This window comes from Nicotiana tabacum, chromosome 18 (genome assembly GCF_000715075.1).
Source record: "Nicotiana tabacum cultivar K326 chromosome 18, ASM71507v2, whole genome shotgun sequence".
Classification (NCBI taxonomy): domain Eukaryota; kingdom Viridiplantae; phylum Streptophyta; class Magnoliopsida; order Solanales; family Solanaceae; genus Nicotiana; species Nicotiana tabacum.
Genome location: NC_134097.1, coordinates 140,033,882 through 140,094,829, shown reverse-complemented (window position 1 = coordinate 140,094,829; position 60,948 = coordinate 140,033,882). Strand labels below are relative to the sequence as shown.

The 60,948-nt window shown below is 41.1% G+C and overlaps 1 pseudogene; it reads right to left on the bottom strand.

The window, feature by feature from the left end:
* Positions 1-634: 634 nt before the first annotated feature.
* LOC107789832 (AUGMIN subunit 8-like) lies at positions 635-34,353 on the bottom strand (annotated as a pseudogene).
* Positions 34,354-60,948: the final 26,595 nt, after the last annotated feature.

The following is a 60,948-nucleotide window of genomic DNA, read 5'->3' as shown; positions in this document are numbered from 1 at the left end:
TATTTTGAGGGGTGTACAAGAGAATCATGACAGATAATATGAGACGGAGGGAGTAAAGTCTCTTAATGGTGTAAATAATAAACATTTACTAAAAGCAAGGGTATCAATGAACTTAAAGTCCAATAAATGGCAAATTTGAGCAATTCCGAATAATACAAGGACAAATTTGAATGCTTTTCCAAAAAATTTAAAGCAAAATATGCATAGAGCTGTCAATGGTTCAATAAATGAACAGAACTAGACTCAAATAATATTATGTCAAAGTGAGTCATCTTCTTTAGCAATGGTCACTTGCTCTCTATTTATGATTTCCAATCCCAATCTTAAGTGATCAATAGAAAAAATGATTGTCAAATTTGTTTGTATGTAAATGAATAAATAGAAAACTTTGAGTTTAAGGAAAACTTTAAGAACGTGAGATGATTTTTGGTAAGTTTGCTTCTTTTCTATAACTAATTTTGAATCTTGTTCTTCCTTTGCATTTATTTTTTTGTTGATGATACAAAAAGTTACATTAGGATAGGGACGACAGCTTTTTGCAAGATATGTGGAGAAAGAAATAAGAAAAAAGAATGGAATAATTCAAGATTTCCCATGATAAATTAGAATGAAAAAAAAAACTATTACTATACACAATAGCTAAGGCTGGAGATGTGGCATATTATTCATTTGACGAGGAAGAGTTGGTTAGAATTGCATTTGAGAAGCATTTGGTAAAAGCTATCTAATTCCCAAGTATCAGCTGCTCATCACTTCTCCAAGCTTGTTTCAATTGTATAAGATGAGACCTAATGCTATATTCTTCTACCTGCATTATTGTCAAGTAATCGCACTAGATAATCAAGTTCATCGGACATGGAACATCAAAATGTACACGCTATTCCGTCCATCGTGTAATGTATTTGGAACAGAGATGGAAAATGAATTAGCGCAGGCTTAGAATGAAGATGACAAACACTCCTTACATGAACTATATGTACTATCAAATACTTAGATAACCTTGGCGTAACCGGTAAAGTTGTTGTCATGTGACCAGGAGGTCACGGGTTCAAATCGTGGAAACAACCTCTTGCAGAAATCCAATAGACCCTTGTAGTCTGGCTCTTCCCTGGACCCTGCGCATAGCGGGAACTTAGTGCACGTGGCTGCCCTAAGCACTGAGCTAACCTCCTAAGATGTTTAAGCTAGACATGGTGGGACTTTACTTTTTGAGTTTCTCTAATAGATACTGCACATTTTGTTGGTTACTAGAACCATGAATTTTCATTGTTGGGTAAAAACTAATGCTGATCAATGCAGATCCATAATGACCATAAGTTGTCATCTTAACATGCAAGGAATGAAGAATGAATCTGAACTAAAGTAAAAAGCAATCTCAGTCAAAATGACAGAAGAAGAAGAAGATCACTATATGGATATGGGAGATGATAAAAGTGATAGAGAAGACTAAGGAGTAGTTGAGGAGATTCTGTAATAACTTTATGGGGCCACAAATTTTCAGCCTCACCTGCATAGCTGCTGTCGAGGCCAACAAGGCTTCACATTCGTCCAGCATGGCTCGCTCTTGAGCTGCCACATCAGCAAGTTCAGAAACCAGGCAGTTCATCCCTTCCACCTGCAAAAGTGCGGAGTGCAAAAATTAGGAAAACAAAAGGAAAAAAAAAGTACAGTGCAGACATAATTATGAAGTTCTAAGCAATCAAGATACCAAGTTGAGCCTATAGATTGTTTGACATTCTCCTTTTAGTACTTCAATTGAGGCTATCTTACACAAGAAATAAAATCTACTACTTTTTAGGTGGATTTTGGCAATTAAGAGTTTCTAACTGTCAGTAAAGGCCAAAGGCAATCTAGAAGCCTAAGCGAAAGAATTTTAAGCCTAATTCTAGAGCATTGTAGTGTTCATCTATAGTTTACTTTTCCATCTGCAACATATTTTGAATAGCAAGAAAGTTAAAAAGAAAAAAATAGCGAGAGAATCTTAAAATTTTTCCGAGATGCATATCATTCATTCTGTCAAATCAATATTATTTTCAAAAATCGACGCTCAGTATAACGCTAACAGAAAATGTGCAAAGAGAATCTCTACATTTGTCAAACAATCAAAGTTGCAACTTCTGCTGATCAACAAACTAAAATGATTCTAGCAGAACGTAGCTACCGGCTCTGTTACAGAAAACTATGTGCTAATGACTTTTCTATCTCTCTAATATCAGCTCTCTCACTTCCCTCATCTCAAACAACAATTGAGGATTGTACAAAGCCTGATAGTAAAAGACAACACCATTTGGTCCCATTTGCTATTGCATTTTATGTTACTTAAACACTAGAGAAACGGAAAGTAAATTAATGGTAAGAAAGAACAAGAAAAAATACAACTTAAAATAATGTAAGAAGTTACCCTAGGCAATATAAAACGTACGCATGGAGGATCCCATTGCCTGCATTACATCAACAGCTGAGCAAACAGCTTCCTTAACACTTTCAATATCACCCTGTAAAAAGCCAACTCGAATAAGACTCTATGTCTTAGGAATCATTGATCTCAGAACACTAAGTGTCAAGTTGCATACCTTTGGTCGTCCAATTATTGGAAGACGGAGAGTGCATGCCTGTAGATATTGTATAGCATGGGATACTGAACTGGTATGATCCCTTTCGATTGAAGCCCACTCATCGAGGTAGGTGAGCTGAAGCAATCATTTCCAGAAAAAAATCAGTTTAAACAATAACGCCACATCCAAATAGAAATCATATTGTCTACTGAACAAATGAATGTGAGTTTTAACATCAGTTATGCTACAAAAACCTCATACTCCCCTCTCCTTCAACCCCCCTCCTTAAAAGAAAAAATGATATAGTTACATACCATTCTTCTGAACCCTCATTTTCAAACTATATCCAGATACAGAGAAGTCAAATCAGCATAAGGAAAGGAACTACGAAGAAATCTGGAAACCTGACTACAGACTTTCTGTGTAAGAAAAAATCAAGCTCAAAATTCTAGGTTTAAAAGCTTTCACTACTATGAACAGAAGATATCTAAATTCACATATTCACATCAAACCTCAAGCATTTTATGGGTGTCAGATTCCAGATAACAGGATAGTACCTAAAAATGGTGCATTCTTCTCGCTAACAAGTGAATGCGTCCTACTCATACCTAATAGTTCAATTATGACAAGAAACTCATCAGAAAAAGGGGACTACATTCATATAATGTTCAATGATTTGAACTAAGCCAGAGGAAAATTCATGGAATTCCACATGAAATTCCTGCTTTCCATCGCTACAAACTTCAACCACAAGCCAATGATTGCCTATATCAGACGAGAAAAGACAAAAGATATGGTCTAAACTCAAATCTTCATTTTGAACTGGATCATCCTATAATAAGAAAGTTCTAGAAATTTACAATCCACAGATTTTTCTGGAAAACACTAAAAACATAAAGATTAAAACATCAGGGATGATATTCGAATCATATGTTATAAAGATACATTACCTTTTCATTTAAGACTGCAAAAGGCTTCAACTTCAGCTTCAGCTGTTGGAGTGCAGGTCTCTTTTTAGTAACAAAAGCCCATAAATCCGACGTATTCCTCCAGACATTGTACAATGTTTTCTGCACAGGCGGAAATTAAAACTGTCAGTTAAATCATCAAAAAAGCAACCAAGTCGCTTATATGATGGGGAAATATCAGAAAGCTCCCAGAGAACATCAAGCCACAAAGATATCAGTCCATGATTCCAACCCCACAAGACATAATTAAATAATAAATTAGAAAGTAAGTAGCCAATATTAGTAAGATAAATGAATGTCAGTTTTTCTATATTATTATAAAAAAGGGTTTTAATCTGCTGCTTGTGATAAAAAATTCATTAATTAAAATCTTTCCCCTTCTGTATTACAATTCCAAAGAATGTCCATACCGCAGTCGTTTTTAATAGATTTTCCTGTCATGCAGTACTTCTCAGGAACCAAATGAACATTTTCATGCATAAGATCACCATTAACCAATTTAGAAGAAGAGAACTCCGGGAGGTACATGGAATTTTTTTGAATGATTATAAGGTAACTAAAGAAATAAGTCTAAAGGCACAATGAAGCTTTGCAAGGGAAATAACCAAACCTCTGCTTGAAGTTTTTGCGCGTGCAATGCTGCATCTTGTTGGAAATAAACCCCCTAAAAAATAATATTCACGGTAATAAAAGCGGAATAATAATGTATCACTGAGATACGGTAATTAACAAGAATAAAAGAGTAACAATGACACCAAGATTTTTACGTGGAAAACCCTTCTGAATAAGGGAAAAACCACGGAGCAACTGATATCACTATAGTAAGGAATTTACTCTTTGTAGGCCCGAGTAAAATACTACAAAGACCACTACAATACTCAAAAGAAATAACCCTCTTTTGATATTTCACCTCACTACAATATTGTTCACACTCTCTATTTTCTTCACAGACTATTTTCTCATACCTCACTCTTTCTTTCTAGCTCTCAGATATATTTTCCTCTGAGATTGTGATCAAAGAATGAGAGCCGAAGCTCTCATTTTATAGGCAAAATATGCCTACCAACCTTGACCTTTCAACTTCTGCAGCCTGTCATTTTTGACAGAAAAATGAGAAACGTGGGCTGCCTGCTTCTGCCAACTTTGAAAATGAAGAAGAAAGGAAGAAAACAACTTCCTTAAAATGTGGGCTGGACCCCACAGATCTCCCCCTCCAGTCCCATTCACCTGAAGGGGATAACACCACAGTTTCTAGTTTGAGTGTATGTGGACAAGTTCTTTGCATAGCTCAAACTTGTCTCTTGGTACCACTTTGGTCAGCATATCCGCAGGATTTTCGCTTGTGTGAATATTTTTGACCTGTAAAGATTCGTTCGCCACCTGCTCACGAATCCAATGATATCTCACATCTATGTGTTTGGTCCTTGCATGGTACATAGAGTTCTTGCTAAGGTCTATTGCACTTTGACTGTCACAATAGACGACATACTCCTTCTGATGCAATCCAAGCTCTTGAAGGAACCGTTTGAGCCATATCATCTCCTTGCCAGTTTCTGTAGCGGCAATGTACTCTGCTTCAGTTGTTGAAAGTGCAACACACTTCTGCAACTTAGACTGCCATGATATAACTCCCCCTGAAAATGTAAACAAATATTCAGTAGTGGATTTTCTGTTGTCAATGTCACCTGCCATATCAGCATCTGTATAGCCTTTCAAGATTGGATCAGATCCTCCAAAGCACAAACAATCTCCCGTGGTACCTCTCAGGTACCTGAGTATCCACTTGACTACTTCCCAATGTTCCTTTCCAGGATTTTCAAGAAACCTGCTGACAACACCAACTGCATGAGCAATATCAGGTCTAGTGCATACCATTGCATACATTAAGCTTCCGACTGCTGAAGAATAAGGAACTTTAGCCATGTTCCCTTTCTCATCCACTGTTGTAGGACACATCTTCTTACTCAACTTTAGATGACCAGCAAGAGGTGTGCTGACTGGCTTAGCATTCTTCATGTTGAATCGTTCTAGTACACGTTCAATGTACTTCTCCTGAGATAGCCACAACTTTCTACTTGTTCTCTCTCGAACTATCTTCATCCCTAGAATTTGTTGTGTTGGGCCCAAGTCCTTCATATCAAATGACTTGGACAGATCTCCCTTCAACTTTGCTATCAACCCCTTGTCTTTTCCTACAATTAACATGTCATCCACATACAACAACAATATAATAAAGTTATTCTCAGAAAATCTTTTGAAGTATACACATGGATCAGAATAGGTCTTTAGGTATGTTTGACTTTTCATGAATGAGTCAAACTTCATGTACCACTACCTTGGTGTCTACTTCAATCCATAAAGACTCTTATTCAATTTGCACACCATGTGTTTCTTTCCAGCTACTTCAAATCCTTCTGGTTGCTCCATATAAATCTCATCTTCCAAATCTCCATGAAGAAATGCAATTTTCACATCCAACTGCTCCACTTCAAGATCTAGGCTAGCTGCTAAGCTCAAAATTGTTCGAATAGAAGTCATTTTGACAACAGGTGAGAAAATTTCGTCAAAATCAATACCTTTCTTTTGTTCGAAGCCTTTAACCACCAATCGAGCTTTGTATCTGACCAGCTTGCCATTTCCATCTTTCTTGAGTTTAAAGACCCATTTGCATTTGAGTGGTCTTTTACCCTTTGGAAGTTCAACCAGCTTGTATGTGCCATTTTTCTGTAGAGATTCCATCTCTTCTTGCATAACTTTCATCCGCTGGTTCTTTTCTGGATGGGACAGCACCTCCTTAAGACTTTCTGGCTCCCCCTCATCACTGATGAGGACATACTCTGTGGAAGGGTACCTGCATGACTCTACCCTTTGCCTCTCTGATCTCCTCATAGGTTGAGGTTGTTCTTCTCCCTGAGTAGGGTGCTCCACTTCCTCGACACCTTCATCAAGTTGCTCCCCCTGCTCAATAACCTCACCAGGTTGCTCCCCCTGCTCGGCAACCTCGTCGGTCGTACTTTTTGCACTTGTGGGATTGTTAGAAGTAGAAGGAATAGTAACAAAGTTAGGAATTATACCATTCTTCGCCTTTTCTGACATATCAGTTGCAGTTCCAACTTCACTTTCTCGAAAGACTACATCTCTGCTTCTGATGACCTTCTTCTTTACAGGATCCCACAGTCTGTACCCGAACTCTTCATCTCCATATCCGATAAATATGCAGGGAACAGATTTATCATCCAGCTTTGTTCTCTGCTTTTTTGGTACATGTGCAAAAGCTCTGCAACCGACACCTTCAGATGCGAGTAGGACACCTCCTTGTTGGTCCAAACTCTCTTTGGGATTTCAAACGCCAACGGAACTGATGGACTCCTATTGATCAGGTAACAGGCTGTCTGAACTGCTTCACCCCAGAATGACTTAGGCAGTTTAGCCATTCTGAGCATGCTTCTCACCTTCTCCACAATGGTGCGGTTCATCCTCTCGGCTACGCCATTGTGCTGTGGGGTTCCAGGAACTGTCTTTTCATGTTTGATCCCATGACTTGAACAATACTCTTCAAATTCCCTTGAAGTATACTCACCTCCATTATCACTTCGGAGATGCTTTAGCTTTCGACCCGTCTCCCTTTCTACTAGAGCATGAAACTTCTGGAAAACTTGAAACACCTGATCTTTGGTTTTCAAAATATAAACCCATAATTTTCGTGAAGCATCATCAATAAAAGTAACAAAATATTTGTTACCGCCCATTGATTCAATTTCCATTGGGCCGCAAACATCAGAATATACTAAATCAAGTATATTCAATTTTCTTTCAGACGATGTCTAAAATGAGACTCTATACTGCTTACCAAATAAACAGTAGTCACAAGGTTTTACCGTTGTACCTTTGGCATAAGAAATGAGTGATTTCTTGGCAAGAATCTGCAATCCCTTTTCGCTCATATGACCCATTCTTTTGTGCCACAAATCTGCAGAAATCTCATCTTGTGCCGCGTTCAATTCACCTTGGCATATTTCTGCATTTGTCCTGTACAACGTGCCGCGAGCAACTCCCTTTGCAATCACCAATGATCCCTTAGTGAGTCTCCACTTTTGATTTGCAAAATAACTCTCGTATCCATCACGGTCTAAAGCAATTCTCGAGATCAAGTTCATCCGCAAATCAGGTACATGCCGCACATCCTTTAGAACCAATGTGCATCCGACATTTGTCTTGATACAAATGTCACCAATCCCCACAATCTTTGAGTAACTTGTGTTACCCATTCTCACTATGCCTAAAGCACCTTCTACATATCTGCAAAAAAGATCTCTTACCGGTGTGGCATGGTAAGATGTCGTTGTGTCAACCACCCATTCCGACTCTGGACCTGACAGGTGCATGCATTCCTCTTCCTCATTTATAAAGAGGACAACATTATCATTATTTTGCACCATAGCGGCTGTGTTGTCGTCATTCTTCTGGCCACTGGTTTCACCTTTTCCCTTCCTTGGATTTGGGCAATCTCTTTTGAAGTGACCTGGTTGATCACAGTTGTAACAATTTCTGGCTCTTGATTTGGATCGGTTCTTTGACTTCCCATGAGCTCCGGATCTACCATAGTTGTTCGAATTCCTTTGATAACTCCTGCCTCTACCTTTTGTGATAAGAGCCTGTCCTTGATTTTCAGGCTTCTTTCTCATCTTTTCATTGAGTAGAAGAGCCGATGTGACATCTTTCAACTCAATAGTAGTCTTACCGTGCAAGATGGTTGTTGCCAAATTATCGTACGAAGATGGCAACAAGTTCAATAGCAAGATGGCTTTATCTTCTTCCTCGATTTTCACTCCGAGGTTGGCAAGCTGTGTGATTAGTCCGTTAAACACATTTAAATGTGACAAAAAATTCGTACCTTTACTTATGTGTAGGGCGTATAACTGCTTTTTCAGGTACAATTTATTTGTCAGCATTTTGGACATGTATAGGCTTTCCAACCTTGTCCAAATTCCACGTGCAGTGTCTTCATCAATGATGTTATTTACCACATCATCTGATAAGTGCAACCTGATTGCACTAGCAGCTCTTTCATCCAAGTCAGCCCAATCCTCAGCTTTCATGGTATCAGGCTTTTTGGAATCAACATCTAGAACCTTGTGTAATCCTTGTTGGATGAGCGGATCTCTCATCCTTCTTTGCCATGTTGAGAAACCGTTATCTCTGTTGAATTTTGCTACCTCGTACTTGTAAGCACGTGATTTTTGCTTCACGGACAGTCACTCCAAAAGAAAAATAGTGACAAAGGACCTCGCTGTACAATTTTCAATTTTCCGTAACGTGTGCTGCTAGTCATGTGTGGTTCTGTCCATTTTTGCTATTTTTTTACATTATTAAACAAAATACAAAATGCGTATGTCATGGTAATTAGACCATAATTCGTTCAGTAAAAGAAAATTCACAAAAAATATTCTAGGGTGCGATTTAACCTATTTAAATATTTTGATAATTATGTTAGGTGTTAAATTAATGTTTGTTTGAACTTCATTTTTATTTTTAGTTTTAAAAAATTAGAAAAAAAAAAGAAAAAGAAAAAAAAAGAGAAGTAAAGAATGAAGAAAACGGTTTGGGCCAAGAAAATAAACCAAAAATAGGCCCAAACCAATTCGATCTGACCCAGTCCAAACCAGGCCTCAGGCAAACCCCCCAAACGACGCCGTATAAAGGCGTTTGATCTGAGCCGTCCGTCCAGGCCGATCTAACGGCTCAGGACCTCTTCAGCAACCCATTTTCAAACCCGACCCAATAACCGGTCTGACCTAACCCCTCACTTAAACCAAACGACCCCGTTTAACTACCAAACGACCCCGTCTCATTTCTCACCATCAGATCCAAGCCGTTGAGATCATCTGATCTAACGGCTCAGATCCAATCCCATACTCCGTATATAAGCTTTCCCTCACACCCCACGCCCCCTATCCGAACCCCACACCCCCCCCTTCATCGTCCCCAAGCTCAAACCTGAAACCCCAAACCCTAGCAAGCCGCCCTAGCTTCCCTTTCACCAGAACCCGGCGGCACGAACGCCGGTGACCACCTCCTGAACACCCTAAGTCCCCCGCACTCTCCTGAACATGGATCTGCTACCCATTTGCCTCGAATTACTTTCCTTCGTCTCGAATCTTCATTTGAAGATTTGAGTCGAACCCGGACCTATGCCAAATTACCCCATCTTCATACCAGACACTCCCCTGACCCTCCTCGTGACCAAACCAAGCTTGGTTTGGTCCGAATCTACCCACAACTCCTAAAAAACCAGATCTGAAAATCCGGACCTTAGAACACATGCACCTGGGGAATCCGGCCAGTCTTAACAGGGGTTTGAGGTCTAATAGACCTTAGTCAAGGTGTTCTCATGTGAGAACACCCTGATTAAAGTTTGTTCGGCCTCAAGAGTTCGAAGTTGAGTCAGATTTGGGTCGTTTTGATTTCAAACTTTTTCGGTAAGTTTTCTTTTCTCTTTGTTTAGTTCTAATTAAGTTGTCAGCATGCTTCGTTGTGTTTGTTTGTTATTTTGTTATTTTTCATTCGGATTTCTTCCATCTCTGTCAAAGGCCTCTTATTTGGTCAATTGTTTTCTGTTTGTGTTCTGAATGTACCCCATGATAAACGTGATCGTCAATTAGATTAGTCGTCAAATGAGTTAATTCATATAGGCCCCCAGTAATTGAACAAAAGTTGTCTGATGCCCTTTAGGTCCCTGAATGTATTGTTTATATGAGCGACTGATTATTACCTGTTATAATTAGTGTAGTCGACCTGATAAATGTCGTCGATTAATTTCCTACGACTGAATGTGCAAATATTCTAATATGTACAACCTCACTTGACTGAATGGACCTGTATTGTGATTTGAGTGTTGGACATTATTTATGAGTGCTAGTTTGTAACTACATTGTAAAAAAACAATTAAAAGAATCAGGCTAGGGCAATTCTGAAATTGAACTTTCAGAAGTTCAAAATGCCCTGATACTGCAATGGGCAGGGCAGTAATAATCAAGGGCCAACAAGGGTATTCTGGGGTTTGAAAAGGACAGAAAAGATTAGTTTAAATGAACTGACAAATAGGGTACTAATTTGGGATTAAACTAATGCCAATGGGGAACAAGACATAAGAGCATGGGAGTTTAAAATGAATAATAAAATGAGCCCATAACTCTTGATTAAACAAAACCAGGCGTGGGGAACAAAGGGCTGGCATCAAAAGATGCTTAAGGATGGGTTTAATAGGTATGGGCAGACTGCAAGTTGCAGGATCCAGGCAGCTTGACTGCACTGGGTTATTAGCTTATAAATAAGCTGTTTCAGAACATAAAAAGGGGCTGGAATTTTTAGTCTTGGGGCTGGAATTTTTAGTCTTGAGGCTGGAACTTTTAGTTTGAAGAGAGTTCTACTGAGTTTAAAGAAAACTGAAAAAACATAAGGTAGTTTCCAAAAACATTGTAACCAAACACTATCTGAAAGTTGTATAAGAATTCATATTGGTCAAGCTGCCTTGGCCAAGTTCTGTTGTTTGCATTGACTGAGCTGTTTGTGGTTGTTGGACTGTTGGTGTTGCTGCATTGAATACCCTGTTACTGCTGTTGTTTCATCACTCTTTCCTGGGATTGCTCATTTGGTACTCGACTATCTGCTGGTTCTTCTTGTTCTGGGAAATATTGCTGGTTGTCTGTGGGCTGTGGAAAACACTTGGATTTTTTATTTGTTGCTGTGTATCTGCTGTTGCTGTGTTTGCTACATACTGCCCAGCTGACCATTCCTTTCTTCTTTTCGTTCTCTATACCAGGTACACACCTAATACATTGTCAGATGTAATTGGAAATTTGAGCAAGAATACAAATGAAAAGATCTGAAGGATGTGTTTTTTTATACATAGTTTGTTACCTTAAATATCATGTAATGTAGAAAAAATGCTATTCTCGTTTGGATGTTGGAAGTAGCTTGCACGCCTAGTAGATATCAATGCATGGTAATTGAATATCAGTTCGTATATGTATGCTGTTTAGATAAAAGTATTCTCAATGAATTAGATTGCATCTCAGATTTAGTTTACTTTGCAGTATATGCTGTAATGTATGTCAAGCATGAAAACTGTACATCATGGGTTAAGTTCTTCCTTTTCTGGTTAATAGTCTCATATAATTAGTAAACCACCTGTTAAGACAAAGAACACAAAACTTGCAATATCAACCTCATGAAGGTCGAGTTCAGGTCTAAATAGGCCAAGCAGGCCTGCTTCGAGCAAGCAGTGGCCCAGGTTTGGCCCATCATGCATGGGCTGGATTTGGGCCCAGGATTATTTAATCGGCTGACTGTGCACGCAGCCTCGTTCCTGATTCTTAAGCATTTTCGAATGTTGTTATAGATAACTGGCAAGTACGTAATTAATTAGGACTATCTATTTTTTATTAATAGAGACAAACACGACAAGAAACATAGTTGCTATAGGATATCCTTTTAAAATAAAGCCGAGATGAGCCTCGACAAACGAAAACGCACAAGATGCGGGGCCCTCGTTAAAATGTATATTATCGAAGCATTTAGTTTCCAGGACGGGTCACTTAGAAAATCTCACAACCCTCCTAAAATAACAATATGTTAGACTCTTTAGGACGCGCCTTAATAAATCTTACCTTCCTAAACTCGGGTGCACATTTATGTGACCCAAATCCAATTCTCAACGGAGTCGAAATGCGTTTCTAATCACGGGTACATTGATTGTGACGTGGTTCGAGATGCGTGTCCATGACGTTGCAAATTCATTTTAAAAAATAAGAATGAGATGAGCCTCGCCAAATAAAATACAAATTGCGGGGCCCTCAGTAAATATTTGTTTTAAAAAATATTTGGACTTCGGGATGGACCGCTTAGTAAAATTTCACGGTCTTACCCAAAATAAATACGCTAGTCACTTTAGGCGCGCCCTTAATAATTTAATTTCCTTAAACTCGGGTGCACATTGATGTGACCCAAATCCAAATCTCAATGGAGTCAAAGTGTGTCGACGACCACGGGTACATTGATTGTAACGCGGTTTGAGATACATTTTCACAACGTTGCAATTCTTGATAAAACAGTAAATGATAAAAGCGGTTAAAAATTAAATTTTGCACATAAGTTCACGCTTGTATAAAATCAGATAATCAAGCCGAATATAACAGTTGAGCGACCGTGCTAGAACCGCGGAACTCGGGAATGCCTAACACCTTCTCCCGGGTTAACAGAATTCCTTATCCGAATTTCTGGTACGCAGACTGTAATATAGAGTCATTATTTTCCTCGATTCGGGAATTAAAATTGGTGACTTGGGACACCCTAAATCTCCCAAGTGGCGACTCTGAAATAAATAAATAAATCCCGTTTCGATTGTCCTTTAATTGGAAAAACTCCCTTCGCCCCCTCGGGTGCGGAAAAAGGAGGTGTGACAGCTCTGGCGACTCTGCTGGGGACATGTAACCCAGAACCACTGGTTCAGGGTTCAAGAATTCGAGCTTAAAATAATTGTTATAGTTGGCTTTATTTATTATCTGATTTTTACATGATATATGCCTAATGTGCTAAATGATGCTTTTACCGCTTTAATATTATCTGAATTGTGTATATACAACTGCTACGAAACCCTTCTTCTTTCTGAGTCTTCTGAACTTATGGTGTACACGTGCGCGTGACCCACCTTTCTGTTAGAAGTCATACCAAATAAGACGAAGTTGGGACAAGTAACTAGGCCGGGCAGACTTTCGTGCTCCCGGTACGTTGCCCCCATTTCGGCTCAAGATGTCCACTTGGGTAAGCCAGGGCTAGAACAATCAACCTCAGGTTTTACACTTAGAATAACTCAGCCATGTACCGGATCCCTAGTAGGAACATTTATTTGCATCACGTGCATTTGACTTAGGGGACTTAACACAGGGGTTGGGTCTGTCTAGGGCAGGTGAACCCAAAATAAAAAGACCATCCTGATGCATCCTACTTGCTCTATGTGCATTCGTTTGCCTCGAACATGCTTGCTAACCGGCTTAAATAAAATCATGGTAAGAGCTGAGGAATAAAATGGGTTTTTCATAAATAAAAAAATAAAATAAAAATAAAAATAAAATAAAAAATAGAATATATATATATATAATAAAAAATAAAATATAGTTTTCAAATCTTGAAATAAAGGTATTTAATCTTGATAATAGTTTGAAAATTCCCAAAAATAGTTTTAAATCTTGAAATAGTTTTGACTGAAAATGATTGGAGTATGTTTTCAAAATGAGTCTTGACTTTGTTAAATTAAAATTTCAGATACAAAATGAGCACCACACAAAACCCTTACTCCGCAAATACAGAAGAGTTTCTATTCCAGCTTCAAATGTGGTGGTGTGAATTAGGCGAAGATGGTCAAAAGTGGGTCATCAAGCATTTGGGAAATCTCCCGGACATTATGAAAGTTAAACCCCGTGAGGATCTGATTGCGGCATTAGTGACTTTTTGGGACCCTGTTCACAATGTCTTTCGTTTCTCTGACTTCGAGCTCACTCCTACATTAGAGGAGGTAGCTGGATATGTTGGTTTTGACGGAAGTTTAAGGAATCAAAGCTTGATATTCACGAAGGCTCCCTCGGTACATCGATTCTTCGGTCTTCTGAACATCAGCAGTCAAATCAGGAAAAGCAATGTCGTCAACGGATGTTGTTCTTTCAACTTTTTGTATTCAAGGTTCGGAAAGTCAGATGGGTTCGAAATTCATGAGAAAGGCCTTACTAACAAACAAGACAAAGACGCATGGCAGATTCACCGTCGTTTCGCCTTCATGGTGGCTTTTCTAGGAATCATGGTCTTCCCGAACAAAGAACGAACAATTGATATTCGCACCGCAAAAGTTGTGCAAATCCTCACCTCCAAGGAAAACCACACCCTTGTCCTCATCATTCTCTCAGACATTTATCGGGCCTTGACTTTATGTAAAGCAGGAGCGAAAGTCTTCGAAGGATGCAAAATTTTGTTGCAAATGTGGCTGATTGAACATCTCCAACAACAGCCCAAGATCATACAGTATGGGCCAAGCAACGATAATTACATCAAGGGTTAAGAGGAAAGAGTGAAAAATTATCAGGATCCAGAAGGGATAGAAGCATGGGTATCTCGGCTAAGGGCTCTAACGGCAAATCAAATTGAATGGACTTTGGGATGGCTACCGATGAGGGAAGTGATACATATGTCAAACTCAAATAGTTATCTTCTACTATTGGGATTGAGAAGCATCCAGCCATACGCGCCATTGAGAGTCCTAAGACAACTAGGAAGATATCAAGTAGTTCCTGATGATGAAGATTTGAGTACGCAAGAAATCGAATTACACCCAGAGGCCACTATTCCTGAGGCGTTACTTCAGCAGATGTGGAATGGATGTCGATACTTAAAAAGCGATACTCAAGTCCCAGACACTACAAAGGGTGAGATAAATCATGGATATGAAAGGTGGTTCGAGAAACGGTCTCGCGTGGATGATGTACCAGAACCTGAGCTGAGAAGGCCAACTAAAAGACCCCATATTCAAAACTTTAATGATAAAATCCAAGAGCGGTTGATCTGGGGAGAAAAAGAGAAGGGGTACAAAGCAACTATCCATGCCCTAAAGGAAAATCTAAGGAACCTCAGTCTGGAAAAAGATTTGCAAGCACAAGAAGCTGAAGGCGAGAAGAAGAGTCTAGCCTGTGAGAATGAAAGTCTTCATGCTCGATTTCTGAAAATGAAAAAGGCTTCTGAAACGCCAATGAGGAATTGGAAGGATCAAAAAACCATCGCCAAGCTTTTTGAAAGAATGCAAGATTATGATTCCATTCTTGCTGCAAAAGAAAGGGCGTTGAGCAAAGCAAAAGAAAGGATCCAACAATTAAACGAAGAAGCCAGATCTGATAAGGAACGCCAAGATAGGCAATCCGAGAAAGACAGGGCACAATTCAAGAAGGAAAAAGACCATTGGATACGATCAGAAGACCAACTTCGTGCACAACTAGAAGAGGCAAGAAGATACAGAGAGCGTCAACAAGCAGACACTGATAGAGAAAGAGCGCAGATGAGATTAGAGCAGGCCAGACTCCGAGCTCTATTAGAGTCATCCCTAGATCGTGAAGGCCGTATCCGAGATATAGCCACCACTCGCCATCAGCAATTGCAGAATCAAGGCCAACAGCTCCAAGATTTCAGGGCACAGATCCACGACCTGGCAGTCTACACCTCTCAAAGTTATGTAAACTGCCAAGGAATGGATTATGGAAGGTTTACAGAGCATGCACCCACCTTTGCCCGTCATCTAGCAGTGGAGTTGGAAAGGATGTATCGAACATTGGGAGGACATCCGGGTCAAGCCCCACCTTGAGCAAATGATCTAATAATTTACAACACAAGTGGAAAGTGGGGCACGTTATGAGATGTTAAGAATTGTATCTTTTTATTTTCAATATTGAATGTGTGTATTTCAAGACATTGTTTTTACAAAGTTTTCAAATGTAATGTCTGTTCATTTTCTTTTTATAAATATTAGCCTCATGGCAGAACTACGCCTGGTCTGATTCACGCGGGGACGTGATACGTAGGCAATCCCCATAAGATTCGACCGCTTTTAATAAAGAAAGAAAAGAGAATACAAAAACGAATAAAAAAGGGACAACTGAGCAAGCCGGGATGACGCATGTTGTTTGAAGCAAAGCATGTAGAAACGGTTAACTGCCTAGGAGCATTGCATCATATATGTGTTATGATCAAATCTGTTAAAGCTCTAACGCTAACAAAGTTTGTTGTTGTCTGATACCAGACAAGTTAGTTGTTAAAGAACTCTGGCAACACACTCCTACCACACCAGATCCAAAGGACCAGTAGCAACAAGCATGACTACTTCAGAGAATAGTAATGAGGAAGAAAGGCCAATGGGCCAGTTGCTAAAAGAAGCGATGGAAAAGATTGAAAGGATGGGACTAGAGATGAATGCAATGCAGCTAGCCCTAGCCAAAACACAAAAGAGCCCCGAAACACTGGGACACATGCCGGAATACCCTCACTCTGGCCCTTCCACAAGCCGCTCAAATCCCCTTTATCATCAAGAAATAAGCCCTCATGATTCCCAAGCTCCACCACCCCACCAACCTCTCCCAACACCCAATATTCCCATTTTTGTGGGACCTACATCAGCCCCTTTGCAGAGAACGACCAGTGAGCCGTTGTTTCAGGCTCACGATACACAATACTATCCCCCTGAGCCCACATTCCATGCACCCGAGCCTCAAGCTTACAATCCACATTTAGAAGTTCCGGTAGAGGTTGAGAAGCCAGTTAAGGCTCCTGAACAGGATGAAGTGTTGAGAAAGTTCAAAAGCCTGGAGCAGTCCTTCAGGAACTTGCACGGATTGGGCAATCAAATCAGTGTAGCATACAAAGATCTATGTCCTTTCCCAGACATCCAACTCCCGGCTGGTTTTAAGATGCCTAAGTTTGATTTATATGAAGGGCACGGTGATCCCATGTCACATTTGCGGGGATTCTGTAGCAAAATGAGAGGGGCAGGCGGCAAGGATGAGCTATTGATAGCTTATTTCGGCCAAAGTCTGAGCGGATCTGCACTGAAATGGTATACCAGGCAGGATTCCAGTAGGTGGTACATATGGGATGATCTGGCGCAGGCTTTTGCAGGTCATTTCCAGTACAATCTAGAGATAGTCCCTGACCGTCTCACATTATTGAGAACGGGGAAGAAACCCGGGGAAAGTTTTCGCGAGTTCAGGTTCCGTTGGAGAGAGCAAGCAGCTAGAGTCGATCCTCCCATGAGAGAGGGAGAGATGGTGGACTATTTCTTGCAGACACTGGATCCGACCTATTTTGGTCACTTGGTGACAACAGTTGGAAAATCTTTCAACGAGGTGGTCAAGATAGGGGTCATGATAGAAGAGGGTCTAAGGTCTGACAAAATCTTGAACTATTCGGCACTCAAAGCCACAACCCAGGCTATTCAAAGCGGCGCGGGAGGTGCGCTGAGAAGAAAGAAAGAAGAGGTTGCCACGATCGAGGCAGGCAGTTGCTCCAGGGCTGGCAGGCCGCACTACAACCAACCCAGACCTCACAGGTCAAACTACCCATACAACCCACCACAAAATTTCTATCCACCTCGAGAACCACATTGTTCCGTACACCAAGCGCAGGCATACACTCAGCCTCCGATTCGCCCACAATGGCGCGCACCGGCTCCCCACAACACATACCCAGCTCCACATAATAACTACCCACCGCAAAACACCTATCCTCCACCGAGGGCGTATAGAAACCCTTCAGGGGCAGGCTTCCGGGGAAATCCAGATGCTAGGAATGACAGGTTGCGGAAGCAGAGAACCTTCACGGAGCTGGGAGAAACCTACACCGCTTTGTTCCACAAGCTGCGGCAATTGGGTTTGGTTAGTCCTGTCCAGACTCGAGAACCAAATCCCCCACCTCAGAATTTGGATCGATCAATCAGTTGTGAATACTGTTCAGGGATGCTCGGGCACGATACCGAGAAGTGCTGGAAGTTAAGGCATTCCATACAAGATCTTATTGACACCAATAAGATCGAGGTCCAGACACCGGAGGCTCCTAACATCAACCAAAACCCACTGCCAGCGCACCACGAAACTCACATGATTGAGTTGGTGTGTGAGGGAGGAGAATTAAGAAAACCCTCACAAACAGTGATGATGATCCAAGCCGCCCTGAAAGAAGTCTTAACCAGTGGAGGAACGAGTGTACAGTCGCAGGGAGGAGGCTTCAAGCCGGTAATGATATTGGGAAAGAGCCCGTCCGCCATAACAAGCAAACTCGAGCCAAGCAAGTTGGTAATACCAGGGATCCCGCCCACACCGGCGGTCGTGTTGAAAGGGGTATGTAGAGAACGGGTGACAATAAAGCCTGTGGTCCAGCTGCCGATGATTGACGGCAGGGCTGTGCCTTGGAAATATGAAAAGGCGGTGGTGATGTACAAAGGAAAACAGGTGGAAGAAGTCAGTTGTGAAGCGCGAGGGCTGACTCGATCAGGTCGATGTTTTGCTCCGGTGGAGCTAAGAAGAACCAACCCAGTTGCAACCAAGAAACCCGTGTCCGAAGAAGAGGCTGAAGAGTTCCTGAGGAAGATGAAAGTACAGGACTATTTTGTGGTCGAACAGCTGAGAAAAACACCGGCCCAGATCTCACTGTTGTCGTTACTGATCCATTCTGAGGAGCATCGTCGGGCCCTGCTGAAGATATTGAACGAAGCTCATGTAACCAGTGAGATTGCTGTAAACCACCTGGAAACCATTGCCAGCAAGATTTTCGAGGTGAACAGGGTAACATTCTCAGATGATGACCTGCCGGTGGAAGGTACGGAGCATAATAAAGCTCTATACCTAGCTGTTAAATGTGAAGACTCGGTGGTAACTCGAGTATTGGTGGATAACGGCTCAAGCGCCAATATTTGCCCACTATCTACTTTGAACCAGTTGAAGATCGACCACGGAAGGATCCACAAGAACAGTATCTGTGTCCGAGGGTTTGACGGAAACGGAACGGCCACTGTAGGGGATGTTGTACTTGAACTGACCATCGGTCCGGTCCTGTTTACCATGGAATTCCAGGTATTAGACGCCACGGTATCTTACAACCTGCTGTTAGGTCGACCATGGATTCATGCAGCCAAAGCGGTGCCTTCCACCCTACATCAGATGGTGAAGTTCGAGTGGGAAAGACAAGAGGTCGTGTTACACGGCGAGGATACAACGTGCACCATGGGCGGAACCATTGTACCTTTCATAGAGACCGCTGATGACAAAGGTCCTTGGGTCTACCAGATTTTCGATACAGGATCGGCCAACAAAATTTCTGAAGGAGAAATCATCCCGCACCCTAGGATAGCTTCCGCGACAGTCATGATGGTCTCGGAAATGCTGGGTAATGGATTTGTGCCGGGAAAAGGCCTGGGAGTCGAGCTTCAAGGGATTGTCCAACCTGTCTCCCTTCCTAAAAATCTGGAAACTTTCGGATTGGGGTTCAAACCAACCGCAGCAGACAGGAAGCAAGCGCGAAAAATGAAGAAGAGGGTCTGGTTTCTGCCTAAACCAGTGCCACGCCTCTCAAAGTCTTTTGTCAAAGCAAGTGCCAAGGGGTCACCGGTCCCAAAGATTCTAGGACCTTTGATCGGTATAAATGAAGACCTGAATTAGAGTTTTGAGAGGCTCTTCGCTGATGTCAGTATGGTGGAAGCTAGAGAAGGCTCCAGCAGAGCAGAGATACAGTTTGTGGGGCCTGAGGCCAAGACCAACAATTGGACGGTTACTCCTCTTCCTGTCCGAGGGGAGTCTTGGTAGTAGGCTTTGATTTATGTTTTGTTTGTTTGTTCGGATTATTCAAGGGTGTAATCCAAATTTTACTTTCGTTTTTGTAAAAGTGTGAACCCTTTTTATCCCGCAAGTTTAATAAAGTTCTTTTCTTTTGCCCCATTTTAATTTTGTTTTGTTCTTTTACTTTCTGAACAGTTCTCTTTTTACTGGTTCTAATGACATGGCATGCACAGCGGATCTTCGACCTAGTCTAATAAATCAATCTGAAACCGACTCAATGATGCAAGAGGTCGTTTGTGACGATGAATCTGAATGTGACGAAGGTGAAGCCTTCGAAGAGATAAACCGAGAACTGTGCCAATTTGAAGAGAAACCCAAGCCTAACCTAAATGACACTGAGGCTGTGAATCTAGGAGACGCTGATAACGTCCAAGAGACCAAAATTAGCATCCACATTGAACCGAATGTCAGAGCAGAATTGATCAAAACTCTCATGGAATTCAAAGATGTTTTTGCATGGTCATATGACGATATGCCTGGATTAAGCACCAATTTAGTGGTTCACAAATTGCCCACTGACCCGGCATACCCTCCGGTCAAGCAAAAACTAAGAAAATTTAAAACAGAAATGAGTGTAAAGATCAAAGAAGAAGTGATTAAGCAGTTGCAATCGAAGGTCATTCGGGTCACTCGATATCCCGAGTGGTTGGCCAATGTGGTACCAGTCCCCAAGAAGGATGGAAAAATCAGGGTGTGCGTTGACTACCGCAACCTCAACAAAGCAAGTCCCAAGGACAATTTTCCGCTACCCAACATTCATATCCTGATCGATAATTGCGCTGGGCGCGAGATCGGATCCTTTGTGGATTGCTATGCGGGTTATCATCAGATCCTAATGGACGAGGAGGATGCTGAGAAGACAACGTTTATTATGCCATGGGGAACCTACTACTATCGGGTAATGCCGTTCGGATTAAAGAACGTCGGGGCAACGTACATGCGAGCAATGACTGTTGTGTTTCATGACATGATACACAAAGAAATCGAGGTGTACGTCGATGATGTGATCATCAAATCTTGGTGTCAGGAGGACCATGTAGCAGACCTAAGGAGATTTTTCCAAAGACTCCGGAGGTATGATATCAAGCTTAACCCGGCCAAATGCGCATTCGGGGTTCCATCAGGAAAGTTGCTAGGATTCATCGTCAGTCGACGGGGGATTGAGTTAGACCCATCCAAAATTGAATCCATCCGAGATTTGCCACCGCCAAGGAACAAAACAGAGGTAATGAGTTTGCTGGGTAGACTCAATTACATCAGCAGGTTCATCGCTCAACTCACAGCAACTTGTGAGCCCATATTTCGGCTACTGAGAAAGGATGCTGCGGTAGGTTGGACGGCAGAGTGTCAGGAGGCTTTCGACCAAATCAAAGGGTATCTGTCTAATCCACCCGTATTGGTCCCGCCGAAGCCTGGGAAGCCCTTAATTCTTTACCTAATGGTCTTGGAAAATTCATTTGGTTGTGTGTTGGGGAAACATGATGACACAGGAAGGAAGGAGCAAGCCATCTACTATCTTAGCAAGAAATTCACAGTACACGAGGTCAAGTACACTCAACTCGAGAAAACATGTTGCGCCCTAACTTGGGTAGCTCAGAAGTTGAAGCACTACCTGTCTTCATATACTACTTATCTCATATCCCGTTTGGACCCATTGAAATATATCTTTCAGAAACCTATGCCCACGGGAAGGTTGGCAAAATGGCAAATCCTGCTCACAGAGTTTGATATCGTCTATGTAACGAGGACGGCCATGAAAGCCCAGGCGCTGGCAGACCATTTGGCAGAGAATCCCGTTGATGAAAAATACGAGCCCTTAAGAACGTATTTTCCTGACGAAGAGGTAATGCATACAAATGAGTTGGAATTGCCTGAGGAACCGGGTTGGAAGCTTTTCTTCGATGGAGCTGCAAACGCGAAAGGGGTTGGAATAGGAGCAGTACTCATTTCTGAAACAGGACGGCATTATCCTGTTACGGCTCAACTATGCTTCTATTGCACCAACAATATGGCCGAGTATGAGGCTTGCATTCTGGGTCTGTGCTTGGCTGCTGACATGGCTGTCCAAGACGTCTTGGTCTTGGGAGACTCGGACCTCTTGGTACATCAAATTCAGGGAGAATGGGAAATACGAGATCTAAAACTCATACCATACCGACAATGCTTGCATGATCTGAGCAAGCAGTTTTGATCGGTGAAGTTCAAACACATCCCGAGAGTTCACAATGAGGTTGCGGATGCCTTAGCCACCTTAGCATCAATGTTGCACCACCCTGACAAAATGTATGTTGATCCTCTACACATCCAGGTCTATGATCAGCACGCCTACTGCAACGCCATAGAAGAAGAAGCAGATGGCGAGCCCTGGTTTCATGATATCAAGGAATACCTCAGGATGGGGATATATCCAGAACATGCCTCTGGGGACCAAAAAAGAGCCCTTCGGCGTTTGTCGAATGGTTTCTTCCTCAGTGGAGGAGTATTGTACAAAAGAACCCCGGATTTGGGATTGTTGAGATGCATAAATGCCAGTCAAGCAACGACGGTTATGGCAGAGGTACATGCTGGAGTTTGTGGACCACACATGAGCGGATATGTGTTGGCAAGAAAGATCCTTCGAACAGGGTGTTATTGGCTCACCATGGAACGCGACTGCATCACCTTCGTGAGGAAATGCCATCAGTGCCAGATACATGGAGATTTGATTCATTCTCCGCCAACAGAGTTACATACGATGTCAGCACCCTGGCCGTTTGTGGCATGGGGCATGGATGTCATTGGGCCCATCGAGCCAGCAGCATCCAACGGTCATAGGTTCATTCTAGTGACCATTGATTACTTCACCAAATGGGTTGAGGCTAAAACCTTCAAATCAGTAACCAAGAAGGCAGTGGTGGACTTTGTTCACTCCCATATCATCTGCAGATTTGGGATCCCAAAAGTGATCATCACGGATAATGGTGCAAATCTTAATAGCAGCTTGATGAGAGAGGTATGCCAACAGTTAAAGATTACACACCGCAATTCCACCCCATATCGTCCCAAGGCAAATGGTGGAAGGTTCCAGACAATGGCACGAGAGATTACCCTTTGCTTTGTTGGGTTACCGCACCACCGTCCGAACTTCCATAGGCACAACTCCTTATTTGTTGGTGTACGGAACTGAGGCCGTAATACCAGCGGAAGTCGAAATTCCGTCCCTCCGAATTGTCGCTGAAGCCGGGATTGATGATGAGGAATGGGTCAAAACTCGATTGGAACAGTTGAGCCTGATAGATGAGAAAAGATTGGCAGCAGTGTGCCATGGTCAGCTGTACCAGAAGAGAATGGCAAGAACATATAATAAGAAGGTGCGCCCCAGGAAATTTGAAGTAGGGCAGCAAGTATTGAAGAAGATCCTCCCACATCAGGTCGAGGCAAAAGGAAAATTCGCCACAAATTGGCAAGGGCCTTATATCGTGACTAGAGTATTGTCCAACGGTGCTTTGTGTTTGACAGATGTCGAAGGTAGATGTGTCGACATGGCTATCAATTCAGATGCAGTCAAGAGATATTATGCGTAATTTATTTAATTATGGCAATTTTTGGTTTACTTGTTTGTATTTGGCATTTATTGGATAATGAGATGACGGAGGCAATTCTTTCTTCTATCCAAACACTTTTTAACCCTTGTTTCCCCCTTTGAGCCTTAAGTTATTCTTTCATACCCCTCTTTTGGAATCACTAATGGAAAAGACATGAAAAAAAAAAGAAAAGAAAAGAAAGGAAAAGAAAAAGAAAAAGAAAAAGAAAAGGAAAAGAAAATGAAAAGAAGGAAAAGAAAACCGTGGGAACTACGTTTGACCTGATTCCTCAAAGAGGATACGTAGGCGCCTCACGGCTCGGTCATAGTATGCATCATAGTAAATATAGGATGCATAAGGTACATAGTGTGCATAATAGGCACAGTGTGCATAACGCACATAGCATAACATAAGTGTAAAAAATAAATTCCCCAAGCAAGAAAACTGGGGCAGAGGTTATGTTTTAAGTTCCAACAAAGGTTTGATTCCAAAAGTTGTAGCACACCACCCATCAAATTATTTTCTTTTTTCATAGCCTTTCTTTAACTCCACACCAAAACCAACATCAACGTCCAAAAGACCTCCCGATCAATGTTCGAGAGATGTCAAATCAGGCAAATGAGGCCGAGAATAACACACTGATCCCCAGCAAAGAAGAGAAGCGTAAGACTGGGAAAGGATTGATGGTCAAAGGAATCTCCAGAAGAGAGGGTCGTATCTACAACGCCCCGATTCCCCGAAAGAAATAAAATGAGAGAGTCTTATCGGTGAAAACCTTCACGGGCACCGAGAGGCGATGTAAGATGAGGGATATGAAATGAGAGAGTCTTATTGGTGAAAACCTTCACAGGCACCATAAGGCGCCGGGAGATGAGAGAAAAGAGAGAGTCTCATTAGTGAAAACCCCTCGAAGGGCACTATGAGGCGACAAGACAGATCAGCAAAAGCTACCACATTCGCAACGAGATGGACAGCCATTTATCATCCCCAGCAAGTCAGACCATCGGGCAAATCGATTGATACAAATAGACTGGGTCGGGAATCTATGGTGCACGTCATGATCACGGGGACTAGTCATGTCCTCCAGATAAGTTCTTCTGAGTTTCTTCTCCCCACCAAATATGGGTTCAGAAAGATTTTCTTCTTCTAGCTTTTATTTTCTCTTCCTAAAATTTGTCTTGAAAGGAATTTTTCAAAGCTTACTACCAGAAACCGGAGGGGAATTCATCCAATGCAGGATAATACAAACAGTCTTAGAAGCCGATCCCAGGCAATGCAGTGATCGTGCCCGACAATTTTGGAGGAAGTAAGCTCCTAAAGGGAGTGGTGTCGGGAGTTAAAAGCAGATTCCCACAGCACGTGCTTAAAGAGAAAGCAGAAAAGGGGATTAATTGAAAGCCAATCCCCAGCAGGCTAGAGACCCCCAGCAAGCAACTCTGCCCACTAATCAATTATGGGACATAGAGCAAGAAAAGAGAAGAAAGGAAAAACCATCCGCCAGAAAGGCACCCTCTACCACCACGATAAAAACTAATTAAAACCTTTTGTTTGCTGCAGGAAAACAAAGGATTGATGATGGCAGCAAGACGCAACGCCAGGGAAACCACCAAAAACCGGGGCAGAAAATTTTCTGCCGATTGTCGAAAATTTTCTCGGAAGAACGGGGAAGCAATTTCAATACATTTAAGTTCTAGGTCGCCCACCAGTAAAATGCGGGAATACTTTTAAGTTCTAGGTCGCCCACCAGTAAAATGCAGGAATACTTTTAAGTTCTATGTCGCCCACCAGTAAAATGCGAGAATACTTTTAAGTTCTAGGTCGCCCACCAGTAAAATGCGGGAATACATTTAAGTTCTAGGTCGCCCACCAGTAAAATGCGGGAATACTTTTAAGTTCTAGGTCGCCCACCAGTAAAATGCGGGAATACTTTTAAGTTCTAGGTCGCCCACCAGTAAAATGCGGGAATACTTTTAAGTTCTAGGTCGCCCACCAGTAAAATGCGGGAATACTTTTAAGTTCTAGGTCGCCCACCAGTAAAATGCGGGAATACATTTAAGTTCTAGGTCGCCCACCAGTAAAATGCGGGAATACATTTAAGTTCTAGGTCGCCCACCAGTAAAATGCGGGAATACTTTTAAGTTCTAGGTCGCCCACCAGTAAAATGCGGGAATACATTTAAGTTCTAGGTCGCCCACCAGTAAAATGCGGGAATACTTTTAAGTTCTAGGTCGCCCACCAGTATAATGCGGGAATACATTTAAGTTCTAGGTCGCCCACCAGTAAAATGCGGGAATACATTTAAGTTCTAGGTCGCCCACCAGTAAAATGCGGGAATACTTTTAAGTTCTAGGTCGCCCACCAGTAAAATGCGGGAATACTTTTAAGTTCTAGGTCGCCCACCAGTAAAATGCGGGAATACATTTAAGTTCTAGGTCGCCCACCAGTAAAATGCGGGAATACATTTAAGTTCTAGGTCGCCCACCAGTAAAATGCGGGAATACTTTTAAGTTCTAGGTCGCCCACCAGTAAAATGCGGGAATACTTTTAAGTTCTAGGTCGCCCACCAGTAAAATGCGGGAATACATTTAAGTTCTAGGTCGCCCACCAGTAAAATGCGGGAATACATTCAAGTTCTAGGTCGCCCACCAGTAAAATGCGGGAATACATTTAAGTTCTAGGTCGCCCACCAGTAAAATGCGGGAATACTTTTAAGTTCTAGGTCGCCCACCAGTAAAATGCGGGAATACATTCAAGTTCTAGGTCGCCCACCAGTAAAATGCGGGAATACTTTTAAGTTCTAGGTCGCCCACCAGTATAATGCGGGAATACATTTAAGTTCTAGGTCGCCCACCAGTAAAATGCGGGAATACATTTAAGTTCTAGGTCGCCCACCAGTAAAATGCGGGAATACTTTTAAGTTCTAGGTCGCCCACCAGTAAAATGCGGGAATACTTTTAAGTTCTAGGTCGCCCACCAGTAAAATGCGGGAATACATTTAAGTTCTAGGTCGCCCACCAGTAAAATGCGGGAATACATTTAAGTTCTAGGTCGCCCACCAGTAAAATGCGGGAATACTTTTAAGTTCTAGGTCGCCCACCAGTAAAATGCGGGAATACTTTTAAGTTCTAGGTCGCCCACCAGTAAAATGCGGGAATACTTTTAAGTTCTAGGTCGCCCACCAGTAAAATGCGGGAATACATTTAAGTTCTAGGTCGCCCACCAGTAAAATGCGGGAATACATTTAAGTTCTAGGTCGCCCACCAGTAAAATGCGGGAATACTTTTAAGTTCTAGGTCGCCCACCAGTAAAATGCGGGAATACATTCAAGTTCTAGGTCGCCCACCAGTAAAATGCGGGAATACTTTTAAGTTCTAGGTCGCCCACCAGTATAATGCGGGAATACATTTAAGTTCTAGGTCGCCCACCAGTAAAATGCGGGAATATATTTAAGTTCTAGGTCGCCCACCAGTAAAATGCGGGAATACTTTTAAGTTCTAGGTCGCCCACCAGTAAAATGCGGGAATACTTTTAAGTTCTAGGTCACCCACCAGTAAAATGCGGGAATACGTTTAAGTTCTAGGTCGCCCACCAGTAAAATGCGGGAATACATTTAAGTTCTAGGTCGCCCACCAGTAAAATGCGGGAATACATTTAAGTTCTAGGTCGCCCACCAGTAAAATGCGGGAATACATTCAAGTTCTAGGTCGCCCACCAGTAAAATGCGGGAATACTTTTAAGTTCTAGGTCGCCCACCAGTATAATGCGGGAATACATTTAAGTTCTAGGTCGCCCACCAGTATAATGCGAGAATACATTTAAGTTCTAGGTCGCCCACCAGTATAATGCGGGAATACACTTAAGCTCTAGATCTTGGAATCAGTAACCCCACCTGAAGACGGAAGGTTACAACAGAGATCCCCAAGCAGGAAACAATAAAATCCCCAGCGCCAAGAAGCAGAAGGCTGCCAAAGCATGCGCACATTCAAAAGGAAGAAGGAACGCGTCTCAGAAGAAGCAGTTTGGAAACATTGTAGCATGCCCAGTATAACAATGTTGATGGAGAAACATGCCATTGAAGAAACCATTGAAAGATTTAAGGAAGAAAGCCGTGTCCCCAGCAAATCAAGCAAAGTGATGAAAACTGACATTCAGAAAAGGCAAAGGGCCAGCATCATCTCCCAAGTTTACAAAATAAGGGCATCAGAGGAAAGCGTTAGCCGACAAGAAAGCAAGGCAACAAGAACAAGTTGAAGATAGATGAGATTCCGTAGTCTAGCTTAGCTTCTCGTTTTTCCTGTTAACAATGTAACAAGGAGATCGGTGAGCGGTATCATCCTACAGCAGCAAGCAACAGCGCACAACAGCAGCAAACACTACAGTCACACGGTAGTCCCAGCTACCAAAATTTCCCGAACTACATTGACCTGATTCCTGTTCAGCCCAGGATATGTAGGAAACCTCTGAAGTAAAGGTTCGGTCAAATCTTTTTCAAAAAATGCTTCACACGGAGTATTCGGACGGGCAAAAATCGCTCGCTTTATCTTTGCGCGAAAACCCTTCGTGTCTTCGTGCAAAGAGGGGCAGCTGTAAGCACGTGATTTTTGCTTCACGGACAGTCACTCCAAAAGAAAAATAGTGACAAAGGACCTCGCTGTACAATTTTCAATTTTCCATAACGTGTGCTGCTAGTCATGTGTGGTTCTGTCCATTTTTGCTATTTTTTTACATTATTAAACAAAATACAAAATGCGTATGTCATGGTAATTAGACCATAATTCGTTCAGTAAAAGAAAATTCACAAAAAATATTCTAGGGTGCGATTTAACCTATTTAAATATTTTGATAATTATGTTAGGTGTTAAATTAATGTTTGTTTGAACTTCATTTTTATTTTTAGTTTTAAAAAATTAGAAAAAAAAAAGAAAAAAGAAAAAAAGAGAAGAAAAGAATGAAGAAAACGGTTTGGGCCAAGAAAATAAACCAAAAATAGGCCCAAACCAATTCGATCCGACCCAGTCCAAACCAGGCCTCAGGCAAACCCCCCAAACGACGCCGTATAAAGGCGTTTGATCTGAGCCGTCCGTCCAGGCCGATCTAACGGCTCAGGACCTCTTTCAGCAACCCGTTTTCAAACCCGACCCAATAACCGGTCTGACCCAACCCCTCACTTAAACCAAACGACCCCGTTTAACTACCAAACGACCCCGTCTCATTTCTCACCATCAGATCCAAGCCGTTGAGATCATCTGATCTAACGGCTCAGATCCAATCCCCTACTCCGTATATAAACCCTCTATCACTCCCCACGCCCCCTATCCGAACCCCCCCTTCATCGTCCCCAAGCTCAAACACTGAAACCCCAAACCCTAGCAAGCCGCCCTAGCTTCCCTTTCACCAGAACCCGGCGGCACGAACGCCGGTGACCACCTTCTGAACACCCTAAGTCCCCCGCACTCTCCTGAACATGGATCTGCTACCCATTTGCCTCGAATTACTTTCCTTCGTCTCGAATCTTCATTTGAAGATTTGAGTCGAACCCGGACCTATGCCAAATTACCCCATCTTCATACCAGACACTCCCCTGACCCTCCTCGTGACCAAACCAAGCTTGGTTTGGTCCGAATCTACCCACAACTCCTAAAAAACCAGATCTGAAAATCCGGACCTTAGAACACATGCACCTGGGGAATCCGGCCAGTCTTAACAGGGGTTTGAGGTCTAATAGACCTTAGTCAAGGTGTTCTCATGTGAGAACACCCTGATTAAAGTTTGTTCGGCCTCAAGAGTTCGAAGTTGAGTCAGATTTGGGTCGTTTTGATTTCAAACTTTTTCGGTAAGTTTTCTTTTCTCTTTGTTTAGTTCTAATTAAGTTGTCAGCATGCTTCGTTGTGTTTGTTTGTTATTTTGTTATTTTTCATTCGGATTTCTTCCATCTCTGTCAAAGGCCTCTTATTTGGTCAATTGTTTTCTGTTTGTGTTCTGAATGTACCCCATGATAAACGTGATCGTCAATTAGATTAGTCGTCAAATGAGTTAATTCATATAGGCCCCCAGTAATTGAACAAAAGTTGTCTGATGCCCTTTAGGTCCCTGAATGTATTGTTTATATGAGCGACTGATTATTACCTGTTATAATTAGTATAGTCGACCTGATAAATGTCGTCGATTAATTTCCTACGACTGAATGTGCAAATATTCTAATATGTACAACCTCACTTGACTGAATGGACCTGTATTGTGATTTGAGTGTTGGACATTATTTATGAGTGCTAGTTTGTAACTACATTGTAAAAAAACAATTAAAAGAATCAGGCTAGGGCAATTCTGAAATTGAACTTTCAGAAGTTCAAAATGCCCTGATACTGCAATGGGCAGGGCAGTAATAATCAAGGGCCAACAAGGGTATTCTGGGGTTTGAAAAGGACAGAAAAGATTAGTTTAAATGAACTGACAAATAGGGTACTAATTTGGGATTAAACTAATGCCAATGGGAACAAGACATAAGAGCATGGGAGTTTAAAATGAATAATAAAATGAGCTCATAACTCTTGATTAAACAAAACCAGACGTGGGGAACAAAGGGCTGGCATCAAAAGATGCTTAAGGATGGGTTTAATAGGTATGGGCAGACTGCAAGTTGCAGGATCCAGGCAGCTTGACTGCACTGGGTTATTAGCTTATAAATAAGCTGTTTCAGAACATAAAAAGGGGCTGGAATTTTTAGTCTTGGGGATGGAATTTTTAGTCTTGAGGCTGGAACTTTTAGTTTGAAGAGAGGTCTACTGAGTTTAAAGAAAACTGAAAAAACATAAGGTAGTTTCCAAAAACATTGTAACCAAACACTATCTGAAAGTTGTATAAGAATTCATATTGGTCAAGCTGCCTTGGCCAAGTTCTGTTGTTTGCATTGACTGAGCTGTTTGTGGTTGTTGGACTGTTGGTGTTGCTGCATTGAATACCCTGTTACTGTTGTTGTTTCATCACTCTTTCCTGGGATTGCTCATTTGGTACTCGACTATCTGCTGGTTCTTCTTGTTCTGGGAAATATTGCTGGTTGTCTGTGGGCTGTGGAAAACACTTGGATTTTTGATTTGTTGCTGTGTTGTTGTTGTGTATCTGCTGTTGCTGTGTTTGCTACATACTGCCCAGCTGACCATTCCTTTCTTCTTTTCGTTCTCTATACCAGGTACACACCTAATACACTGTCAGATGTAATTGGAAATTTGAGCAAGAATACAAATGAAAAGATCTGAAGGATGTGTTTTTTTATACATAGTTTGTTACCTTAAATATCATGTAATGTAGAAAAAATGCTATTCTCGTTTGGATGTTGGAAGTAGCTTGCACGCCTAGTAGATATCAATGCATGGTAATTGAATATCAGTTCGTATATGTATGCTGTTTAGATAAAAGTATTCTCAATGAATTAGGTTGCATCTCAGATTTAGTTTACTTTGCAGTATATGCTGTAATGTATGTCAAGCATGAAAACTGTACATCATGGGTTAAGTTCTTCCTTTTCTGGTTAATGGTCTCATATAACTAGTAAACCACCTGTTAAGACAAAGAACACAAAACTTGCAATATCAACCTCATGAAGGTCGAGTTCAGGTCTAAACAGGCCAAGCAGGCCTGCTTCGAGCAAGCAGTGGCCCAGGTTTGGCCCATCATGCATGGGCTGGATTTGGGCCCAGGATTATTTAATCGGCTGACTGTGCACGCAGCCTCGTTCCTGATTCTTAAGCATTTTCGAATGTTGTTATAGATAACTGGCAAGTACGTAATTAATTAGGACTATCTATTTTTTATTAATAGAGACAAACACGACAAGAAACATAGTTGCTATAGGATATCCTTTTAAAATAAAGCCGAGATGAGCCTCGACAAACAAAAACGCACAAGATGCGGGGCCCTCGTTAAAATGTATATTATCGAAGCATTTAGTTTCCAGGACAGGTCGCTTAGCAAATCTCACAACCCTCCTAAAATAACAATACGTTAGACTCTTTAGGACACGCCTTAATAAATCTTACCTTCCTAAACTCGGGTGCACATTTATGTGACCCAAATCCAATTCTCAACGGAGTCGAAATGCGTTTCTAATCACGGGTACATTGATTGTGACGTGGTTCGAGATGCGTGTCCATGACGTTGCAAATTCATTTTAAAAAATAAGAATGAGATGAGCCTCGCCAAATAAAATACAAATTGCGGGGCCCTCAGTAAATATTTGTTTTAAAAAATATTTGGACTTCGGGATGGACCGCTTAGTAAAATTTCACGGTCTTACCCAAAATAAATACGCTAGTCACTTTAGGCGCGCCCTTAATAATTTAATTTCCTTAAACTCGGGTGCACATTGATGTGACCCAAATCCAAATCTCAATGGAGTCAAAGTGTGTCGACGACCACGGGTACATTGATTGTAACGCGGTTTGAGATACATTTTCACAACGTTGCAATTCTTGATAAAACAGTAAATGATAAAAGCGGTTAAAAATTAAATTTTGCACATAAGTTCACGCTTGTATAAAATCAGATAATCAAGCCGAATATAACAGTTGAGCGACCGTGCTAGAACCACGGAACTCGGGAATGCCTAACACCTTCTCCCTGGTTAACAGAATTCCTTATCCGGATTTCTGGTACGCAGACTGTAATATAGAGTCATTATTTTCCTCGATTCGGGAATTAAAATTGGTGACTTGGGACACCCTAAATCTCCCAAGTGGCGACTTTGAAATAAATAAATAAATCCCGTTTCGATTGTCCTTTAATTGGAAAAACTCCCTTCGCCCCCTCGGGTGCGGAAAAAGGAGGTGTGACAGTACTTTACTCCGGACATTTTTATTTTTCACCAAGTATAGTACTACCGACAGTGAATAGCATTTCAATGAACGAGCAGAACCTGTGCTCTGATACCAGTTGTTGGGAATAAACCCCTACCAAAATAATATTCACGATAATAAAAGCGGAATAATAATGTAGCACCGAGATACGGTAATTAACAAGAATAAAAGAGTAACAATGACACCAAGATTTTTACGTGGAAAACCCTTCTGAATAAGGGAAAAACCACGACCCCGAGAGGAGCAACTGATATCACTATAGTAAGGAATTTACTCTTTGTAGGCCCGAGAAAAATACTACAAAGACCACTACAATACTCAAAAGAAATAACCCTCTTTTGATATTTCACCTCACTACAATATTGCTCACACTCTCTATTTTCTTCACAGACTATTTTCTTATACTCTGTCTGTGAAACCTCACTCTTTCTTTCTAGCTCTCAGATATATTTTCCTCTGAGATTGTGATCAAAGAATGAGAGCCGAAGCTCTCATTTTATAGGCAAAATATGACTACCAACCTTGACCTTTCAACTTCTGCAGCCTGTCATTTTTGACAGAAAAATGAGAAACGTGGGCTGCCTACTTCTGCCAACTTTGAAAATGAAGAAGAAATGAAGAAAACAACTTCCTTAAAATGTGGGCTGGACCCCACACATCTGACCTGGCATTAGCATACCGCCATTGGAGATGTCTATTATACAATAGCCTCAGCTGATGAACATCTTCTAAGTGGTTAGTTGCCTTCTTCCCCTTTTTAATATCTGAAATAAAGCTGAGGACAGAAGTAGAAGTTTTGGGTTGTCTAGATGGACTAGATGGTCTTATCCGAGAAGGACTTGGCCCTCTAGATGGTGTACTTGGGACTGATCTTGTTTGAGATGAACTGACTCCTCGAGATGCAGAGGATGATATAACAGATGCCTTATTCGGTGACGGAAGTCGTGATCCAGGAGCTGAAACAGTCTGAGATCTAGCTACTGGATTCCCTTGTACTGTTCTTTCCAAGATGTGGGCTTCTGCATTGAAAGTGAAGTATCATCTACTGACAGAACTCTACCTTTTACTCTATCATCAGATGATACTAGTGACAGCAAGTCACTGGAAGATTTTTGCAACGGTTTGGTATAACCATCCAATGATAATCTCCTCAAGGAAGGCGTGACTCTCAGTGACTAATTGGCTCAATTTTACTATTCTTATCACTCAGATCAACACTTCTGTTCATAGTACCAGATGATACCTTCCCACCCATTCTACTTGGCCATCGATGCTGATCAACTAATCGAGCATTTAAACTATCAACTGGTCTAGAATTCTCTGCTTGATCAGCAGAATTCTTTCCCTTCAATGGACTCCTCCTCCTCTCAGGTGCCGCCTTTCATGAAGCAGGAAGTGTTTCGCCCTGTTTCTGCACTACATTTGATGATGGCCTCAAAGTACGATCACGTAGAGCATGAGAAACAGGTTTTTCTCTCTTACTTACAGGTAAAGAAAAGGTATCCGACTGAAACAAAGCACTGAGACTCCTCATTGTTGAGGGCCACAAAGATTCTGGCAACCGATTTCCTCCCAACTTTTTGGACAGTAATTCTTCCGCAGATGTATCCTGTACAGGTGTTGATGGTCGTGATGTAGTACTGGTAGGTGATGAAGGCGTGGTGGGGCGTTTCCTTTCAGCCGATATGGCTCGTTTAGGCAAGGACATTGTTGATGTAGTAGTTCCAGTTCTTGTGACATTTGGAGAAGAGCAATATCTAACGCCAGAGGATGCTGCTGATGGAGTATGTGACCTGTACCTAGAACTAACTTCTCTGGTTCTTGGCCTACGGATTTTCCATTGTTCTTCTCCAATGTTGAATTCTGCTTCTGTAATGCTAACTTTGATTCATACACATCCATCCAAACTGTCCAAGATTAGACAGCATTGATATAATGATATCCCCTTTCTTATATTAATAACAACTTAAGCCATTCTTGAAAAGCCCAGCTCTCAAGAACCCAACTTTAATCTAATGAATTACACACCAATGCCAATAAAGTAAGATCCTTTTCTCAGCTATAAATCTGCCACAAAAATTCGAGGCTAAAAGTAAGTGTTGAGGAAGCCAAATGTATATAGTGTGAATAAGTCACAACTACTATACCAAAATTATGGCAGTCACTAAATAATAAATAAGACAATAAGACAACAATAAAAGGAACACCAGAATTTACGAGGTTTGGCTAACTTTGCCTACTTCCTCGGACACAACCAATATTTTATTTTACTCCAAAAATACAAGTAAAATAATACTAAAGAGAGAAGATACAAATGCCTTAAGAAGATGAGAAGGCAAATGAGAAGTGTGTTTAAATCCTAAACATTAGGCCTCCTTTTATAGGGTGAAATCCCATCCAATTTTTGTCCTTCACCGATGTGGGACAATTTTTGGCAATCAACAAATCTCCACCTTGGCAAAATTCCACATCTTCAATTTCTCTTAATAACAAATTTTGGTTGTGCCTTCATCTTCAATCTTCAGTGTTCAATAATGATGATCAAATCCAAACAATGTTGAAACTTGACCGCAGTCACCACTTTTGTCAGCATATCAGCAGGATTCTCTGTAGTATGAATTTTCTTCACCGTGACTCCACCTTCTTCTATGATTTCTCGTACGAAATTATATCTAACATCAATGTGCTTCATACTTGCATGATAAACTTGGTTCTTCGCTAATTGAATAGCACTTTGACTATTACAAAAAATTGTGATACTTTTTTTGTCCAATGCCAAGCTCCTTTAGCAACCCCTGAAGTCAAATTGCCTCCTTCACAGCCTCTGTAATAGCCATGTGCTCTAGCTCTATTGTAGACAAAGCAACTGTTGACTGCAAAGTAGACTTCCAACTAACTGGTGCCTTTGCAAAAGTAAACACATAACCAGTAGTTGATCTTCGTTTGTCCAGATCACCCGCAAAATTCGAGTCACAATATCCAACTACAGACTGATTGTCTTTCTGCTCAAAAACTAACCCGACATCTACAATATTATGAATATACCGTAGAATCCACTTCACAGCTTGTCAATGCTCCTTTCCTGGATTATGCATATATCTGCTAATAACTCTAACAGCTTGTGAAATGTCAGGTCTCGTACAGACCATTGCATATATCAAGCTACCAACAACATTTGTGTATGGTACCTTTGACATATACTCTCGTTCAACTTCATCTTTTGACGGCATAGTAGTACTTACTTTAAAATGGGGAGCAAGTGGAGTACTAACTGGCTTAGTCTTGTCATCTATGCCAAAACGTTGTAGTACTCTCTTCAAATATTCTTTCTGAGATAAACAGAGTTTCTTTGAATGTCTATCTCTTATTATCTCCATGCCAAGAATTTGCTTTGCCTCACCTAGATCCTTCATCTCAAACTCCTTTTTCAGTTGAATCTTCAACTTATCAATTTCTTCCGAATTCTTGGAAGCTATCAACATATCATCAACATATAGGAGAAGATATGCAAAGGAACCATCTTTAAGCTTGCGCAAATACACACAATGACCGTATTTGCTTCTCTTGTACCTTTGCTGCAACATAAACTTGTCAAATCGTTTGTACCATTGTCTAAAAGATTGTTTCAATCCGTACAATAATTTTTCAAGTTTGCACACCATATTTGCCTTTCCAACAACTTTGAATCCTTCTGGCTGAGTCATGTAGATTTCCTCCTCCAAGTTTCCATGTAAAAATGCAGTTTTTACATCCATCTGAACTAGTTCCAAATCCAACTGTGCTACCAAAGCCAACATAATTCTAATGGAGAAATATTTTATAATTGGAGAAAACACTTCATTGTAATCAATTCCCTCCTTTTGAGCATATCCTTTGGCCACCAATCTTGCTTTGTAGAGAATATCTATTTGGTTAGGAAATTCTTCATTCTTTTCAAATACCCATTTGCACCCAATTGCTTTCTTTCCCTTCGGGAGAGATTGGCCAATTTCCATGTATGATTTTGATGAAGGGACTGCATTTCTTCATTCATGGCAATCCTACACGTATCTTCTTCTGAACTTTGGATTACATCTTTATAAGTGGTAGGAACTCTATCAGCTACAATTGAGGTTGCACAAGCAACCGTCTCTATAAGACGAACAGGTTTCGTTATTGTCCTTTTTGGCCTGCTGGTTGCTATTGATTCAAGTTGTTATTGAGGTTCCTGAGTTGGAATCTCCATCTTTACTGGCTCTTCTTCCAAAGGATAATCTTCATTTGTTTCCTCTTTTACTTCTTGTGTAGGAAAAATAAATTTTCCCTCAAACTCCACCTGCTTAGAAGCACCCTTATTTTGTTTGGTATATTCTGTTACCTTATTTACCATAGCAGATTCATCGAAGGCAACATCCCCGCTGAATATTACTTTCTTTGTTATAGTACAGCATAAAAGATATCCTTTGACTCCAAAAGTAATCCCCATAAAAATAGCCTTCTTTGCCCTTGGATCCAATTTTGACTTTTTCACATGATAATATGTAGTTGAGCCAAACATTTTTCAAATGGTGTCTTGCCATCAATAACAGCAGATGGTAGACAATTAATGAGGTGGCATGCATATGTAATTGCCTCAGCCCAAAATTCTTTGCCCAAGCCAGCATTGGACAACATACACCATACCTTCTCCAGCAAGGTCCGGTTCATACGTTCTGCCACTCCATTCTGTTGTGGTGTATGTCTAACAGTGAAGTGTCGGACGATGCCATCATTTTCACAGACCTTATTGAAATGATCATTTTTGTATTCACCTCCATTGTCTGTGCGAATACACTTGATCCTCCTGCCTGTTTGATTCTCCACCATCGTTTTCCATTTGAGAAAAATTCCCAACACTTCATCTTTCCTCTTCATTGTATACACCCACACTCTTCGGGAAAAATCATTAACAATACAAAATAGTGTTTCTCATCCAATGAAGGTGTTTTGGAATGACCCCAAACATCAGAGTGTACATAATCCAAAATGCCTTTAGTATTATGGATCGCTGTACCAAATTTAACCCTTGTCTATTTCCCTTTGACACAATGTTTGCAGAACTCCAAGTTGCAAGTCTTTACTCCTTTTAACAATCCTTGATTTGATAGAGTTTTCAAGGATTTTCCTCCAGCATGTCCCGAGCCATGTGCCATAGCCTGGTTGCTTCTGCCTCTTTGTTGTCACTGGATGTCACTATCGTTGTCCCAACAATTGTACTACCGCGATAGCAATACATGTTATTGTTCTTCCAATTGGCCTTCATTACCACTCCAGAGCATATTCTCATCACTTCATTTTCTGCAATGATTTTGAACCCTTTTGATTCTAGGGCTCCCACAAAGATGAGATTCTTCTTCAAATCCGGTACATATCGAGCATCTGTTAATGTTCTTATTATTCCATCATTGTTCCTTAATCGTATTGAACCAATGCTATATGAGGTAAGAGGACTGTTGTCCGCTGTATGGATGGCTCCATATTCTCCTTCTTGAAAATCCACGAACCAGTCCCTGTTGGGACATATATGATAGCTACAAACCGAGTCCATCAACCATATATCTGATGATGTTTATGACTCTGTTGTAACTAATGAGAAGTCTGAATCATCACAATCAGCTACATTTGAATCCATAATGGCCTTTCCATTGTTATGTTTGGCCTTATTCTTCAACTTCGGATAGTCTTTCTTCTAGTGCCCTTTTTCTCGACAAAAGGCACATTCATCTTTGCTGGGTCTAGATCTTGACTTGGATTTTCCCTTCTTTGTCCTCGTTTGATTTTGAGGACGACCACTCACAACCAGTACTTCTCTTTCTCCGCCCTTCTTCTTTTCTCCTTTCTTTGTTCATAGCTGTACAAAGCCGAACAAACTTCTCTAAGAGAAATTTCATCATTTCCATAGAGTAGAGTAGTTTCAATGTGCTCGTACTCATCAGGAAGTGACCCCAACAACATCAATGCCAAGTCACCATCATCAAAAGTTGCATCCATATTTTGCAAATCTGTGACCAACTTATTGAAACTGGTGATATGTTCATTCATTGTGGTACCGGGAGCATAGGTGAAGCGAAACAATCTCTTCTTCATGTACAATTTATTTTGACTATTTTTTTTTTCAAAAATTTATCCTCCAGTGCTTTCCATAATTTACTTGCAGAAGTTTCCTTTGTGTATGGATATTTCTGCTCTCTAGCAAGGTAGGATCGAATGGTACCGCAAGCAACACGGTTGATAATTTTCCAATCTTCTTCTCCAATAACATCTGGTTTCTTTTCTTCAATAGCAAGATCTAGCCCTTGCTGAAAAAAGACATCTAGAACCTCGCCTTGCCACATCCCAAATGTCCTGACCCGTCAAAAATTTCTACCGCAAATTTCGCATTTGACACAATTCTTGTCATAAGCGAAGATGCCAATGATGACGTATTGTTGACACTTGATGTAGATTCTTCTTGTTTATTGTCTCCCATCTTTGACACAAATTTATTTAATAGCTGACGACATAAATCAAGATTATTTCCTTTCTGGTGTGGAAGATCAGACTAAGCTGCAACCACAGAGCATACTCAGATAGAACCTTGACTCAGTTACCAAGATAAATCTTTTCTGATGTAGAAGATCAGATTACTGCAACCACAGAGCATACTTAGACAGTACCTTGGCTTTGATATCAATTATTGCGGAAGCCAAATGTATATAGTGTGAATAAGTCACAACTACTATACCAAAATTGTGCCAGCAACTAAATAATAAATAAGACAATAAGACAACAATAAAATGAACACTAGAATTTACGAGGTTCGGCTAATTTTGCCTACTTCCTTGGACACAACCAATATATTATTCCACTCCAAAAATACAAGTGAAATAATACTAAAGAGAGAAGATACAAATGCTTTAAGAAGATGAGAAGGCAAATAAGAGGTGTATTTAAATCCTAAACATTAGGCCTCCTTTTATATGGTGAAATTCCCATCCAATTTTTGTCCTTCACCGATGTGGGGCAATTTTTGGCAATCAACAGTAAGATATACTAAAGATAAAATTAAAGAAGGAATAATTAATATACCATTTAAAAAAAAGGATGATCAAAAGAATACATCTTTACAGGCACCCAGATCTGAAGAAGAATCAATATTAAAATCCCAGCCAATAAATTGCAAATTCTTGTTCTATAATCACAATGATCAATACCCAAAACTAGGTAGATCAAGCAAATGTCAAGAACTCAATTAAAAGAGGAACCCCTATGCTGATATTTGCCAAATCAGTATTATTATCAAGACAAGAATGTACATTGGCACGGTTAGAAAAAAATTTAACAATTGTATGCTTGTTAAAGAAAGAGAAAGAGGTTATATTAACCTCTTCCCTCGAAATGGGGAAGTATAGTGGGAGATAGGTGTCACGACCTGAATTTTCCACCCTCGAGAGTCGTGATGGCGCCTACTAATGTGAGCTAGGCAAGCCAATCCTTTAAACTAATTACTTCATTATCCAATTAATTGTTTTTAACAGATATAAAGTGATAACGTATAAACAATGGAATATTTAATTAAACGGAAGAAAAAAAACAATAAAATATCTGAATTTGTAGCTATTACAACTACTTAAGCCTTAATCACCCAAAACCTGGTGCTACAGTGTCACAAATGGTCTAAGACTGCTAAATACAAGGTCCGAGAATAGAAGACACACTGTTTCTGAAGCAAAAAGATTAAACAGGAAATAAAAGATAAAGAAGACGCCAAAGCCTGTGGACGCCTGCAGGTCTACCTTGGATCTCCGCGTGGACCGAAGGTAGCCTCCAACTACGGTCCAAGAGCTGCTCCGGGATCTGCACATAGTGCATATTGTAGTATCAACACAATCGGCCCCATGTGCTGGTAAGTGTCTAGCCTAACCTCGGAGAAGTAGTGACGAGGCTAGTACCAGACCACCAAATAAACCTGTGCAGTTATATAATATACAGCGAAAAGTAAAGCAGGAATAAGCAAGTAAAGATGGGAGGGGGAAACATGCTTCGGGGAATAACAGGTAAAACAAAATATCAAGAGAACTATAAAGGAATCAAAATCCAACCACTAACAAGAATAAGGAAAACAAAGGCAGATTTCACTTTCTTTTCACATCTTGTTGCAGGCGTGCAACCCGATCCCATTTCCTGTATCTCGTGGTAGGCGTGCCACCCGCTCCCATTTCATGTATCTCGTGGAAGGCATGCCACCCTCTCCCATTTCATTTATCTCGTGGTAGGCGTACCACCCGCTACCATTTCATTATATCTTGTGGTAGGCGTACCACCCGCTCTCGTTTCATTATATCTTGTGGTAGGCGTATCACTCGCTCCCATTTACAAGCTCAATAATCACAAGGAATCCCCACAAAGGAACAAGAGCAATATAACAACTTCCCGACAAGGGAACAATGATATTTCAACAACATCCCAGCAAGGCAACAATAATATCAAAACAAACATCCCGGCAAAGGATCATTAATATCAAACAAACATCCCGGCAAGTGAGCAATGGTGATAATAACATATGAAGCGCAATAAACCACAACGTCCTCATAACAATTATAATACAAGACTCACGGGCATGCTTGACGCCAACGTATAGATACTCATCACCATGCCTATACGTCGTACTCGACAATTAACATGTAGCAAATAAGGCACAACTCATAATCCCTTAAGCTAAGGTTAGATCAAACACTTACCTTGATGCCACGAACACAATTCACGATTCAATTATGGCTTTACCCTTTGATTCCACCACCAATTCGCTCGTATCTAGTCATAAGTTACTTAATTACATCAATAAACGCTCAATGAATCAACCCCAAGGCATGAAAATGAGTTTTCCAAAGTTTTACCCAAAAAGTCAAAAATCGCCCCGGGCCCACATGGTCAAAACCTAAGGTTCGAACCAAAATCTGATTACCCATTCCCCCACGAACCCAAATATATAATTTGTTTTTAAATCGGACCTCAAATCGAGGTTCAAGTCCCCAACTTTTGAAAAAACCTAGGTTCTACCCAAAACACCCAATTCCCCATGAAAATCATTGATTTTGAGTTGAAATCATTTAAAAGATGTTAATGATTGAAGGAGATGAGTAAAAATTAACTTACAATCGATTTGGAAGAAAAGTTGCTCTTGAAAAATTGCCCTAGGGAGTTTGTGTTTTGAAAGGATGTGAAAAATGGGTTGAAAATCATCTAAGTATAAAAGTTGCAGGTCTCAGATGTGGGAATTGCGAACAGGGATTCGCAATTGCGAACCCCGACCTTTGCTGGCTAGGGAATTGCGAAATAGGGCTCGCATTTGCGAACCCTTAGGAAATCTGGACTTTCGCATTTGCGACTTCAGCATTTCCAGCATATATCGCATTTGCGAAGGGGCACTCGCATTTGCGAGGCCGCAATTGTGATGAACATCTCGCATTTGCGATGGAGGGCATGCCTGGGCTGTTTCGCATTTGCGACCAAGCCCTCGCATTTGCGATATCGCATGCGAAGCCTGCAGGCCTGATCATACCAGCAAAATCCTGCAATATTTCTAAGTTCAAAATGCACCCCGTGGCCTATCCAAAACTCACCCGAGCCCTCGGGGCTCCAAACCAAACATGCACACTACCTTAAAAATATCCTACGGACTTATTCGTGTAATCAAATCACCAAAATAACATCATGAACATCGAATTAAACCTCAAGATCAATGAAATTTCTCAAAACTTCTTTAAACATCAAATTTTGCATTTTAAGGTCCGAATCACGCCAAATGGATTCCGTTTCTTACCAAACTTTACCGACAACACATATAAATCATATTGAACCTGTAAGGGGATCCACAACCATAATACGGGCCCGATACCACTGGTTTCACATAACATTTTACTTTCAAAAACCTTTATATTTTTCAGAAATTCTTTCAAAAATTCATTTCTAGGGCTTGGGACGTCGGAATTCGATTCCGGTCATACGCCTAAGTCCCATATTTTCCTACGGACCTCCGGGACCGTCAAATCATGGGTCCGGGTCCGTTTACCCAAAACTTTGACCAAAGTTAAATTAACTTATTTTATAGTCAAAATTTATTATTTTTCACAGATTTTCACATATAGGCTTTTCGGCTGTGCGCCCGGACTATGCATGCAAATCGAGGGGATGATAAGTGTGGGGTATTGATGATAAGCTATAATTACGTATTTTAGTCGCTTATTACACTCAAATTTATTGCACTTTAATTGAGTTTGAGCTTTAATCGCTAGTGTCTTGCACTAATTGTGTGTTTTATGCTTTGTAGGAGTGATTTTGAGCTATGTAGATGTTATGGAATGAATTCAAGTGATTTGGAGCTTTGAAGCCTGAGTTAAAGCCCAAGGAATTAAGTTGGGATCGTATTCGGGGATCAACGGATGATAAAACAACAAAACAAAGAATTGAGTAGGCATATTGCGCACTGTCTAATAAAATGCATATAACGTTTTGCTCAGAACTCCATTTTGGCCCCACAATATATGGTTGGAAAGTTAACTCAAAGAGCTACAACTTTTATGTTTTACGTTTTTTCCAAATTCCAAACAGAACAGGGTGAAAAATGCGGTCGAAACCGCGATCGTAGACCTGACGCGGCAGAAACAGTAGCCTTGCAATGTACCGCGCCCGTACCGCGGTTGAGCACGGCCGCGGCAATCCAGACGTGAAATATTGTCCTTTTTCGTGTAGGAGAAGGTATAATTATTTGGGCCCAGCCCTACTTGATATATATACATGGAAAAATGGTATTTTAAGGGGAGGAGACATACTTTTGACATAATTTAAACCTAAGGAGGGGAGGAGATCAATTTTTGACACAGATTCGACCTAAGGAGGCAGAGACACAATAGGAGCAAGGCGGAGAATTCTTCTACGAGTTTTTCCTTCTTCTTCCTATTTTTTCATTGTTGGTTATAACTTTTAGTATTGTAGTTTTACATACTATTATGAATAACTAATTTGTTATCTAGGGTTTTGATAGAACATGTTGTAGGATAAATTCTTGTTATGTTTTTATATAATTGAGCAGTTGGATTTCTCTACTTGTTCAACTACGTGTTTGTTGTTGTTGATTGAATGTCCATCAATTGACTGTGCCTATTTAGTGTGTAGTGCTCGAGAGAGAGTACATATTTAGGTAGTTATTGAACAACGTCACTCCTAACGTATGTGAGAAATCAATACAGTGGGTTTAAAGGCAGGTTTAGAAATAATAAAGCCTTGACGTGGTCATAATGAGCGATTAGATAAAGCCAACTAGCGTAGTTCGAGAGAATATATCTAGTAAATTGTTGTAGTTGCTCGAGAGAGAATTACGACATCTAAAGTGCTCACGATCAGTAGAGAATACATTGGCAAAATTGCAGGGAACGTAGCTAGAAGGATTCCGACAACTGGGGAAATCGTAACTCTAGACCTCCTTAGTTTAGTCTCCAACCCTTTGTCTCGTTAGTTGATAATTTACCGTTTTCTAGTATTTGCTAGTTAATTAGTTAGAAATATAAAACTCAATCTTTATAATTTAGAAAATTGTTCAAACTTGTCTTTTTAGTGATATTAAACAAATATAGCTAAGCCTTAGTTCTCTATGGGATTTGACTCCTAAGTCGGGGAAAAGATGGGGATAACGGCTCCGTATATCGGACTCGGACTCCCAGGTCGATGCCTCAGGAGGATGACCTCTCTACTGAACACGAACAGAAGGAAAACTCTTCGATCTCAACTGACGAACCTGCCGGTTTAGAATAGCCACCGGCTCCTCCTCATAAGACAAGTCCTTGTCCAACTGGACAGTACTGAAATCTAACACATGAGATGGATCGCTGTGATATTTCCGAAGCATGGACATATGAAACACTAGATGCATAGCTGATAAGCTCGGCGGCAATGCAAGTCTATAAGCCACCTCTCCCACTCGATCGAGAATCTCAAACGGGCCAATGAACCTAGGGCTAAGCTTGCCCTTCTTCCCAAATCTCATCACGCCCTTCATAGGCGACACTCGAAGCAATACTCGCTCACCGATCATGAATGCCAAATCACGAACCTTGCGGTCGGCATAACTCTTTTGCCTGGACTGAGTTGTACGAATCCTATCCTGAATAATCCTGACCTTGTCTAATGCCTCCTGAACTAGATCCGTACCCAACAACCGAGCCTCTCCTTACTCAAACGATCCAACCGGAGATCTACACCGCCTACCATATAAATCCTCATAAGGGGACATCTGGATACTCGACTGGTAGCTGTTGTTGTAGGCAAACTCTGCTAAAGGCAAAAATTGATCCCACGAGCCTCCAAAGTCAATGGCACAAGCTCGGAACATATCTTCCAAAATCTGAATGGTCCGCTCGGACTGCCCGTCCGTCTGAGGATGAAACATTGTGCTTAACTCAACCCGCGTGCCCAACTCTCGCTGAACTTCCCTCCAGAAGTGTGAGGTAAACTTCGTACCTCGGTCCGAAATGATAAACTCGGGCACACTGTCACACCTCCTTTTTCCTACACCCCTAGGAGGGTATATATAAGGGAGTTTTTTCCAAACTTAAAATGACAATCGAAACGGGGTCGTATTATTAAAAGATTCAGAGTCGCCACTTAGGAGATTTATGGTGTCCTAAGTCACCGGTTCAAAATCCCGAATCGAGGAAAGGTTGACTCTATAATACAGTCTATGAACCAGAAATTTGGGTAAGGAATTCTATTAACCCGAGAGAATGTGTTAGGCATTCCTGAATTCCGTGGTTCTAGCACGGTCGCTCAACTACTATAGATAGCTTATTATCTGATTTTAAACACATTTTAGCCTATGGTTCAATTTTAACTTTAACCACTTTTATTCATTTTTAAGAAGATTGCAACGTTATTAAAACATGTCTCGAACCACGTCACATAAATGTACCTGCGGTCTTCGACATATTTTAACATTGTTGAGATTTGTATTTGGGTCACATAAATGCGCACCCGAGTTTAGGAAGGTACATTATCAAAATAGCGCGCCTACAGCAGCTACGCGTTTGCGACTTTGCGAGGGCCATGAAAAATTCACTAAATAGCATGCCTCGAATTCTAAGGATTAATATTAATCTAGTGAAGGCCATAAATCGTCATTTTTTCGGCACGACACACCTCGACTAATTGAAAGAATTTAATCGGTTAAAAACTAAAGGAAATTGAATTCTACCTCACGCTAATGTCCGAACTAATTAACAGAAGAAAATTTTAGGCCATCAACACCCTTCAGAAGGTGAGTAAAAATGAGCTCAAATTACAAGAGTGTAAGGCTCCACCTGCCCGTGTTTCATTTGTCGGGCTCGAAAAATGTCCAATCATGACAAGAACAGACGGCCCAAAACAATTCATGGTTGTGCATTCATGCGTGGGGTTGATTCCGCTACTTGGGCCAGCTTTGGGCCCAGATTTTCATAAGCCAACAATTACATACAATCCATTGGAAACCAGTCAACTAAACTATATGGAACACATAATTATACAAACATTCCAACCTCTGATTCTCGATTACTTAAAGGTAGAGTAATTAAACTGAATTTCTGATTTGTTAACATACTTTTGGGTCCAAATCTATTTCAAATTCACATGGCCGTATTGAAAATGACAGAGAATCATAAGTAGTGGCACAAGAAGATCTCATTTGCTTTATTAGGATACAACACCACAGTCCGCACGTCAACCGGGACAACCCCCTATATGCTGGTTTACGGTACAGAGGTTGTTATTCCCGCTGAGGTAGAAATTCCTTCCCTAAGGATCATACAGGAAGTTGAACTCGACAATCAGAATGGGTGAAGAGTCGTTACGAGTAACTAGCTCTTATAGACGGAAAGAGAATGAATGTAGTTTCCCACGGTCAGCTTTATCAGAACAGAATATCCAGAGCCTTCAACAAAAGGGTTGAGCCAAGAAAATTCACACCGGGGCAGCTAGTGCTAAAGAAAATCTCTCCACATCAAGATGAAGCCAAAGGGAAATTCTCTCCCAACTGGAAGGGTCCATACATGATTTATTGGGTTCTGATAGGAGGAGCCCTCATACTTGCAGAAATTGACGGAGAAGTCTGGCCAAAGTTAATTAATTCAGACGCAGTCAAGCGATACTATGTGTAACATCTATTATTTCCTTATGTAATTTGAACTAAGTCTGACCTGATCCCCGTTTAAGAGGGGATACGTAGGCAGCCCTATGAGTTCGGTCATAATTCAATAAATTTTTTATTTCCCCCGCTATTGGAAACTGGGGCAAAATTTTGAAGAGGACCCTTAAAATTCAGAAGTTGATTTCAGCCATTTATCATTAGAAGCAGCAGCCCAGTAAACTGGGGCAGGATTTTGAAGAGGACCCTCAAAATTCCAGAGCAAGAAAAGTTGCAATGTCTTGAACCACGTTGTAGTCGTCGGTTCATATAAAGAAAACTATTCTTAATTACGCATTTATATTATGATTTTACTAAATCATGCATGTCTATTATCAAAATTGCTTTGTTTAGCAACGCTACCCCAACGATACGAACAGTATCACCAAATCTGAAGCGAGCAGGTCAAGCAGAGCCAGCGGGGATGCGAACTAACTTTCCCCTTTTTACAAAACTCACAATTTTTCTTTGGATGTAGGCACTTGAGTTACAAAATCATCAAATATACTATACACTCACGAGACTCACATTGCTCAGAAATACAACTCTCAGAATCGTTGCACTTACTCACAGCTGCTATCCGCACATAGTGTCCCCAGCAGACACAGTATCCCCAACAGTCACAGTATCGCAATTCGCTATCAGTTAAGAAAATTCTATTATCATTTGCCCTTTTACTTCTTGCATAAGGCTACCATTCTGCCTTCCGAGACTAATCTCTGCCTCCATCTGCATTTTCTGCATTGCATAAGGCTACCATTCTGCCTTCCGAGACTAAGCTCTATCTCCATCTGCATTTCCTGCATTGCATAAGGCTACCATTCTGCCTTCCGAGACTAAGCCCTATCTCCATCTGCATCTTCTGAATTACATAAGGATACTATTCTGCCTTCCGAGACTAAACATTGTCTCCATCTGCATTTCCTGCATTGCATAAGGCTACCATTCTGCCTTCCGAGGTTAAACTCTACCTCTATCTGCATGGCTGAAATATCGCCGCTTTATTTACATCTACATGGCTGAAATATCGCCACTTTATTTACGTCTTGCATTGGCTAAAATATTGCCACTTTATTTTCACCTTACATCGGCTGAAATATCGCCACTTCATTTAAATCTTGCATCGGTTGAAAGATCGCCACCTTATTGCATTTTATGGGCTGAAAGATCGCCACCTTCTACATCTCATGGGCTGAAAGATCGCCAAATTGTCCAAAGGCATCATTGTTCAGAGACACCATTTTCATAGCCCGAGAACACTATGTCATGGCCTGAGGACCCCCTTTTCATCTTTTGTATATCATTATTCAAAGGCATCATGGTTCGGAGGCATCATTCTCATAGCCCGAGAACATCATTTCATAGCTTGCGAATCCCTTATTATACGCTACATGGCCCAGGACGTCATGGTCTGAGGACGTCATCCTAACCGTCCAAAGACAGTATTCATGGTCCGATGGGAAATTGCATCATAATTTTTCGCACAATATACACTTGTATTGCTTATTTGCAGGTAAATCGGCTAGCAATGGCCATCTCAGTAGGAGTGATCCCGCTCCAGTTCCCGCGGCCCTACTAGAATTTAACCATCCATCCCAACCCGAATATCTCATCCGTTCTTTAAAAAATCTCCATCGGCATATTCCGCCGACGAATCTTGAACTACATATGGCCTGATTCCTGTAAGACCAGGGATATGTAGGTAGCTCAGGAACCAGAGCACAGTCAACCTCTTCAAACCATTTCGTTCGGTCAAATTGGCCATCATATCTTTACCCGACAACTCTTTCATCCTTCTCGGGTAAAGAGGGGTAACTGTTGATACCCAATTTTTCCCTGTATATTTTTATATATGCAAAATACTTTCAAAATAGCATATATATGCATATATAAGTATGCCCAAGTATTTTAGTATTTTTTTCCTAATTTTTAAAGATTTTTAAATCAATTTATTGCCCTATTTTAACAGTACAAAAACTAATAATTGTTCCTCAAATTATCATTTTGGTGATTAATGTATTTTATTCTCATATTTATACCAAAATATAGCTAAAGTAATTTTTTCACATTTTTTACAAATTTATTTGGTATTTTAAAAGCTAAATTGCATATAATTGCAATTTTAGCCTATTTTAAAATTTAATTGTGTTTATGATTACAAAATTGATTCTAGTATTTTTTTAATTTAATATTTGGGTATTATTAATTAAGTTAGTACTTTTAATTTGTTTCATAAATCATTTTACCTTTTTTTATAAAATAAAAAGGGAAAAAGTGGCTATTTAAAAACTAGCCCTAACTATTTCAATTTTGGCCTAAAATCAGCCCCCGATTAAACCCCAATTTCATTTTTAAACGGACCAGCTCAATTCAATTTAACCCGCCCCTGACCCAACTAAAATATACCCGACCTAGACCCCCTCTTATCTTGGTCGTTGATTTTTGAGATCAACGGCCCCTACCCATTCTTACCTTTTTTAATCCAAACGACTACCCTAATCCCCTCATTTCTCTTCTATCAGCTGCCTCTAAACGCTCCACTCCCTCAAACTCTCTCGAATGTTCTCAAAACCCTAATCGCCTCCTACCGTCTTCAACCTTAAAATCACCGGAATCCATGGCTTCTCAGGCCATGGAAGCCCTACACTCACCCCTCCTTGATATTATACGCCTGGTACTTGGAGGTTCGAGGTCTGACCTCAAAGGTTTCTGCTCAGATCTACGCCGATCCAAGGTTCTACGGCCATCTCCTGCCTTACTCCGGCGTACAATGGTGTTTTGAGCCTGGTTCTGACTTCTCCGACTCAGATCGGACCTTTTCAAAGCCTTTCTCATTTTAGGGTTCCTTTGAAACCCTAACTATTCGAGGTTTTTCTCCGATATTTTCTTAGATATGTTATATGTCTATGCCTATTTGAGTTTTCAAATGATTTCCCCAACTTTCTTTCAAAAATTACTTTCAAATTGCTTCTTTTTTTCAATTTAGGGTTTTCTGAAATGCTTAAAATGTTTCTCTCACTTTTCTTTTCCTTTTCTTTGCATGTATTTGTCTCTACTGTGCTCATATGTTTCCTTTTTACCACGCATGTTCTTTTACTGCTTTCTTATGCTTTCATTCTACCACACATGTTCTTTTGTGCTTTCTATCTTTCGTTTTCCTACTGTGTTTCTATACCATGCTCTCACATGTTTATCTCACTGTGTTTTCCTATATGTTCTTTTGCTATACTTTTTGGGTGTTCTTGTGTTCTTCTACTGTATTTCTCTACTAAGTTCTTAAGTCTCTTTGTTTGCCTTCTACTGAACCTTGTTTTAAGTTTCTTCTAAAAGACCCGTTTAAGTATGTTTTCCTCTACTGTTTCTTTTACTCTCATTATGCTTCGAATTTCTTCACTTTGTTTGCTTTAAACTTTCTACTAAAGTTGCTTATTTTCTCATGAGTTTCTGAAAGAAATCTCTGAGCCTGTTTTGACTACTTGCTTCCTTATCTATGTACTTGACTCGAGGTGGAAACCCTAGAATTTGAGGGTTCTGCCGAGGTTTGGTCATGTGATTGAACTAGGGTTCTGTTTGAGAACCCTTGACTCTTTCAGACTAATCTCTGAGCCTATGAACTAAGTTTGAACTTCTTTGTTTGCACACAATTTTGAGCTTTTTTTTTAAATTCTTCTACACTAGACTCTTCTACTGATTGGCATGAGAAGTTTCTCTCATGTTTAATGTGTCTGTTTGTTTTTATATGTGATGAATCTTTCTTCAAAAGGATTTTCCAACTTGTGATTGATTCAGAATTCCTTTTAATAGGTCTAATTGACTATTGCTAATTTTACTTAAGTAAAATCTTGTCCACCTTTCTCACTTGGTTCATTCATACCAAATCTGTGATCTCTGATTTCCTGGCTGTTAACTGATTCCCTTGCCTTATTTGCACAAACTGTGTACTGTCAAGACCCTGTCCTTAAATAACCCTTATGTATTTGCCTCTAATTTACTACTTTGCACAAAGTGTTTGATTAATTTCTCTCCTTAATGGGTTTATACCCGTTTGTAATCTGAATCCCTTAATTAAAAGAAAAAACTTGGGTAATTGATTGACAATCGATTTTTAAACTATTCTCTTACCTTATTTCTGCTTGCCTTCTACACTATAAAAGGGCTCGACTCCTTTCTTACCAGAGGACACTTTCAACTCAACACTTTTACACTTCAGACTTCACAGTTTTCCAATCTCTTCTAAACTCATACTTATAGTATTCTAACCTCTTATTTGCACTTTGGCTTTTACAAGACTACTGCTTTCGTCTTTACTTGTCCCTTTGAAACTGGTATATCCTAACTTAATTTTCAACATCACCCCGATGTGTTTACTTACTATCTTTGTATCCATGTCTACTTTATTGTTCTCTGTAAAGTTTAGCATCTAACTTAATATGCCTATGTGCTACTGCTTGCCTCTTTCTGTGAACACTTGCTCCCTATCCCATTACCCCTATATATTTGTAAGTCGAGACTTAGGGCATGGCAGCAAGATTGTTGTCTATGAACTGAGTTTTGAACTCTTGAGGTCTTAACCTCTAAGTAGGCCGGAGAGTGTGCCAGTAGGTCTCATTGCTGGGTATGCCCATTTGCCTGCTCTTCCTGCAAATTCCCTACTCCCCTATACCCCTATGTGCACTGGTTTTAAGTTACTTCCTTCTCCTTTCCCCCTCTCAGAACTCTGCACTTGCACTCACTCTTAGCTTCTAAGTTCTGCCCCCCTCCTGTGAGCCTTGCCTTGGGACCTTAAGTTCCCTCTGAACTTAGACACTTGAGGGATGGCTCCTCCACACTGCATTATGACTTAATCCTGCAAAGTATTTGGATGTGAGCACTGCTCGGAGTCCATATGAGGCTCTTAGGGAACTCTGACACATCCAAATAAGAGAAAGGCTTTGGGTCTTGATCTTGGGTGTTTGTTTACTTCAGACAAGAAGTCTGAATCAGGCTCTCATTGGTTGTAATTTTCAATTTTCTGATGTATTTTCTCTATTTTATTTTTGGATTGTAATAAACTTTTGGGGTGATTAGTGAAAAGGGAGGGGTAACCATGCATGCAAGGGGTAGACGTCCTGCTCATAGGGTTTTCTGCACTTCTACATTCATACAGATACCCTGCCTATAGTTTTTGCACTTCTGCATTCATGTAGATATCATGCTCATAGGGTTTTCTGCACTTCTGCATTTATAGATATCACGCCTATAGGCTTATTAATTTCTGCAGATACCATGCCTATTTCCGTATTCTTATCTTTAGATAACATGCCTATAAATTTATTAATTTCTGCATCCACATAGATATCCTGCTTATAGGTTTACTTACAGAATTCTGCACTTGCATATAGACACCATGGCTATAAGAATTCCTGCATTATATAGACACCATGTCTATAGGTTTATGCATTCATATAGATAACAAGTCTTTAAGGTTTTCTGCACCTCTGCATTATATAGATACCATGTCTATAAGAACGCTCTGCATCTCTCAAATAGATACCATGCTCGTAGTTAACTAGAAATTCAAATCCTGCATATGCATCTGTCACTAGACAAACCTGTCTATAGGATTTAAATAACTAACAGCATTTAGATACCATAGGATTTCTGCACTCTTGCTACGTCTGTAAAAAATGTTTAAAATCAACAACGCCTAGAAAGCATGCCTATAGGAACTATCAACCAAATCTGAACCGCCTCACTCGTTTTAAGTTTAATCTGTCAGTAGTAACGCATTATCAACTGCAGAACTTGTATTATTCTGTTAAAATCTGGCAACCTTTCTGTAATCAGTTTACTTCTTTATTTCTAAAACCAGTAGATATTATGCCTATAGGTTTTGTCTAACACTTAGGCAAGCCATAAGGAAACTTGTTAGATTTTGTTAATTACAACCAGCAGACAGGCCTGATTCGGATTTCTTATCTGAAATATGTAATAAATCAGTTTACCTCAACCTTTTAAGTTTAATCAGACCTTAACCAGTACGTGCAAGACATGCTAAACTATATGCTTTCTTTGATTTAAGGAGGTCTATTTGGGCCTTATTTGTTTATGTGTCTCCCCATACTTGTTATACGTGTTTTTGTTTGTCGCCCTAGTATTTTACCTTTAAAACCACAAATAAGCCAACTTTTCCTCATTATAGGATTAGTAGTCCCAAGTACCTCCGAGGCTGATAGGATTGGGGCGGGTAATATCATGCAATAAGTAAACGAGACTATTCCGTGCTTTAATACCTTAACGGGGTGGGAAAGGGTAGATATGGATATGATGACCACGCGATAATGTCACGTGTATGGTGTAACCCCTTATCGAGGAGCGATTACCGGACATTTTGTGGGGTGATCCATATTATTTATAAACCTAGGACCCCCCTTCCCTTTACTTGTTTATTTCGTTGTTTACCTTTCAGAATTTCAAACCGTTTTTCTCAAATTTCAGCTTGCCTTTCACTTCTTTTAATTTTATCTATTTTCAACCATTATGTGAAACCCCCCTCATATTTGAAACTCTTACTTGCTTACTTAAAGTCACAATTATAGTATGGTCGGGAACCATACTAGTGGATCCTGAGGGGTGCCTAATACTTTCCCTCCGGGATAATTTCAAGCCCTTACCCAATCTCTGGTTTTCTAAATCAAACTCTTCAGTGTCCTAATGCACTTTGATCATTAGGTGGCGACTCTTCTCTTTTAATAACCGTTAAAAGAGTTGTCAATGTCATAAACTCGATTTCGCAAGAAAAGGGGGGCGCGACAGCGGGGTGATATAATGAAATGGGAGCGGGTGGTACGCCTACCACAAGATATAATAAAATAGGAGCAGGTGGTACGCCTACCACAAGATAAATGAAATGGGAGCAGGTGATACGCCTACCACGAGATAAATGAAATGGGAGCAGGTGGCACGACTGCCACAAGATAAATGAAATGGGAGTGGGTAGCACGCCTGCCACGAGATACAGGAAATGGGATCGGGTTGAACGCCTACAACAAGATGTGAAAAGAAACTGAAATTTGCCTTTGTTTTCCTTATTATTGTTAGTGGGTGGATTTTGATTCCTTTATAGTTCTTTTGATGTTCTGTTTTACCTGTTTTCCCCGAAACATGTTTCCCCTTCCCATCTTTATTTGTTTATTCTGCTTTACTTTCCGTTGTATATTATATAACTGCACAGGTTTACTTGGTAGTCTGGTCCTAGCCTCGTCACTGCCTCGTCGGGGTTAGGCTAGACACTTACCAGCACAGTGCTGATACTATACTCTGCACTATGTGCAAATCCTGGAGCAACTTTTGGACTGTAGTGTGGAGGCTACCTTCAGTCCACGTGGAGATCCAAGGTAGACCTGCAGGTAGGGGTGGACAAACTTTGGGAAAAACCGAAATCCGAATTTCTTGGATTTTTGGATTACGGATTGGATTTTGGATTTAATTTTTAAAAATTTTGGATTTTGGATTTCATTTTTAAAATTTTTGGATTTCGGATTGGATTTTGGATTTGGTACTTCGAATTTATGGATATCCGAAAATCCAAAATTCTTAGACTTTATATTTATTCCATTATCCATATGTCAATAGTAATAAGTTCAATACCCTGCCCATTAGAGATTATCATATATATTCAATATTAGTTACTAAGTTATTATGAGAATACTTTCTATTTGGACATGGTTTTACTATTTCCACTTCTTATCTATCGTATTAACATCTCTATTGTATTTTTTATTTTTTTATATAATAATTTCATTACTTTAGTATTTCATTTGGATGATTGTGGTGAGAATGAAGAACTTTTCAGGCAATTTAACATGAGTATTCATTTAGATATTCATTTTTGTAAAAATAAGAGACATCTCAACTTATAAGCTCAAAACGGAAAATCCAAAATATCCAAACCGATTAATCCAAAACTGAACTTAAAAAATCCGATCCAATCCGAACTTATTTGGATTGGATTTGGATTTTCATTTCATCAATCCGAAAACTGAAAATCCAAATCGAAATTTATTTGCAATCTGAACTGCCCGAACGCCCACCCCTACCTGCAGGCGTCTGCAGGCCCTGACGTCTCCCTCTATCCCTATTTCCTGTTTTATTTTCCTTTTATTCAGAAACAGTGTATTGTCATTTTCTTTATACTTTGTATGTAGTAATCTCTTAGACAGTCTGTGACACTGTGACACTAGGTTTTGGTTGGTTAGGGCTTAAGTATTTGTAATAGATGCATTTTTCATAAATCTTATTGTTATCTTCCGCTTAAATTTGAATTCCCGCTATTACCACGTTATCGTCTTATATTTGTTAAACAGAAATAATTGGTTAATGAAGTAATTAGATTAAAGGTTTGGCTTGCCTAACTCACATTAGTATGCGTCATCACGACTCCCGAGGGTGGGAAAATGGGTCGTGACAAGTTGGTATCAGAGCTCTAGGTTACATGGGTCTCACAGTCCACAGACAAGCTTAGTAGAGTCTGAGGGATCGGTACGGAGACATTTATATTTATCCCCCAGAGGCTACAGAGTTAGGAAGAACTTCGCATTTATTCTTTCCTATCGTGCGGTTTGGTTCCTCAATGCTAATTGAATTTCTACTCTATTCTTTCGCAGATGGAGAGAACACGCGCTTCCTCATCCACTGACCAGCAGCTCGAGCCCCCAGCAGCAGCTTCCACGAGGGGCCGAGAGCTAGGCCGAGGTCGTGTTAGAGGTCAAGGTAGGGGTAGAGCTCAGCCCCGAGCAGCAGCACCAACAGCAGAGCCTCAGGTTGATTTTGATGATGAGGTTCCGGCCCCAACAGTTCCGGTGGGCCCAGATCAGGTCCCAGAGGGGTTTATTACTACCCCAGTTCTTCAGGATGCTCTAGTCCGACTAGCGAGCCTTATGGAGAGTGTCACTCGGGTAGGTTTGCTTCCTGTAGCACCAACCGTCTCTCAAGCTAGAAGAGGAGCCCAGACTCTTGCTATTCGCACTCCAGAACAGGTAACTCCTCAGATTCAGACTCTAGTGGTTCAGCCAATTGGAGCAGTTCAGCCGAGTGTGGTAGCTAAGACCGGTGATGGAGTAGCTATGTTTGTCGATATATTGTGGAGGCTGGATAGGTTCACCAAGCTCTTCACTACCACTTTCAGCGGTGCATCTACTGAGGATCCCCAGGATTATCTAGACAGCTATTACGAGATTCTCAAGAACATGGGGATAGTTGAGACCAATGGGGTCGATTTTGCCACTTTTCGCTTGTCTGGATTCGCCAAGACTTGGTGGAGGGATTTCTATTTGGCTAGATCAGCCGGATCGCCAGCTTTGACTTGGGAGCAGTTTACTCAGCTATTTCTAGAGAAGTTTCTCCCCATCATCAAAGAGAGGCCTATCAGAGTCAATTTGAGTGTCTCCAGCAAGGTTCTATGACTATTACCCAGTATGAGACCAGATTCATCAATTTGGCTCGTCATGCTCTTGTCATAATTCCCACCGAGAGAGAGAGAGAGAGGGTGAAGAGGTTTATTGATGGTTTTATTCAGCCGATTCGTCTTCAGATGGCTAGGGAGACTGGGAGTGAGATATCTTTCCAGGGCGACCAATGTGGCCCAGAGAGTTGAGATGGTTCTGTCATAGGGAGGTGGTCATGGGTCGACAAAAAGCGTCGTCATTCAGGTAGATTCAGTGGTACCTCGTCTGGAGGTAGGAATTCATATGGTAGATGCCATCCTCCCAGGCCTTTCTAGTCAGCACTTCAGGTTTCTCACGGTGCTTCAGGTGGCCGTGGTTCTCAGATGTAGTATTCTGATCAGCAATCCTACAGTGCACCACCAGCTCCTATCGGTGCACCACCGCTTCAGAGTTTCCAAGATCGTTAGCCCCAACAGCCGAGGGCTTGTTTTACTTATGGCGACACGAGGCATATTTCTAGGTATTTCCCTCGAGCTCTGAGAAGTTCTCCGCATCAGGGTTCCTATGCTATGGTTCAGGCACCAGGTGTTCCACAAGCCGCCCAGCCAGCCAGAGGTGGGGGTAGAGGTGCTAGAGGTGGAGGTAGAGGTGCTAGAGGTGGAGCTCAGACCACTAGAGGTGGAGGCCAGCCAACAGCAGGTCGTCCCAGAGATGTAGTTCAGGGTGGTAGGGCCCAACCCCGATGTTATGCTCTTCCAGCTAGACCCGAGGCTGAGGCTTCCAATGCAGTTATTACATGTACGGTTCTGGTTTGTGATAGAGATGCTTCAGTGTTATTTGATCCAGGGTCTACGTACTCGTATGTGTCCTCTTATTTTGCACCGTATCTGGTCATGCTTAGCGATTCTTTGAGTGATACTGTTTATGTGTCTACGCTGGTGGGTGATTCTATTGTGGTAGATTGAGTCCATCATTCATGTATAGTTATGATTAGAGGTCTTGAGACTCGTGTAAATTTGCTTCTTTTGGACATGGTCGATTTTGATGTCATCTTAGGGATGGACTGGTTATCACCTTACCAGGCTATCTTGGATTGTCATGCTAAGACTGTGACCTTAGCCTTACCGGGTTTACCTCATTTAGAGTAGAGAGGGACTCCTGGTCATTCTACCCGTAGTGTTATCTCTTATGTGAAGGCTAGGCATATGGTCGAGAAGGGGTGTTTGGCCTATTTAGCATATGTTCGTGATTCTAATGCTGAGGTTCCTTCTATTGATTTTGTGCCTGTTGTTCGTGAGTTTCCTGAGGTATTCCCTTTAGACTTGTCGGGTATGCCGCCCGACAAGGATATTGATTTTTGCATTGATTTGGCTTCGGGCACTCGGCCCATTTCTATCCCGCCGTATCGTATGGCCCCGCCTGAGTTGAAAGAGTTGAAGGAGCAGTTGCAAGACTTGCTTGAGAAGGGTTTCATTAGGCCAAGTGTTTTGCCTTGGGGTGCGTCGATGTTGTGTGTTAAGAAGAAGGACGGATCGATGAGAATGTGTATTAATTACCGGCAATTGAACAAGGTTATAATCAAGAATAAGTATCCATTGCCGAGGATTGATGATTTGTTTGATTAGCTTCAGGGTGCCAAGGTATATTCGAAGATTGACTTGAGATCTGGCTACCATCAGTTGAGGATTAGGGCGTACGATGTCCCTAAGATAGATTTCCACACTCGGTACGGTATTATGAGTTCTTGGTGATGTCATTTGGGTTGACGAATGCCCCAGCAACTTTTATGGATTTGATGAATCAAGTGTTCAGGCCTTACTTGGATTCGTTTGTGATAGCCTTCATAGATGATATTTTGATATATTCCCGCAGCCGGGAGGAGCACGAGCAGCATCTTAGAGTGGTTCTTCAGACCTTGAGGGATAGTCAGTTATATGCTAAGTTCTCGAAGTGTGAGTTCTAGTTGAGTTCAGTCGCATTCCTGGGTCATGTTGTATCAACAGAGGGTATTCAGGTTGATCCGAAGAAGATAGAGGCAGTCAAGAACTGGCCTAGACCAGCATCAGCTACTGAGATTCGGAGTTTCTTGGGATTGGCCGGTTACTATCGTCGGTTCGTGGAGGGGTTTTCATCTATCACAGCCCCGATGACTAGGTTGACCCAGAAGGTGCCCTGTTCAGGTGGTCGAATGAGTGTGAGGCGAGCTTTCAGAAGCTCAAGACAGCTCTGACTACGGCACTGGTGTTGGTTTTGCTCACATGTTGAGGGCTTTATATAGTCTATTGTGATGCATCTCGTATTAAACTCAGTGTAGTGTTGATGCAGGATGGAAAGGTCATTGTCTATGCTTCGCAGTAGGTGAAGATTCATAAGAAGAATTAGCCGAGTCATGATTTGGAGTTGGCAGCCATTGTTCACGCGTTGAAGATTTGGAGGCATTATCTGTATGGCGTGGCGTGTGAGGTGTTCATGGATCACAAGAGTCTTCATTATTTGTTCAAACAAAAGGAGTTGAATTTGAAGCAGGGGAGGTGGTTGGAGTTGTTAAAAGATTATGATATCACCATCTTATATCATCCGGGAAAGGTCAATATGGTAACCGATGCTTTGAGTAGGAAGTCAGCCAGTATGGGCAGTCTTTCTTATATTCCGGTCGGTGAGAGATCGCTTGCTTTGAATGTTCAGGCTTTGGCCAATCAGTTCGTGAGGTTGGATGTTTTTGAGCCCAGTCATGTGTTAGCTTGCACGGTCGCTCGTTCTTCTTTATTGGAGCGTATCTGTGATCGACAGTATGATGATCCCCATTTATATGTCCTTAGAGACACGGTGCAGCACGGAGGTGCCAAGTAGGTTACCTTAGGTGATGATGGAGTTTTGAGATTGCAGGGTCGAATTTGTGTGCCTAATGTGGATGGGCTCGGAGAGCTGATTTTAGAGGAGACCCATAGTTCCAGATACTCTATTCATTCGGGCGCCGCTAAGATGTATCAGGATTTGCAGCAGCATTATTGGTGGTAGATAATGAAGAAGGATATCGTCGCATATGTGGCTCGGTGTTTGAATTGTCAGCAGGTTAAGTACGAGCATTAGAGGCCTGCTGGTTTATTTCAAAGGATTGAGCTCCCGAGTGGAAGTGGGAGTGGATCACTATGGATTTCGTTGTTGGACTCCCACAGACTCGGTGGAAGTTCGATGCAGTATGGGTCATTGTTGATAGGTTGACCAAGTCAGCGCATTTCATTCTTGTGGCAGTCTCTTATTCTTTCGAGAGGTTAGCTGAGATCTATATCCGGGAGATCGTTCGTCTTCATGGTGTGCCCAAATCTATCATTTTGGACTGAGGTACGCAGTTTACCTCACGTTTCTGGAGAGTAGTTCAGCGAGAGTTAGGCACGCAGGTTGAGTTGAGCACAACATTTCTTCCTCAAACGGACGGGCAGTCTGAGCGGACTATTCAAATTTTGGAGGATATGCTCCGAGCTTGTGTCATTGACTTTGGAGGCTCGTGGGATCAGTTTTTGCCCTTAGCAGAGTTTGCCTACAACAACAGCTACCGGTCGAGTAATTAGATTGCTCCGTATGAGGCTTTATATGGTAGGCGGTGTCGGTCTCCGATTGGATGGTTTGAGCCAGGAGAGGCTCGGTTGTTGGGTACAGATCTGGTTCAGGATGCCTTGGACAAGGTCAGGATCATTTAGGATAGGCTTCGCACAACTCAGTCCAGGCAAAAGAGTTATGCCGACAGCAAGGTTCGAGGTTTGGCATTCATGGTCGGTGAGAGGGTATTGCTTCGAGTGTCGCACATGAAGAGCGTGATGAGATTTGTGAAGAAGGGCAAGCTTAGCCCTAGGTTCATTGGTCCGTTTGAGATTCTTGATCGAGTGAGAGAGGTGGCTTATAGACTTGCATTGTTGCCGAGTTTATCAGTCGTGCATCTAGTGTTTCACGTGTCCATGCTTCGGAAGTATCACAACGAACCATCCCACGTGTTAGATTTCAGCACTGTCCAATTGGACAAGGACTTGTCTTATGAGGAGGAGCCGGTAGCTATTCTAGACCGATAGGTTCGTCATTGAGATCGAAGAGTTTTTCTTCTATTTGTGTTCAGTAGAGAGGTCATCCCGCTGAGGCATCGACCTGGAGTCTGAGTCCGATATGCGGAGCTGTTATCCCCATCTTTTTCCCGACTCAGGTACTTCCTTCTTATGTCCGTTCGAGAACGAGCGGTTGTTTTAGAGGTGGAGAATGTGATGACCCAAAAGGTCATCACTTGTGTTGCAAGTGCATTCAGTGTTTCGAGGCCTAAAAACCTCCCTTTTATCCCACCTTGATTTGCATGCGTGGTCTGGACCTATATCCGAAAAGCCTTCTATGTGAAAATAAGAGAAATAGAAATTCTAGAGTTAAAATTTGATTATGATTTACTTTGGTCAACATTTTGAGAAAACAGACCCAGATCCATGTTCTGACGATCCCGAGAGGTCCGCAGTAAAATATGGGACTTGGCTGTATGCCCGAAAATGAACTCCGAGGTCCCAAGCCTTAGAAATCAATTTTGAAAGAAATTGTTTTACTGAATTATCTAAGAAACAAAGAAAATAATTAATGTTTGAAACCATTGTTATGGGGCCCGTATTTTGGCTCCGGAACCCGGTACAAACTTGTTATAGTATTTGAAAGATAACTATGAAATTTGGTAAAAAATGGAGTTTATTTGACGTGAGTTGGACTTCCGGTTGAAGAGTTATGAACTTTGAGAGTTCTTGATGAAAATGTTGAGTTTTGAAGTTTAATTCATGATTTGACATGTTATTTTGATGATGTGATCGCATGAGTAGATCCATATGATGTTTTTGAGTTAGTATGCACACTTGGTTTGGAGTTTTGACGACTCGGGTGAGTTTCGGGTAGGTTCCGGGATGTCTTAGGCTTAAAAACATAGTTGTTGCGGGTTCAGAGAA